This window comes from Salvelinus fontinalis, chromosome 21 (assembly GCF_029448725.1).
Source record: "Salvelinus fontinalis isolate EN_2023a chromosome 21, ASM2944872v1, whole genome shotgun sequence".
Taxonomy (NCBI): domain Eukaryota; kingdom Metazoa; phylum Chordata; class Actinopteri; order Salmoniformes; family Salmonidae; genus Salvelinus; species Salvelinus fontinalis.
Window position 1 is genome coordinate 6,838,236 of NC_074685.1, and position 60,781 is coordinate 6,899,016.

General features: G+C 45.7%; 1 protein-coding gene across 1 annotated transcript; it reads left to right on the top strand.

Annotated features, from left to right (window-relative positions):
- The first annotated feature begins 11,309 nt into the window (after positions 1-11,309).
- Positions 11,310-59,566, top strand: LOC129819140 (unconventional myosin-XVIIIb-like). The gene is made up of 41 exons (XM_055875701.1): positions 11,310-11,321; positions 11,498-11,635; positions 11,901-12,356; positions 12,971-13,034; positions 16,374-16,486; positions 16,690-16,857; positions 16,946-17,156; positions 17,305-17,447; positions 17,753-17,853; positions 17,927-17,990; positions 18,117-18,261; positions 21,285-21,455; positions 24,107-24,197; positions 24,388-24,580; positions 24,668-24,748; positions 25,600-25,720; positions 27,335-27,482; positions 28,562-28,745; positions 29,133-29,289; positions 29,457-29,632; positions 29,935-30,063; positions 34,561-34,704; positions 34,864-34,953; positions 35,156-35,275; positions 37,186-37,309; positions 37,648-37,772; positions 38,006-38,160; positions 38,269-38,392; positions 38,605-38,805; positions 40,447-40,557; positions 42,320-42,424; positions 47,012-47,173; positions 47,331-47,444; positions 47,606-47,722; positions 47,828-47,911; positions 48,061-48,198; positions 48,408-48,593; positions 51,477-51,610; positions 54,368-54,409; positions 57,359-57,541; positions 58,134-59,566. The coding sequence occupies exons 1-41, from the start codon at positions 11,310-11,312 to the stop codon at positions 59,110-59,112; spliced, it is 6,504 nt and encodes a 2,167-aa protein (XP_055731676.1). The 3' UTR covers positions 59,113-59,566.
- Positions 59,567-60,781: the final 1,215 nt, after the last annotated feature.

Sequence of the window (60,781 nt, forward strand, 5' to 3'; positions counted from 1 at the left end):
TCAGTTAGGATCACCACTTTATTTTAAGAATGTGAAATGTCAGAATAATAGTGGAGTGATTTATTTCAGCTTTTATTCCTTTCATCACATTCCCAGTGGGTCAGAAGTTTACATACACTCAATTAGTATTTGGTAGCATTGCCTTTAAATTGTTTATCTTGGGTCAAATGTTTCGGGTAGCCTTCCACAAGCTTCCCACAATAAGTTGGGTGAATTTTGGCCGATTACACCTGACAGAGCTGGTGTAACGGAGTCAGGTTTGTAGGCCTCCTTGCTCGCACACGCTTTTTCAGTTCTGCCCACAAATTTTCTATGGGATTGAGGTCAGGGCTTTGTGATGGCCACTCCAATACCTTGACTTTATTGTCCTTAAGCCATTTTGCCACAACTTTGGAAGTATGCTTGGGGTCATTGACCATTTGGAAGACCAATTTGCGACCAAGCTTTAACTTCCTGACTGATGTCTTGAGATGTTGCTTCGAAATATCCTCATAATTTTCCATCCTCATGATGCCATCTATTTTGTGAAGTGCACCAGTCCCTCCTGCAGCAAAGCACCCCCCACAACATAATGCTGCCACCCCCGTGCTTCACGGTTGGGATGGTGTTCTTTGGCTTGCAAGCCTTCCCGTTTTTCCTCCAAACATAACAATGGTCATTATGGCCAAACAGTTCTATTTTTGTTTCATTAGACCTGTGGACATTTCTCCAAAAAGTATGATCTTTGTCCCCATGTGCAGTTGCAAACCGTAGTCTTGCTTTTTTATGGTGGTTTTGGAGCAGTGGCTTCTTCTTTGCTGAGCGACCATTCAGGTAATTTTTTTCTGTGGTCTTGGCTGATTTCTTTTGATTTTCCCATGATGTCAAGCAAAGAGGCACTGAGTTTGAAGGTAGGCCTTGAAATACATCCACAGGTACACCTCTAATTGACTCAAATTATGTAAATTAGCCTATCAGAAGCTTCTATAGCATAACATCATTTTCTGGAATTTTCCAAGCTGTTTAAAGGCACAGTCAACTTAGTGAATGTAAACTGCTGACCCACTGGAATTGTGATACAGTGAATTATAAATGAAATAATATGTAAACAATTGTTGGAAAATTAATTGTGTCATGCACAAAGTAAATGTCCTAACCGACTTGCCAAAACTATAGTTTGTTAACAAGAAATTTGTGGAGTGGGTGAAAAACAAGTTTTAATGACTCCAACCTATGTGTATGTAAACTTCCGACTTCAACTGTATTATATAACGATATCAAGGGCAAGTTAAGAATTGCTATGAGTTAAAGGTATTATGTGTAAGAATTCAACAACGGACCCTCTCTTGTTGTTAAATTGCCTGTGGCCACCAAATCTCTTGTGAAATTGACTAGTTCGTTGTTGAATTGACAAGATTATGTTGACCAATAAGAAGGCTGCACCATTAGAATGCAATTTTGTGTGGGCTCAATTTGTTTCTTTCCAATATTACTGTAGATATATTAAAGACATTTTCTTAAATTACAATGCATGAATATTACATATACACTTAATATACACAAGTATGTGAACACCCTTTCAAATTAGTGGATTGGGCTATTTCAGCCTCACCTGTTGCTGACCGCTGTATAAAATCGTGCATACAGCCATGCAATCTCCATAGACAGACATTGGCAGTAGAATTGCCATACTGAAGAGTGACTTTCAACGTGGCACTGTCTAAGGATGCCACCTTCCCAAAAAGTCAGTTTGTCAAATGTCTGCCCTGCTAGAGCTGCCCTGGTGAAGTGCTATTATTGTGAAGTGGAAACGTCCAGGACCAACAATGGCTCAGCCGCGAAGAGGTAGGCCACACAAGCTCATATAATGGGACCATCGAGCGCGTAAGAATCGTCTGTCCTCGTTTGCAACACTCACTACAGAGTTCCAAACTGCCTCTGGATGCAACGTCAGCACAATAACTTATTGAAATGGGTTTCCATGATCAAGCCTAAGATCACAATGCTAAGCGTCGGCTAGAGTGGTGCAAAGCGCGCCACCATTGGACCCTGAAGCAGTGGAAACGCGTTCTCTGTAGTGATGAATCACGCTTCACCATTCTAGATGATTCTGTGCTTCCAACTTTGTGGCAACAGTTTGAGGAAGGTCCATTCCTGTTTCAGCATGACAATGCCCACGTGCACAAAGCAAGGTCCATGCAGAAATGGTTTGTTGATATCGGTGTGGAAGAAATTGACTGGCCTGCATAGAGCCCTGACCTCAACCCCATCAAACACCTTTGGGATCAATTGAAACACCTACTGCGGGCCAGGCCTAATCGCCCAACATCAGTGCCCAATCTCACTAATGCTGTTGTGGCTGAATGGAAGCAAGTCCCTACAGCAATGTTCCAACATCTAGTGGAAAGCCTTCCCAGAAGAGTGAAGGCTGTTATAGCAGCAAAGGGGGACCAACTCCATATTAATGCCCATGATTTTGAAGTGAGCCGTTTGACGAGCAGGTGTCATGTGGTGTAGCTCTTTTAATGTGTTCATGTTCAAGCAATCTGACAATTTTTCAATAACATTCAGCTACTGAATAATTATGAATAAATGTACCCCTGTTTTATAACACATTTAATGTAAAAACTTGGAGAAGTACCAGACTGAACTATTGATACCATAATACTTGATGTGCCCTCCTGAACCCTGTTTTGCACACTGTGCCCAAGAGGGAGCTGGTGGATTCTTGGGATAGGTCAGTGCTTCCAGTCCTTTTTCCTCCCCTGTCCCCACCTCTTCTGTCCCCCTCACTCCTCTCTTAACTTCCCCTAGCTCCTCACCCTGAAGTTCAGTTTGGCTGAAACAGTGTGCACCGGGATATGGAACGTGATGTGACCAGGCAAAACCAGCGAGGGAGTAGCACCCATCTCAGATGGAACAGTACATCATGGTACATCATTCAGGAACATACAACATGTCTTCCATAAAAAATATGTTCACATTTTCAAACTAGTTTTCATTGGGAAAGCAGATGAAGGACATATGGGGATTTTATCAAAGCAAACAAACACTAACAGTACATTTAAAAAGTATTCAGACCCTTTCACTTTTCCCATATTTTGTTATGCTACAGCCTTATTCTAAAATTGATTAAATTGTTATTTTTTCTCACCAATCTACACACAATACCCCATAATGACAAAGCGAAAACATGTTTGTGGAAATTTGAGCAAATTTAAATATCACATTTACATTGGTATTCAGACCCTTTACTCAGTACTTTGTTGAAGCACCTTTGGCAGCAATTACAGCCTCGAGTCTTCTTGGGTATGACGCTACAAGCTTCGCACACCTGTATTTGGGGAGTTTCTCACATTCTTCTCTGCAGATCCTCTCAAAATCTGTCAGGTTGGATGGGGAGCATCGTTGCACATCTATTAGGTCTCTCCAGAGATGTTCGATCAGGTTTAAGTCCAGGATCTGGCTGGGCCACTCAAGGACATTCAGAGACTTGTCCCCAAGCCACTTCTGCGTTGTCTTGGCTGTGTGCTTAGGGTTGTTGTCCTGTTGGAAGGTGAACCTTTGCCCCAGTCAGGTCCTAAGCGCTCTGGAGCAGGTTTTCATCAAGGATCTCTCTGTACTTTGCTCCATTAATCTTTCCCTCGGTCCTGACTAGTCTCTTAGTCCCTACTGCTGAAAAACATCCCCACAGCATGATGCTGCCACCACCATGCTTCACTGTAGGAATGGTGCCAGGTTTCCTCCAGATGTGACGCTTTGCATTCAGGCCAAAGAGTTCAATCTTGGTTTCATCAGACCAGAGAATCTTGTTTCTCATGGTCTGAGAGTCCTTTAGGGGCCTTTTTGCAAACTCCAAGTGGGCTGTCATGTGCCTTTTACTGAGGAGTGGATTCCGTCTGGCCACTCTACTATAAAGGCCTGATTGGTGGAGTGCTGCAGAGATGGTTGTCCTTCTGGAAGGTACTCCCATCTCTACAGAGGAACTCTGGAGCTCCGTCAGAGTGACAATCGGGTTCTTGGTCACCTCCCTGAGCAAGGCCCTTCTCCCCTGATTACTCAGTTTGGCCGGGCAGTCAGCTCTAGGAAGAGTCTTGGTGCTTCCATTTAACAACGAGGGAGGCCACTGTGCTCTTGTGGACCCTTCCCCAGATCTGTGCCTCGATACAATCCTGTCTCTGAGTTATACGGACAATTCCTTCGACTTCATGGCTTTGTTTTGCTCTAACATGCATTGTCGACTGTGGGACCTTATATAGACATTGATTGGTAAAAAAATATATTCAATCCATTTTAGAAGAAGGCTGTAATGTAACAAAATGTGGAAAAAGTGAAGGGGTCTGAATACTTTCCGAATGCACTGTATGCATGTGAAAATTCAGAATTATAAATCATTACTCCACGTGCTTGACATATGTCACTTTATTCTGTGCCATCGGCTTTGAACGAGGCACCCAACTCATCCCTGGAGGCAGCCTGCTTATAAAACGAATGCAATTACTTTCACTCCTCCCTGGTGAACTCGGCCATCTTAATCCAATTCCCTGTCTTGCTTTATGAGGCTCTTCCTCTCTCAGCTGTAGCTGTCAGTCAGGTTAGAACGGTTTTGACTAGATGGGATACAGTTTATGTCAGAATTGGCCAGAATTGACTTTCTGCATCAGGTTAGGTCAATTTACGCAGCAGGCTAGGAGAAGTAACGTAGCAGGTTAGGAGAATTAGATTAAGGTTTGGAAAAGGGTAAGGATTAACGTAACCCAATTCAGAGATACATGGCTTTTTCTAGCAGTTGCTAAGGAATGGGCTTTGGGCTTAGAGTTTGTGTGTGTGTTTGTTTCAGTCTAACAACATCAACAGCAATCCATCACTCTTATGTCCAAATCCCAATAGCCAATACATTCATTCCAGCTTTCCACTCTCTCGCCTCAGTTTCTATTTGCCATTTATCTGTTGGGTTGTTTAGACCTAAAGTCTAAACCTTAGACAAATGAAGATGCAGGATGCCTTAGTTTGCTACAGCATCATCTTTTAACCAATGCTTTGCCCCAACTGTATTCTCTCTCACCTCTCACTCTTCCTCTCTTTCTTTCTCTGTCCCCTCTCTCCCCTGTCATTTGGTAAAATCCAGTTCTCCTAACAGGGTAGTATCCCCTACCACCTCACCCAGTCCCACTATATTTATAGCTCAATCTGGTGGCAAGCCAGCTGCCTCCCTTATCTGTGTGTGTGTCATAATAATAGAACTGTGTGTGTGTGTGTGTGTGTGTGTGTGTGTGTGTGTGTGTGTGTGTGTGTGTGTGTGTGTGTGTGTGTGAGAGAGAGAGAGATGGCTGTCTGTGTCACTCTATTTCTGACTGCATTGCTGGGAGCCCCATTCGGCTTGTCTGACTGTGTGTGTCGGTGTGTGTTTCTGTTTGACAGTGGGACAGTGAGCCTCTCTCTTTGGCCTCACAAGATTAGGATTATAAAGCAGTACATTTGGAGTTCCTGCGTTGAGTATTAGCCATCATAAGGTAGGTGAACTTTGAGTTTAGTGTGTATTTGTGTGAAATGTCAGAGAATGTAAGACAGAGACAGAGTTTGTTCTCATTACTTTGTTCTCATTACTTCCAAAGATCCACCCGGAGCCCTGGGTGGATCTTTGGACTGAGGGACAGATAGGGGAGAGCAGGTTAAGGGAAAGGAGAGAGAGGATGGGGCAAAAGAGACAAAGAAGGGCTGGGTAGGGTAGAGAGAGAGGACAGGGGTAGGGGAGAGGGGGTAGGGGAAAGAGGGTAGGGGAGAGAGGTAGGAGAAAGAGAGTGTAGAGAGGAGGGGTAGTGGAAAGTGGAGAGGGTAGGGTAGAGGAGAGGGCAGGGTAGGGTAGAGGGGTAGAGGAGAGGACAGGGTCGAGGTAGAGGAGAGGACAGGGTAGAGGAAAGGACAAGGTAGAAGGGTAGAGGAGAGGACAGGGTGGAGGGGTAGAGGGGTAGAGGAGAGGGGTAGAGGAGAGGACAGGGTGGAGGGGTAGAGGAGAGGACAGGGTGGAGGGGTAGAGGAGAGGACAAGGTAGAGGGGTAGAGCAGAGGGGTAGGGTGGAGGGGTAGAGGAGAGGACAGGGTAGAGGGGTAGAGGAGAGGACAAGGTAGAGGGGTAGAGGAGACGACAGGGTAGGGTGGAGGGGTAGAGGAGACGACAGGGTAGAGGGGTAGAGGAGAGGGGTAGGGTGGAAGAGTAGAGGAGAGGACAAGGTAGAGGGGTAGAGGAGAGGGGTAGGGTGGAGGGGTAGAGGAGAGGACAAGGTAGAGGGGTAGAGGAGACGACAGGGTAGAGGGGTAGAGGAGAGGGGTAGGGTGGAGGAGTAGAGGAGACGACAGGGTGGAGGGGTAGAGGAGAGGGATAGGGTGGAGGAGTAGAGGAGAGGACAAGGTAGAGGGGTAGAGGAGACGACAGGGTAGAGGGGGAGAGGGGTAGGGTGGAGGAGTAGAGGAGACGACAGGGTAGAGGGGTAGAGGAGAGGGGTAGGGTGGAGGAGTAGAGGAGACGACAGGGTAGAGGGGTAGAGGAGAGGGGTAGGGTGGAGGAGTAGAGGAGACGACAGGGTGGAGGGGTAGAGGAGAGGGGTAGGGTGGAGGAGTAGAGGAGAGGACAAGGTAGAGGGCCTGGTGTACAGTAGTTGCCTGAAAGTGTGACTGCTGTCAAAGACAGAATATAACAGTTCCCCATATAGGATGGGTTAAGTTATGTTCTATCAAGTTGACAGGGTTGTCACTATTGATTTGGTGGATCACAAGAAAATTGGAGTCGCTTCAGGTGGGAGATAAAAGTTTTGAAACCGGCGGAATTGAGCCACTGTTCGCGGGAACATGCCATGGACACAGCATCATGGCTGAACAGATCTGACACAGTTAAAACGGTTGCTTACATATCATCCAGAAATGTGTTGTGGTGAATCAACAGGTGAACACTGAAGTAAAAATATCTATTAAGATGGCGTTCTGGATGTCATACTAACCGACATCATCACCCTCAGAGATGAGTTGACGTAGGTTTCATTGGTGTTGTGTTGATCAGAGACTGTCCACAACAGGTCTGTCTGCCTGTCTGTGTGTCATACTCCTAAACCAACCAGCCACAGTCTTTCTGACCTTGGATATACTGTACTTGCAATACCCAATATTTTCATAAAATCTTAAAGCCTTTTCTTCACCCAACTGATATCCTCTACAGGTCTGTCTGTCTGTCTGTCTGTCTGTCTGTCTGTCTGTCTGTCTGTCTGTCCGTCCGTCCGTCCGTCCGTCCGTCCGTCCGTCCGTCCGTCCGTCCGTCCGTCCGTCCGTTCGTTCGTTCGTTCGTTCATCCATTCATCCATTCATCCATTCATTCATTCACAACTGCTGGTGCTCCGGAAAGAGCGGGAGGTAGTGGGTGTGTCTGTAAGGGCCAGGGCCCAGATTCACAAAACACTTCTTAAGAAGCTTCCTAAGAAGAAAAAAAGCAAGAAGATAAGATAGTTCTTAATTGTAATTCCTCAAAAATCTCTTTAGATTTAATGATTTTATTACAAACTTTTCAAATAACTTTAAAAAAATGTTCTTAAAATGGTTGTTGCTAGGCAACCTTTTTAGCTATCTAGCTAGCAAAGGCAATCATGTTAGCATATTCCCTACTGAGATTAGTGTTCTAAACATGTTATTGGGTTTAAAACAATCAATACTGAAACTTTCAAATGAAGTTTGTGAGTGAATAAAACATGTTCAATTGCTTTCATGAGCGTATTCTCTCACTACCCTGAGTTTAAGACGAGGGTTAAGCTATCTTGGAATTAAGGACATTTCCAAAAATTTTCAATAATCACATTTCTTTTCAACTTTTTGCTTAATTATGGAGAAGCATAAGAAGTGCAATACAATTTCCAAGAACCTTTTTGAGGAGTAGGACCTTTGCTTAACATTATTCTTAAGTCTATAGTTAAGGAAAAATAGGCAGTTAAGAATACATTTCTTAGAAAGAAGATTTTGCGAATCTGGGCCCAGGGGAGTAGAGGTCAGGGGTGTAGGGGTTAGGGGAGTAGGGGTCAGGGGAGTAGAGGTCAGGGGTGTAGAGGTCAGGGGTGTAGGGGTCAGGGGAGTAGAGGTCAGGGGTGTAGAGGTCAGGGGTGTAGGGGTCAGGGGTGTAGGGGTCAGAGGTGTAGGGGTTAGGGGTGTAGAGGTCAGGGGTGTAGGGGTCAGGGGAGTAGAGGTCAGGGGAGTAGAGGTCAGGGGTGTAGGGGTCAGGGGTGTAGGGGTCAGGGGAGTAGAGGTCAGGGGTGTAGGGGTCAGGGGTGTAGGGGTGTAGGGGTCAGGGGTGTAGGGGTCGTAGGGGTCAGGGGAGTAGGGGTCAGGGGTGTAGGGGTCAGGGGTGTAGGGGTCAGGGGAGTAGAGGTCAGGGGAGTAGAGGTCAGGGGTGTAGGGGTGTATGTGTCTGAGAAGTCCAATGGATCGGACAGCTGAGTCAGGCTGAAACCAGAGGAAAGGAGACCTGTACACGAGACCCAGGTGGCGAGTGTGTTGGTGACGGAAGAAACAGTAGTTTCTGAGAAGTTGTGCAGTTGTCTAGATATGTGAGAGTGCTTGAGTGCTTATGACTTCACTAGAACAACTGATATTTCTGAGAGACAGCTGATTTGTGTGTGGCTGGTGTTGAGTGATCTGCCACCTGTCATGTATTCCACCACATCGTGAGGTGTTTCATCATGTGTTGTCAGCAGTGGTTACTACATGTCATCAGAAAACATGGTGCACCATAACACGTGACTCTGAACTTACTGTTTGAGAAACACCGCTCAACATACACTACATGACCAAAAGTATATGGACACCTGCTCATCAAACATCTCATTCTGAAATAATGGGCATTAATATGGAGTTGGTCCCCCTTTTGCTGCTATAACAGCCTCCACTCTTCTGGGAAGGTTTTCCACTTGATGTTGGAACATTGATGCAGGGATTAGCTTCCATTCAGCCACAACAGCATTAGTGATGTCGGGCAATGCTGTTGGGCGATTAGGCCTGGCTCACCGTCGGTGTTCCAATTCATCCCAAAGGTGTTTGATGGGGTTGAGGGTTCATGGCTCTGTGCAGGCCAGTCAAGTTCTTCCACACCGATCTCAACAATCCATTTCTGTATGGACCTCACTTTGTGCACAGGGGCATTGTCATGCTAAAACAGGAAAGGGCCTTCCCCAAACTGTTGCCACAAAGTTGGAAGCACAGAATCGTCTAGAATGTCATTGTATTCTGTAGCGTTAAGATTTCCCTTCACTGGAACTAAGGTGCCTAGCCCGAACCATGAAAAACAGCCCCAGACCATTATTCCTCCTCCACCAAACTTTACAGTTGACACTATGCATTGGGGCAGGTAGAGTTCTCTTGGCATGCGCCAAACCCAGATTCGTCCGTCGGACTGCCAGATGGTGAACAGTTTTTGTGCTGACGTTACTTCCAGAGGCAGTTTGGAACTCGGTAGTGAGTGTTGCAACCGAGGAGAGACATTTCCACTTCACAATAACAGCACTTACAATTGACCGAGGGCAGCTATAGCTGGGCAGAAATTTCACGAACTGACTTGTTGGAAATGTGGCATCCAATGAGGGTGCCACGTTGAAAGTCACTGAGGTCTTCAGTAAGGCCATTCTACTGCCAATGTTTGGCGATTGCATGGCTGTGTGCTCGATTGTATACACTTGTAAGTAACAGGTGTGGCTGAAATAGCCGAATCCACTAATTTGAAGGGGTGTCCACATACTTTTGTATATAAAGTGTATCTTTCAATGTATACTTTATCCATCTCCATCTCTTTCTCTCTCCATCTTCCCTCTGTCTTCGCTTTGCCTGTTTCTCTCCATCCCTATACTCGTATAAAAAAGGGTTCTAAAAGGGTTTTTTGGCTGTCTGCATAGGAGAACCCTTATTGGGTCCAGGTAGAACCCGCTGTGGAAAAGGTTCTACATGGAACCGATAAGGGTTCTACCTGGAACTAAAAGGTTTCTACCTGGAAACAAAAAGGGTTCTGCAAATGGTTCTGCTATGGGGACAGCCAAAGAACCATATTAGGTTGTAGGTACAGTATAAAAATAAAATTGAAGAGTGTATTTCCCTCTTTCTTCTCTGCCTATCTTTCTCCATCTCTATTTTTTCCCTCTCTCCATCCCTCTTTCTTCTCTGCCTATCTTTCTCCATCTCTATTTTTTCCCTCTCTCCATCCCTCTTTCTCTCATTCCTGTTTCTCTCCATCCCAGGTTCACAGTGTCACCGTTTATGTGTTGTCCCACCCCCACTCTGACATCACATCACGCTGACCTCTGACTGTTTGACCCCTCACCCCTGACTCCTTCCCCAGCAGCCGTTGCCATGGCGCTTTCCTCACGCTTAAAGCTCTGGGAGCAGAAGGGAGGTGCAGAGATGATGTGGCATGAGGCATTTGTGTCCTAGAATAGTCTGGAATGGTCTTCACTCTGATTGTGTTCTAGTTGTGTGTTCTAATGAGTCATGTTGAAGATGTTTGTAGTCTAGAATTATCAGCCTGTGTGTTCTGGATTTGTTGTTCTATGTGTGGGCTACCGTATGTCCCACACCCTGCTTTGCATCTCCCATCTGCAAATACAACCACTCCTGTGTGTACATACAGTAACCAGAGCATCACACACCTTCCTTCCTTCCTACTCACTCACTCACTCACTCACTCACTCACTCACTCACTCACTCACTCACTCACTCACTCAATTAATAATTTAATTCACTCCTCTATTACCAATCCCAATGTCATTCTTATGTCTCTATATGTTAGCATTATGGACCAGTAACATATTTAGACCACTTCTGAGCAGAGGACAGGAGAGAGAGGAGAGTTGTCTTACTGACCTTTCTGTCCTCCTGTCTCCACAGTAACAACAGGTTAAATCTAATCTGACCATTACCTCTGGTGGTATTGATAGACCAGTAATGAACTAGTCAGTCACTAGTTGTTAAGTAGTTACACACCGTTGATGTAATCTGTGTCAGTAATTCACACCTGTTTGTGGCCAAGAGGGAACTCTGTGAACTCAACTGATCTGCCTGTCCTCAAAGTAGATGATATTTGCTGTTCCACACTAGCAAGTGTGTGTGTGTGTGTGTGTGTGTGTGTGTGTGTGTGTGTGTGTGTGTGTGTGTGTGTGTGTGTGTGTGTGTGTGTGTGTGTGTGTGTGTGTGTGTGTGTGTGTGTGTGTGTGTGTGTGTGTGTGAAATCCTGCTATCACAGTATATAGCTGTTGAGCCTGTGCTGAGCGTAGACTGCATTGCATCTATTTCTAACAGTATATCTGACTCTGCATGGAAGCATTGGTCTGTGGCCCTGTTCAAATTACATTAACTGTCAAATATAGGTTGAAATACATACTGTGAAAATACATCCCCTTTTCTACAAGGATGAAAGGATGAATGTGTACATTTGTATTTGAACAAGGCCTGTATCTGTCATATCAGTCTAACCCTCTCCATTCCTCCATTCCACTCTACAGATAAAGGAGAAGAAGGAAGAGCCCACCTCTCCTCCGCCTCCTCTGTCAGCCCTACCGGGAGGCTTCCTCAAACAGCTGGTCAGAGAGACAGAGAAGGAGACCAAACAAAAAGAACCTGAGGTCAAAGAAGAGAAGGCGGTAAGAGAGAGAGATGAAGGGGTGAAAGAGAGTGGAATTGAAGGAGGGGGATGGAGAGAGTGAGGGAAGGAGGGGAACAGATTAAAGAGGAGAAGATAGAAAGGGATGGAGGGAAGGGTGGAGTTAGAACGTGAGAGAGACAATTGGAAAGGAATAACCTGTTTCTTCAGAGGGTCGATAGCAAGTCAGCCAATGGTGAAGTAAAGGCAGGAGTGTGCTTTGTGTTTTTACTTACCGTGGTGGCGTCCATCTTGTGTCTTTCCAGCCCAGTAAACTGAGTGACAACCTGGTGCAGCAGTTCCTCCTCCCAGACCAGACTCCACCAGTCCTGGAAGCTGAGATGGCCCTACGAAATGAGCATTTGGTCAATGGAGAGCGAGGCCGCCACTCCAACCAATCAGATCTCAAGACCTCCTCGCCCCGGCAAATAATTTCCCCCGAAATCAAGAGCCCACCCTTGGGGGACACAGCCAAAAAGGAAGTGACCTCAGAGCCACAGAAACAGGAAATGACGACAGAGCAGCTGAAGCAAAAACAAGAAGTTACATCAGAGCTGCAGGGGCAGGAAGTGAAGTCAGGGAAAGAGAAGGTGACAAATGATGCCAAGAAGCCAAAGATGGAAGGAAAGAAAGAGAAGCAGAAAGAGGGAGAGATAGAAGAGAGACTGGAACCTGAGGGGCAACAAGCAGACACCATCTTAACACAACACAAGAGGAAAGAGGTATGATGTCACGTGGACCTATCATAGGATATCTACTGTGCATACCACACTCTCTCTCTCTCTCTGGTCTCTCTCTCTGGTCTCTCTCTCTGGTCTCTCTCTCTGGTCTCTCTCTCTGGTCTCTCTCTCTGGTCTCTCTCTCTGGTCTCTCTCTCTGGTCTCTCTCTCTGGTCTCTCTCTCTCTCTCTCTCTCTCTCTCTCTCACTCACACTCACACACACATATTTGCGCCACTGGGGCGTCGCAAAAGGAACACGTCAAGCCTCTCGCAGAGCGGTGCTGCTTACTCCCTGGTTACATTGAAAACAATGTAGCAGGCCTGTTAGACATACACATACACATGCGCACTGACAGACACACACAGACATGCACACAGACACACACATGCGCATTGACAGACATACACTGGAACCTCGACTTACTCACAGGACACACACACACTGCATGCCGTAGAACACACATAGGATTTTGCATCTCTCACTTTCTTTCTCCTCTCTCTCTCTCTCTCTCTCTCTCTCTCTCTCTCTCTCTCTCTCTCTCTCTCTCTCTCTCTCTCTCTCTCTCTCTCTCTCTCTCTCTCTCTCTCTCTCTCTCTCTCTCTCTCTCTCTCTCAGGTGAGGGATGTGTGGTATGAGATTGGCACTGTGTGGTACGTCCACAAGGAGGGCTTCTCCCTAGGTAAGTGGTGGTAATGTGGTGTAATAGTGATGCAGTGTGGTAGACTGCTGTGTGTTCTGAGGTATAGGGTTGCATTGGTTGTGTATTAATAGTACCTTGCTTTACCACTGTCCTCCTGTATCCAACCCTTCATACTGCGGGAGACATTTTGACAGCTACTAGTATCCTGACATACTGTATACTATATACTGATGTACTATACCAATAGTATTTGATGTACTATAGCAGTATTTTGATGTACTCTACTGTAGTTTACTGTAGAATATCTAGCCACTCAGCATTAATCCTATTAGTTTTTCATATATCCACATATGCACACACACGCATATACTGATACACACACACACTCACACTGGTGATCAAAGATTAGGGATGCATATCAAAGTTTAAGCCCCTGGTACATAAACCCTGCCTGGTAATCCCTGTGTAGCTGTGCTGTGGGAGTAATACTGAGAATACAGACTAGAGCCACAACCAGGAAACCCACTAAGACTTCATCTCTCTCCACAAAAACAACAACAAATCCTGTTAGGACAAATCTACAATGCTTACTGTAGTGTTAACAGTATTTACTGTAGAAGACTGCATCCCTTTTACTACCTAGGTTTCCATCCAATTTGCATCCGATTTTCATACGAATATTATAAAATCTTCCTAAGAAAATATGCGCATTTTCCCACCAGATTTTGTTTCCATCAAAACGGACTTGTTGAGGATTAAAGGCGGTGCGAGATGACGTAGTGCACCTAAAAAACACTTTTGCGCTAAAGTTATGATGTACTGAATAAAAAACATGAATTCACTGTGTTTCCATAGCATTTTCCACTCAATCTATGGTTTTTCACACAAACTGTTGCTATAAATGGCAAACTTGCTCAGTCTGGTTTTTGCTCATGTTCTCTAGACAACAGTTTGCTGATAAATATGACAGGTTATATGTTGAGATGGATAAGAGCAAGATCATTCTTATTTGTTAATTGGCAGCTAAGTGAATCATCATCATGTCACTAGCATACAAATGAAGACCCATGATATGTATTGGAAAGGAGCATCAAGGTTGTCACTGTGCACTTTCACCACCCTGTGAAGTTCACCATATCACGTATTCCATCTATAGCCTAATAAACTGTGCTTTTTGAAGTTGTAGTGGGAGGACAACACAACATGCACTACATGACCAAAAGTATGTGACGTCGAACATCTCATTCCAAAATCATGGAGTTGATCCCCCTTTGCTGCTATAACAGCCTCCACTTTTCTGGGAAGGCTTTCCACTAGATGTTGGAACATTGCTGCGGGGACTTGCTTCCATTCAGCCACAAGAGCATTAGTGAGGTCGGGGACTGATTTTGGGCGATTAGGCCTGGCCCGCAGTCGGCGTTCCAATTCATCCCAAGGGTGTTCGATAGGATGGAGGTCAGGGCTCTGTGCAGGCCAGTCAAGTTCTTCCACACCGATCTCAACAAAGCATTTCTGTATGGACCTCGCTTTGTGCACGGGGGTATTGTCATGCTGAAACAGGAAAGGGCCTTCCCCAAACTGTTACTGCAAAGTTGGAAGCACAGAATTGTCTAGAATGTCATTCTATCTATGCTGTAGCATTAAGATTTCCCTTCACTGTAACTCAGTGGTGGAAAAAGTACAGAATTGTCTAGAATGTCATTCTATCTATGCTGTAGCATTAAGATTTCCCTTCACTGTAACTCAGTGGTGGAAAAAGTACAGAATTGTCATACTTGAGTAAAAGTAAAGATACCTTAATAGAAAATGACTCAACTAAAAGTGAAATATACTTAAGTATCAAAAGTAAATGTAATTGCTAAAACATACTTAAGTGTCAAAAGTATAAATAATTTCAAATTCCTTATATTTAAGCAAACCAGACTGCGGCATTTTATTTTGTATTTTTTATTTACGGATAGCCAGGGGAACACTCCAACACACAGACATCATTTACAAATGAATCATGTGTTTAGTGAGTCCGCCAGATCAGATGCTGTAGGGATGACAAGGGATGTGTGTGAATTAGACAATTGTCCTGTTCTGCTAAGCATTCAAAATGTTATGAGTACTTTTGGGTGTCAGGGAAAATGTACAGAGTAAAAAGTACAACATTTTCTTTAGTAATGTAGTGAAATAAAAGCTGTCAAAAATATAAATAGCAAAGTAAAATACAGATACCCCAAAAAACTACTTAAGTAGTACTTTCAAGTATTTTTACTTAGTTACAGCAGTGGTGTAAAGTACTTAAGGATCCTAACCCAAACCATGAAAAACAACCCCAGACCATTATTCCTCCTCCACCAAACTTTACAGTTGGCACTATGCATTGGGGCAGGTAGCGTTTTCCTGGCTTCCACCAAACCCAGATTCGTCTGTCGGACTGCCAGATGGTGAAGCGTGATTCATCACTCCAGAGAACGTGTTTCCACTGCTCCAGAATCCAATGGCGGCGAGCTTTACACCACTTCAGCCGACGCTTGGCATTGCGCATGGTGATCTTAGGCTTGTGTGCGGCTGCCTGGCCATGAAAACACATTTGATGATGCCCCCAACGAACAGTTCTTGTGCTGATGTTGCTTCCAGAGGCAGTTTGGAACTCTGTAGTGAGTGTTGCAACCGTGGACAGATGATTTTATGCTGCACTCGTGGTCCCGTTCTGTGAGCTTGTGTGACCTACCACTTCGCGGCTGAGCCATTGTTGCTCCTAAACATTTCCACTTCATAATAACAGCACTTACAGTTGACCGGGGCAACTCTAGCAGGGCAGAAATTTGACGAACTGACTTGTTGGAATAGTGGCATCTTATTACGGTGGCATCCTATGACAATAAGGACATTCTACTGCCATTGTTTGTCTATGGAGATTACATGGTGGTGTGCTTGATTTTACACACCTGTCAGCAATGGGTGTGGCTGAAATAGACAGATCCACTAATTTGAAGGGGTGTCCGTATACTTTTGTAGTGTTTCTTTCCATGTGTGACTTCAAATTTACCTCCATATGATGGTTATTCAATCAACAATTGGCCAATAAATAATTTCCAACCGCAATTTGTTTCATAATTAATTGTACAGACACTAAAAGATCCCACAAAGTTGAACAAACAAATTGTCTGTTGACATTTCTGAAATTGTTCCAACACTTCCTGTTTCCATCACAGATTTCGTGCTTTTTAAAAAATACAGTGTGGCCTTACTTGCCAAAAAATCTGTGCATGGAAACATGGTTAATGATAAACATACGTCATCTTTTAGTGACTAATGGATTTGTACTGAGACTTCCCATTGGTAGGTTTATACTGAGCTTTTCTGTGGTTGGTGGGTTCTGTGTTCCAGCCACTCAGCTGAAGCCAGACGAGGGAACCCCAGATCTCCCAGCAGGCTTAGTGAGAGTCAGAATGGAGTCAGATGGAACACTGCATGATGTCATGGAGCACGACATCCACAAGGTAGTCTCTCTCTCTCCTCTGACTTCCTCAGTCTTTCCTTTACCCTCTCTCTATTTTTCCTCTCTCTCTGTCCCTCTCTCACAATATCTCTCCTTTCTGACATCTCTCTCTCTCAACCCCTCTCTCACATGGTCTTTCTCTCTACAATATCTCTCCTTTCTGACATCTCTCTCTCTCTCTCGTCCCTCTCTTTTTCTCTCCAGTTGAATCCCTCTGAGTTGGACCTGTGTGAGGACTTGAGTGAACTGCAGAGTGTGAATGAGTGTGGAGCACTCCACACGTTAACCAGTCGAGCTAAAGCCAGCCTGCCTCTCACACACGCAGGACCCAACCTGCTCAACTTCTGGCCTCCGCTGAACCAACACGGCAAGGTTAGCACACACACACACACACACGTTCATTTCCTGTAGTTCCATTGGAACCAGATGATAATTGAATATTGATGTCTCCTCTCCCTAGACCCCTCGCTCCCGTCGTGGGGACAGTGTGTGGGATGCTCCCCCTGCCCTGGCCGCTCTAGTCAGGCGTGTCTATGTCTCCATGGTGGGCACCCGCAGGGACCAGAGTGTGTGTGCGGTGGGACGCAGCGGCACAGGCAAGACCACCTCCTGCCAAGCCTTCACACACACACTCCTGAAACAGGCTGGCACGGCCGGAGACAGCATCACTGGTTAGTACCTGTGTGTTCCTGCGTGCATGCGGAATGTCATGTGATATAAACTATTTGTGTATAATGTATATGGAGTGTTGGAGGTAATAGCACATTGTGTATAATGTTATCTCTCCATCTGTTTGTGTGTGTGTCTGTGTGTGTCCAGTGGAGCGTATCCAGGCAGTGTTCACAATCCTGAGGTCGTTTGGGTGTGTGAGCTCTCAGCACAGTGATGCCTCTTCTCGCTTCGCCATGGTTCTCTCTCTGGACTTCAACCATGCTGGACTGGCCTCTGCCGGACACCTACAGGTACACACACACACGCGCACACACACACACACACGCGCACACACACACACATGCACACACACACACACACACACACACACGCACGCACGCACGCACGCACGCACGCACGCACGCACGCACGCACGCACGTACACACAGGCACGCACACACACAGGCACGCACACACACAGGCACGCACGCACACACAAACACAAACATGCACGCACACAAATTGTTGCCCATTATCAAAGTGTATTGCTTATACTGCTATGTACAATATCATTGTCTCAATGCCTGATCATTTCTTCCTCTCTCCTCTCCTCCAGACTATGATGTTAGAGAAGTGGAGGGTGTGTCAGAAGATGGAAGGAGAGAGTAACTTCCTGGTCTTCTCCCAGATGCTGGCTGGACTCAGTACAGAGATGAGGTACACACACGCTCGCACACGCACACGCACGCACACACACACTCTTACATGACTTCCTGTCTCCTCCTGATAGGACGGAGCTGCAGATGCACCAATTCCCAGAGGCCAACTGTTTTGGAATAGTCCCTCCCACCAAGGTAACCAGGAAATGTTGCTAACCTTTGTGTTTTTTGGCCATATTGCTCACATACTGTACATACTAATAGGCCCTGCTTCCTACCATCTGTGTTCTCCTCCCTCCTTTCCTTCCATCCCTCCATCAGGTGGAAGAAAAGCAGCGTGCATCAGTGGCCTTCACCAAGCTGCTGGTTGCCATGGAAACATTGGGCTTCTCGGCCAATGAGCAACGAGCAATATGGCATGTCCTGGCAGGGTTGTACCATCTAGGAGCAGCGGGGGCATGTAAAGGTATAGAGTTTATACCATCATCTCTCTCTCCATACCATATACTACAGTGCCTTCGGAAACTATTCAGACCCCTTGACCTTTTCCACATTTTGCAAGGTTACAACCTTATTCTAAAATGTATTAAAATGTTTTTTTCCCTCATCAATCTACACAGAATACCCCATAATGACAAAGCAAAAACTTTTTTTTTTGTGCAAATTTATTAAAAATAAAAAACTGAAATATTACATTTACATAAGTATTTAGACCCTTTACTCAGTACTTTGTTGAAGAACCTTTGGCAGCGATTACAGCCTCCAGTCTTCTTGGGTATGACACTGCAAGCATGGCACACCTTGGCACAGCTATTTTCAGGTCTCTCCAGAGACGGGTTCAAGTCCGGGCTCTGGCTGGGCCACTCAAGGACATTCAGAGACTTGTCCCGAAGCCACTCCTGCGTTGTCTTGGCTGTGTGCTTAGGGTCATTGTCTTTTTGGAAGGTGAACTTTCACCCCAGTCTGAGATCCTGAGCACTCTGGAGCAGGTTTTCATCAAGGATCTCTCTGTACTTTGCTCTGTTCATCTTTGCCTTGATCCTGACTAGCCTCTATGCCATTGAAAAACATCCCCACAGCATGATGTTGCCACCACCATGCTTCACCATAGGGATGGTGCCAGGTTTCCTCCAGATGTGACGCTTGGCATTCAGGCCAAAGAGTTCAGTCTTGGTTCCATCAGACCAGAGAATCTTGTTTTTCATGGTCTGAGAGTCTTTAGTTGCCTTTTGGCAAACTCCAAGTGGGTTGTCATGTGCCTTTTACTGAGGAGTGGCTTCTGTCTGGCCACTCTACCATAAAGGCCTGATTGGTAGAGTGATGCAGAGATGGTTGTCATTCTGGAAGGTTCTCACATCTCCACAGAGGAACTCTAGAGCTCTGTCAGAGTGACCACCAGGTTCTTGGTCAACTCCCTGAGCAAGGCCCTTCTCCCCCGATTGCTCAGTTTGGCCGGGCGGCCAGCTCAAGGAAGAGTCTTAGTGGTTCCAAACTTCTTCCATTTAAAACCTCTCTGGGATTTTCGGGACGGTAGCGTCCCACCTTGCCAACAGCCAGTAAAACTGCAGGGCACCAAATTCAAAACAACAGATATCCCATAATTAAAATTCCTCAAACATACAAGTATTTTACACCATTTTAAAGATAAACTTGTTGTAAATCCAGCCACAGTGTCCGATTTCAAAAAGGCTTTACGACGAAAGCACACCAAACGATTATATTAAGGTCAGCACCTAGTCACAGAAAACACAGCCATTTTTCCAGCCAAAGAGAGGAGTCACAAAAAGCAGAAAGAGATAAAATTCATCACTAACCTTTGATGATATTCATCAGATGACACTCACAGGACTTCATGTTACACAATGTTTTGTTCTATAAAGTTCATATTTATAACCAAAAATCTCAGCTTACATTGGCGCGTTATGTTCAGTAGTTCCAAAACATCCGGTGATTTTGCAAAGAGCCACATCAATTTACAGAAATACTCATAATAAACATTGCGAAAAGATACAATTGTTATGCATGGAATTATAGATAAACTTCTCCTTAATGCAACCGCTGTGCCAGATTTCAAAAAAACTTTTCGGAAAAAGCACACCATACAATAATCTGAGTACGGCGCTCAGACACAAAAACAAGCCATACAGATACCCGCCATGTTGTGGAGTCAACAGAAGTCAGAAATAGGATTATAATCCCAGTTCCACAATAAATTTTTGTTTTGTTCGATAAAGTCCATAATTTATGTCCAAATACCTCCTTTTTGTTCGCGCGTTTAGTACACAAGTCCAAACTCAGGAGGCGCGGGCAAGTCCAGGCGAAAGTTCAGACGAAAAGTCATATTACAGTTCGTAGAAACATGTCAAACGAAGTATAGAGTCAATCTTTAGGATGTTTTTATCATAAATCTTCAATAATGTTTCAACCGGAGAATTCCTCTGTAGAAATGCAATGGAATGCAGCTAACTCTCACGGGAGCGCGCGAGACTGAGCTCGTGGCACTCTGCCAGACCCCTGACTCAAACAGCTCTCATTACCCCTATTTCACAGTAGAAGCATCAAACAAGGTTCTAAAGACTGTTGACATCTAGTGGAAGCTTTAGGAAGTGCAATATGACCCCATAGACACTGTATATTCGATAGGAAATGACTTGAAAAACTACAAACCTCAGATTTCCCACTTCCTGGTTGGATTTTTTCTCAGTTTTTTGCCTGCCATTTGAGTTATGTTATACTCATAGACATCATTCAAACAGTTTTAGAAACTTCAGGGTGTTTTCTATCCAAATCTACTCATTGTATGCATATTCTAGCTTTTAGGACTGAGTAGCAGGCAGTTTACTCTGGGCACCTTTTTATCCAAGCTACTCAATACTGCCCCCCAGTCCCAAAGAAGTTAAGAATGATGGAAGCCACTGTGTTCTTGGGGACCTTCAATGCTGCATAATTTGTTTTGGTACCCTTCCCCAGATCTGTGCCATGACACAGTCCTGTCTCGGAGCTCTATGGACAATTCCTTCGACCTCATGGCTTGGTTTTTGCTCTGACATGCACTGTCAACTGTGGGACCTTATATAGACAGGTGTGTGCCTTTCCAAATCATGTCCAATCAATTGAATTTACCACAGGTGGACTCCAATCAAGTTGTAGGAACATCTCAAGGATGATCAATGGAAACAGGATGCACCTGAGCTCAATTTCGAGTCTCATAGCAAAGGGTCTGAAAACTTATGTTAATAACCTGTTTTTGCTTTTTCAGTATGGGTTATTGTGTGTAGATTGCTAAAGTTTTATTTGTATTTAATGTAATAACATTTTGAAAAAGTCAAGGGGTGTGAATACTTTCCGAAGACACTGTAGATGATACTTTATGAAAACATGAATGTCATGCCAATACTTTCTCTTTCTGGTTTCCACCCTCTTCTTTTCTTTTTCTCCCCTCCCTCCCTTCCCCTGTCCTCCTCTCCCCACCTCCCTTCCTCACCCCAGTGGGGCGTAGGGCGTTTGTGAGTTTCGACAGTGCCCAGGTGGCCAGCAGTGTATTGGGGTGTGAGGGGGAGGAGCTCCACACAGCAGTGTTCAAACACCACCTCAGACAGCTGCTGCAGAGAGCCACCGGGGGCGGCAGAGAGAGACACGCTACTACTGATGCAGAGGAGGGTAAGATAGAGAGACACACAGGTACTCGCAAGCAGGCAGGCAGGCAGGCACGCACGCACGCACGCACGCACGCACACACACACACACACACACACACACACACACACACACACACACACACACACACACACACACACACACACACACACACACACACACACACACACACACACACACACACACACTCTCTCTCTCTCTCTGTCACTCCAACCTGGTCTCAGAGCATTTTGTATTAATCTGTAGGCAAATCCATTTAGTATGATTTGTTACGTTTAGTATGGTATGTATTAATTTGTGGATGTCCATCATTCATTTTGTATGCTCTGTTACGAATTACAATTCGTATTATATGTTACGAATTTGCAAAACATACAATATGAATTCTAGCTAGCTGGCTAACGTTAGCTAGGCTAGGGGTTAGGGCTATGGTTAGGATTTAGGATAAAGGATTAAGGTTTGGGTTAGGGGAAAGGTTAGCTAAAAGGGTTAAGGTTAGGGGAAGGATTAGCTAACATGCTAAGTAGTTAAAAAGTAGTAAGTAGTTGAAAAATTGCTAACTGGCTACTAAATGAGATTCGATCTCTCAACCTTTGGGTAGCTAGATGTTCGCATTATACACCCGCCCATCCACCCCGACCAACTACCCTACTTTCATTTCTGCCTTAACTTGTGAATAGGGGGGCGCTGTTTTCACTTTGGAAAAAATCGTGCCAAAATTAAACGGGCTCGTACTCTGTTCTAGATCATACAATATGCATATTATAATTATTATTGGATAGAAAACACTCTGAAGTTTCTAAAACTGTTTGAATTATATCTGTGAGTAAAACAGAACTCATTTGGCAGCAAACTTCCATACAGGAAGTTAAAAATCTGAAAACGAGGCTCTGTTTCAGGGCCTGCCTATTCAACTGGCTTTTATTTATCGATATGTATGCACTTCATACGCCTTCCACTAGATGTCAACAGGCAGTGGAAGGTTGAATGGGGTGTCTAGCTTGATCTGAGGCCGAATAAGAGCTTTTGGAGTGGCAGGTCCGGTATGTTGTTTGTTTTCGGCGGCGCGCGGGGGACCTCGACATTGTCTTTTGAAAAGCGTTCGGTATACACGGCGAATTGCTCCAGCTCTGATTTTATTTGATACATATGAGAAAAACATCATAAAGTAGGATTTTTCAACCGAGTTTGATCAGTTTATTCAACGTTTATTGGGACTTTTGGACTTTTCCGTTCTTTGCGCCAAGAGATGATGTGCATGTTCGCGCCACAATGCTAGCCAAAGTTGCTAATTCGACAGAAGAAATGGACATTCTAAAACCAAACAACGATTTATTCTGGAAATAGGACTCCTTGCACAACATTCTGATGGAAGCTCAGCAAAAGTAAGACACAATTTATGATGTTATTTCGTATTTCTGTGTAATATGTTGACTCCAACTCGGCGGAGAATAGGTGAGCGCTGTCTCACAATAATGCATTTTGTATGTTGTAGTAAAGTTATTTAAAAAGATCTAACACAGCGGTTGCATTAAGAACCAGTGTATCTTTCATTTGCTGTACGACATGTATTTTTTAGTAAAGTTTATGATGAGTTCTTTGATTAGATTAGGTGACTGTCCAAAATATCTCCGGAGATTTTGGTGAATTGTTGCTACATATTCACAATGTATAACCACGATTTGCAGCTCTAAATATGCACATTTTCGAACAAAACATAAATGTATTGTATAACATGATGTTATAAGACTGTCATCTGATGAAGTTGTTCAAGGTTAGTGATTCATTTTATCTCTATTTTGTCGGTTTTGTGAAAGCTATTTTGGCGGGGAGTAAATGGCATTGTGTGTTTGGCTATTGTAGTGAGCTAATATAAATATATATTGTGTTTTCGCTGTAAAGCACTTAAAAAATCGGAATATTGGCTGGATTCACAAGATGTTTATCTTTCATTTGCTGTACACCATGTATTTTTCATAAATGTTTTATGATGAGTATTTATGTATTTTACGTTGCTCTCTGTAATTATTCTGGCTGCTTTGGTGCTATTTGTGATGGTGGCTGAAATGTAAAACCAGGATTTGTAGCTATAAATATGCACATTTTTGAACAAAACATAAATGTATTGTATAACATGATGTTATAAGACTGTCATCTGATGAAGTTGTTCAATGTTAGTGATTAATTTTATCTCTATTTGTGGGTTTTGTGAAAGCTACCTATGCGGTGGAAACATGGTGAAAATATGCTGTTGTGTGTTTGGCTATTGTGGTTAGCTAATATAAATACATATTGTGTTTTCGCTGTAAAACATTTAAAAAATCGGAAATGATGGCTGGATTCACAAGATGTTTATCTTTCATTTGCTGTATTGGACTTATATGATATGGACTTATATGATATCCCTGTCCCGTTAGGCTAGGCTATGCTAGTCAGCTTTTTTTGATGAGGACGCTCCCGGATCCGGGATGGGTATTAAGTAAATTAAGTAACCATCTGTCTTATGTAACCATACCAAACATAACATATCATACTTATTTGAGTGTCCCGGATTTACATTTACTATGTACGTCTAGTCTATGAGAACAGGCTGGTCACTCTGCCTCATCCTGTGTGTCTGCCCCACCTCTCTCTCTATCTCTCTCTCTGTCTAGGTCCCAGGATGAGTGCTACTCAGTGTGTAGATGGCATGGCTTCTGGACTGTACGACGAACTCTTCACGGCTATAGTGTCACTTATCAACAGGTACACACACACATTCTGTCATCACACACACCTTTTATTTTTGCCTGATCAAGACTAGTAGAGTACAGAGTATCAAGAGTCATCTGTTTGTGGAGTTGTGATGTAGAGCCACCTCAGGCAGTGTAGTATCTCTATACCTGAGTATATGCGGTGAGGTGAGACCTGGGTGTTTCCTGCTGTCTCCCCCCAGGGCTCTGAGCTCTCAGCAGCTGACATTAGCCTCTGTGATGGTGGTGGACACTCCAGGCCTCCGCAACCCCAGACACAGTGGAGAGGAGAGGGCTGCAGGCTGGTCTGAACTTTGTCATAACTACCTACAAGAGAGACTGCTGGAGTACTACTACACACACACCTTCACACACACACTGGAAAGATACGCACAGGTACAGTAACACACACACACACTCATGTAATGTGTTACTGGTTCACCTGTATGACTGCTAAGAGTGTGTACTGTTCTGTTGATCCAGGACAGAGTTCAAGTAGACTTTGAAGCTCCAGAGACCAGTCCTGCTGAGGTGGTGTCCTCCATAGACCAGCCTGCTCTACAGGTAACACACACAACTGTCTGCTAGCCTGTACCTATAACACACACAACTGTCTGCTAGCCTGTACCTATAACACACACAACTGTCTGCTAGCCTGTACCTATAACACACACAACTGTCTGCTAGCCTGTACCTAACACACACACAACTGTCTGCTAGCCTGTACCTACAACACACACACTGTCTGCTAGCCTGTACCTATAACACACACAACTGTCTGCTAGCCTGTACCTAACACACACACAACTGTCTGCTAGCCTGTACCTATAACACACACAACTGTCTGCTATCCTGTACCTAACACACACACAACTGTCTGCTAGCCTGTATCTATAACACACACAACTGTCTGCTAGCCTGTACCTATAACACACACAACTGTCTGCTAGCCTGTACCTATAACACACACAACTGTCTGCTAGCCTGTACCTAACACACACACAACTGTCTGCTAGCCTGCACCTATAACACACACAACTGTCTGCTAGCCTGTACCTAACACACACACAACTGTCTGCTAGCCTGTACCTATAACACACACAACTGTCTGCTAGCCTGTACCTATAACACACACAACTGTCTGCTAGCCTGTACCTAACACACACACAACTGTCTGCTAGCCTGCACCTATAACACACACAACTGTCTGCTAGCCTGTACCTAACACACACAGCACACGTCAATAACCAACAGTAGAGAGACTACAGCTCTGAAACCCTTTCTGAGAACTTCCACTAATCGTCCAGTGTGCCACACAGTGTTCTGGGCACAGTGTTCCGGGCACAGTGTCCCGGGCACAGTGTCCCGGGCACAGACTAGCCTCGCCAGATGAACATGGTGTGTGTTTGTGGTAGGTGCGAGGGGCGGAGGGAGACCCCAGAGGACTGCTGTGGGTTCTGGATGAGGAGATGGTGACTCCAGGATCGACAGAAAACACTGTCCTGGAGAGAGTCTGCCAGTACTACAGCTCCACTGGTGAGACGGGAGGGTGGGGAGGGTGGAGAGAGTGGAGAGAGTCTGCCAGTACTACAGCTCCACTGGTGAGACGGGAGGGTGGGGAGGGTGGAGAGGGTGGAGAGAGTCTGCCAGTACTACAGCTCTACTGGTGAGACGGGAGGGTGGGGAGGGTGGAGAAGGTGGAGAGAGTCTGCCAGTACTACAGCTCTACTTGTGAGACGGGAGGGTGGGGAGGGTGGAGAGAGTCTGCCAGTACTACAGCTCTACTGGTGAGACGGGAGGGTGGGGAGAGTGGAGAGAGTGGAGAGAGTCTGCCAGTACTACAGCTCTACTTGTGAGACGGGAGGGTGGGGAGGGTGGAGAGAGTCTGCCAGTACTACAGCTCTACTTGTGAGACGGGAGGGTGGGGAGGGTGGAGAGGGTGGAGAGAGTCTGCCAGTACTACAGCTCTACTTGTGAGACGGGAGGGTGGGGAGGGTGGAGAGGGTGGAGAGAGTCTGCCAGTACTACAGCTCTACTGGTGAGACGGGAGGGTGGAGAGATTGGAGAGAGTCTGCCAGTACTACAGCTCTACTGGTGAGACGGGAAGGTGGGGAGGGTGGAGAAGGTGGAGAGAGTCTGCCAGTACTACAGCTCTACTGGTGAGACGGGAAGGTGGGGAGGGTGGAGAAGGTGGAGAGAGTCTGCCAGTACTACAGCTCCACCGGTGAGACGGGAGGGTGGGGAGGGTGGAGAGGGTGGAGAGAGTCTGCCAGTACTACAGCTCTACTTGTGAGACGGGAGGGTGGGGAGGGTGGAGAGAGCCTGCCAGTACTACAGCTCTACTGGTGAGACGGGAAGGTGGGGAGGGTGGAGAGGGTGGAGAGAGTCTGCCAGTACTACAGCTCTACTGGTGAGACGGGAGGGTGGGGAGGGTGGAGAGAGCCTGCCAGTACTACAGCTCTACTTGTGAGACGGGAGGGTGGGGAGGGTGGAGAGAGTCTGCCAGTACTACAGCTCTACTTGTGAGACGGGAGGGTGGGGAGGGTGGAGAGGGTGGAGAGAGTCTGCCAGTACTACAGCTCTACTGGTGAGACGGGAGGGTGGAGAGATTGGAGAGAGTCTGCCAGTACTACAGCTCTACTGGTGAGACGGGAAGGTGGGGAGGGTGGAGAGGGTGGAGAGAGTCTGCCAGTACTACAGCTCCACCGGTGAGACGGGAGGGTGGGGAGAGTGGAGAGAGTCTGCCAGTACTACAGCTCTACTGGTGAGACGGGAGGGTGGGGAGGGTGGAGAGAGTGGAGAGAGTGGGGAGAGTGGAGAGAGAGATAATTACATTTAAAATGTGAGTCTAATGTTTCCTGTTCATTTTTATTGTTTATTTCACTTTTGATTATTATCTATTTCACTTGCTTTGGCAATGTAAACATGCCAATAAAGGGTGGGCGGGTGGGCGGGAGGAAGAGAGAAGTGGGGGGTGTCTGTGTTGGTTTGTTGCTGTGTGAGTGTGTGTAAGAGTTTGGGTGAGAGTGTGTATGTCAGTGTTTTGTCAGTTTCAGTGATACAGAAGATATTGTGTCAGCAGTGGACATGTGATTCTGTTGTATGGTGGAATCGAAGTTCAGTTCTAAACTCTGGTTTGTCTGTCCTCAGTGCGTCAGTGTGAACAGCCCCTACAGTGTGAGGTGAGCCACCTGATGGGTTCTGACCCGGTCAGATATGACCTGACGGGATGGTTCAGCCTGGTCCAGAACAACCCTTCTGCTCTCAACGCCATCTCACTGTTGCAGAATTCCTCTGTGTAAGTGTTGCCCAATCTCAGACCCACCCTTCGCCCTAATTACTAACCATGTAACCATATTGCTTTTATCCATTTAACTATTTCAGATCTATAAGATGTGTAAAATATGTATATGTGTGTTTATTGAAATTATATCCAATATTTTTTTTTGGAATGAATTAAATGTTGGCTTCAGCCTTTCCTTCTCTCTCTCGCTCTTTCTCTCTCTCCCTCTCTTCTTCTTGCTCCCTCTCTTTCTCTCTCTCCCTTTCTTTCCCCCCCTCTCTCTTTCTCTCCCTCTCTTTCTCCCTCTCCCTCTTTCTCTCTCTCCCTCTCTTTCCCTCTTTCTCTCTTTCCCTTTCCCTTTCCTTCCCCCTCTCTCTCTCTTTCTCTCTCTCCCTCTCTTTCTCTCTCTCCCTCTCTTTCCCCCTCTCCCTCTCTTTCTCTCTCTCCCTCTTTCTATCTCTCCCTCTCTTTCTCCCTCTCTTTACCCCTCTACCTCTCTCCCTCTCTTTCTCTCTCTCCCTTTCCTTCCCCCTCTCTCTCTCTCCCTCTCTTTCTCTCTCTCCCTCTCTCTCTCTCTTTCTCTCTCCCCCTCTCCCTCTCTTTCTCTCTCTCCCTCTCTTTCTCTCAATCCCTTTCTTTCTCTCACTCCCTTTCTTTCCCCCTCTCTCTCTTTCTCTCTCTCCCTCTCTCTCTCTCTCCCTCTCCCTCTTTCTCTCTCTCCCTTTCCTTCCCCGTCTCTCTCTTTCTCTCTGCCTCTCTTTCTCTCTCTCCCTCTGTTTCTCTCTCTCCCTCTCTTTCCCCCTCTCCCTCTGTTTCTCTCTCTCCCTCTGTTTCTCTCTCTCCCTCTGTTTCTCTCTCTCCCTCTCTTTCCCCCTCTCCCTCTCTTTCTCTCTCTCCCTCTCTTTCCCCCTCTCACTCTCTTTCTCTCGCTCCCTCTCTTTTTTCTCTCTCACTCTTTGTCTCTCTCCCTCTCTTTCTCTCGCTCCCTCTCTTTTTCTCTCTCACTCTTTGTCTCTCTCCCTCTCTTTCTCTCTCTCCCTCTCTTTCTCCCTCTCTTTACCCCTCTACCTCTTTTTCTCTCTCTCCATTTCCAGTGGGGTAGTGAAGGCGTTATTCGGCCCCCGTGCCTCTGTGCCCCCTCTGTGTCGTGGTTTGGGAGGGGTGGAGGGGGGCAGCCAGCGCTCGCTACAGAGGAGTGGCATCGTCAGAAAGACCTTCAGCGGAGGAATGGCCGCCATACGCCGACACTCCCACTGTATATCAGTCAAACTACAGGCCGTAAGTACCCTAATACACACTCCCACTGTATATCAGTCAAACTACAGGCCGTAAGTACCCTAATACACACTCCCACTGTATATCAGTCAAACTACAGGCCGTAAGTACCCTAATACACACTCCCACTTTATATCAGTCAAACTACAGGCCGTAAGTACCCTAATACACACTCCCACTTTATAATCAGTCAAACTACAGGCCGTAAGTACCCTAATACACACTCCCACTGTATATCAGTCAAACTACAGGCCGTAAGTACCCTAATACACACTCCCACTTTATATCAGTCAAACTACAGGCCGTAAGTACCCTAATACACACTCCCACTTTATGATCAGTCAAACTACAGGCCATAACTACCCTAATACACGCCACCCCCCTTTCCAGGATGCTCTATTGAATCTGATTCGTCGAGCCAGGCCAGTGTTCCTGCAGTGTGTGGGTGCTAAGACAGACAGCGGTGGTGGAGGATTCGACGTCCCTGCTCTCAGGATCCAGCTACACTCTACACACATCCTCCCCGCCCTGCAGCTCTACCGCACAGGTTAGTGTTAGTCTACAATTAGCCCTCAGATAGATGTGCACAGTGTAGTTTAGCAGAGCGTTAGCCATTCTGCACAGGTTATATAGTTGGGAATATTTTGGTGGCAGCATAGTGCTCACCTATATAGCTATGGCTGACCCACCCTATTCCATCTCTCTCTCTCTCAGGTTATCCGGAACATATGACTCTGAGTGACTTCAGGTGTCGTTTCCAGGCTCTGTCTCCTCCGGTCATGAAACGCTATGGTTCCTTCTTCATCACCCCAGACGAGAGGAAGGCAGTGGAGGAGCTGCTGGTAGAACTGGATCTGAACAAGAAGAGTATCGTACTGGGAGCCGGCAGGGTGAGAGAGAGGCTTCTGACTAGGAGTACTGAGCTCCTTAATGTTAGTCTCTGACACACCCTGTCTCTGTAGATTAGTTGCATTGATTGTAGTAACTTTCTCTCTGTCTCTCCCTCTTTCTGTCTCTCACTCCCTCTCTCTCACTCCCTCTCTCTCTCTCTTTCTCTCTCACTCCCTCTCTGTTTCTCTCTCACTCCCTCTCTGTTTCTCTCCCTCCCTACCTCCCCCTTCTCTCTCTCTCTTCCCTTCTCTCTCTCCACTCTCTTTCTGTCTCCTCTTCTTTCCACCTGTCCTCCCCCCAGGTGTTTATGAAGCGAGGTGTGTTAAAGTACCTGGACCAGCAGAGAGACAAGCTGGTCAGTGTCTGGCTGGTTCACCTACAGGCTGCCTGTATGGGACACCTGGCTAGACAACAACACCGCAAAATGAAGGTGAGTTTGACCCATGACCCAGAATCATTAGCCTAGGTGCAACATGTCTGTCAGGTGTACTGTGCTAGGTTAGATAGGTGCAGCTGTAACATGTGCGTGCGTGTGCGTGCGTGCGTGCGTGCGTGCGTGCGTGATTCCATGTCTATGTATATACTGTAGGGAAGCAGCCTCTAAGGTGCAGGGATGAGTAACTGGGTGGAAGCCGGCTAGTGATGGCTATTTAGCAGTCTGATGGCCTTGAGATAGAAGCTGTTTTTCAGTGTCTCGGTCTCAGCATTGATGCATCTGTACTGACCTCACCTTCTGGATGGTAACGGGGTGAACAGGCAGTGGCTCGGGTGGTTGATGTCCTTGATGATCTTTTTGGCCTTCCTGTCACATCGGGTGCTGTAGGTGTCCTGGAGGGCAGGCAGTGTGCCTCCGGTGATGAGTTGGGCAGACCGCACCACCCTCTGGAGAGCCCTGTGGTTGTGAGCAGTGCAGTTGACGTGCAGCTCTCAATTGTGCATCTAAAAGTGTGTGAGGGACAAGCCAAATTTCTTCAGCCTCCTGAGGTTGAAGAGACGCTGTTGCGCCTTCTTCCCCACACTGTCTGTGTGAGTGGACCATTTCAGTTTGTCTGTGATGTGTACACCAAGGAACTTTAAGCTTTTTAGCTACTCCACTGCGGTCCCGTCGATGTGGATATGGGCGTGCTCCCTCTGCTGTTCCCTGAAGTCCATGATCAGCTCCTTTGTTTTGTTGAGGGAGAGGTTGTTTTCCTGGCACCACTCCGCCAGGGCCCTCACCTCCTTCCTGTAGGTTGTCTCGTCATTGTTGGTAATCAGGCCTACAACTGTTGTGTCCTCTGCAAACTTGATGATTGAGCTGGAGATGTGTGTGGCCATGGAGTCATGGGTGAACAGGGAGTGCAGGAGGGTGCTGAGCACGCTCCCTTGTGGGGCCCCTGTGTTGAGGATCAGCGAAGTGGGTGTGTTGTTTCCTACCTTCACCACCATGGGGCGGCCCGTCAGGAAGTCCAGGACCCAGTTGCACAGGGTGGTGTTCAGACCCAGGGCCTCAAGCTTAATGATGAGCTTGGAGGGTACGATGGTGTTGAAGGCTGAGCTATAGTCAATGAGCAGCATTCTTACATAGGTATTCCTCTTATCCAGACAGAATAGGGCAGTGCGATGGCGATTGCGTTGTCTGTGGATCTATTGGGGCAGTATGCAACTTGAAGTGGGTCTAGAATGACAGGTAATGTAGAGGTAATATGATCCTTGACTTGTGTCTCAAAGCGCTTCATGGACGCTTATAAGAAATCCCGCTATGCCCTCAGATGAACCATCAAACAAGCAAAGCGTCAATACAGGATTAAGATTGAATCCTACTACACTGGCTCTGACGCTCGTTGGATGTGGCAAGGCTTGAAAACTATTACGGACTACAAAGGGAAACCCAGACGCGAGCTGCCCAGTGACACGAGCCTACCAGACAAGCTAAATGCCTTTTATGCTCACTTTGAGGGAAGCAACACTGAAGCATGCACGAGAACACCAGCTGGATGACTGTGTGATAATGCTCTCAGTAGCCGATGTGAACAAAATCTTTAATCAGGTCAACATTCACAAAGCCGCTGGGCCAGACGGATTACCAGGACGTGTACTCAAAGCATGCGCGGACCAAATGTCCAGTGTCTTCACTGACACTTTCAACCTCTCCCTGACCAAGTCTGTAATACCTACATGCTTCAAGCAGCCCACCATAGTACCTGTGCCCAGGGAAGCGAAGGTAACCTGTGTCACGGCAGTCGTTGAAGGAAGACCAAGGTGCAGCGTGGTGAGCGTACATTTTCTTTATTTATAAAAGGACGCCAACAAAACAAGAAATGAAGAAACGACCGTGAAGCGTACACGGGCTATAGTGCCCCTAACAAAGTCAACTTCTCACTAAGACAGGTGGGAAAAGGGCTATGGTTCTCAATCAGAGACAACGATAGACAGCTGTCCCTGATTGAGAACCCTACCCGGCCAAAACATAGAAATACAAATAATAGAACACAGAATACCCACCCCAACTCACACCGTGACCAAACCAAAATAGAGACATGAAAAGGAACTCTAAGGTCAGGGCGTGACAGTACCCCCCCCCCCCCCCCCACCCCACCCCAACGGTGTGGACTCCGGCCGCAAAACCTAAACCTATAGGGGAGGGTCTGGGTGGGCATCTATCCGCGGTGGCGGCTCAGGTGCGGGACGCAGACCCCGCTCCACCACTGGCTCACCCCACTTTGGTGGCACCTCTGTTGCGGGGACCCTCGTCGACGACCCTGGACTGGGAACCCTCGTTGCGGGCCCCGGACTGGGCACCCTCGCTGAAGGCTCCGGACTGGAGAACGTCGCTGGAGGCTCCGGACTGGAGAACGTCGCTGGAGGCTCCGGACTGGAGGCCTTCGCTGGAGGCTCCGGAATGGAGGCCGTCGCTGGAGGCTCAGGACTGGAGGCCGTCGCTGGAGGCTCCGGACTGGAGGCTGTTGTGGAGGCTCCGGACTGGAGAACGTCGCTGGAGGCTCCGGACTGGAGGCCGTCGCTGGAGGCTGCGGACTGGAGACCTTCGTTGGAGGCTTCGTGCCATGACTCCTCACTGGAGGCTTTGTGCCATGGATCATCACTGGAGGCTTCTTGCCATGGATCATCACTGGAGGCTTCTTTCCATGGATCATCACTGGAGGCTTCGTGCCATGGATCATCACTGGAGGCTTCTTGCCATGGATCATCACTGGAGGCTTCTTGCCATGGATCATCACTGGAGGCTTCTTTCCATGGATCATCACTGGAGGCTTCGTGCCATGGATCATCACTGGAGGCTTCTTGCCATGGATCATCACTGGAGGCTTCTTTCCATGGATCATCACTGGAGGCTTCGTGCCATGGATCATCACTGGAGGCTTCTTGCCATGGATCATCACTGGAGGCTTCTTGCCATGGATCATCACTGGAGGCTTCGTGCCATGGATCATCACTGGAGGCTTCTTGCCATGTATCATCACTGGAGGCTTCGTGCCATGGATCATCACTGGAGGCTTCGTGCCATGGATCATCACTGGAGGCTTCGTGCCATGGATCATCACTGGAGGCTTCTTGCCATGGATCATCACTGGAGGCTTCGTGCCATGGATCATCACTGGAGTGAGAGGACGTATGGGCCGTCTGGTACGTGGAGCTGCCACAGGGCTCACCAGGCTGGGGAGACATACAGGAGGAGTAGTTCTGGGCGCAGGCATAGGACTCACCAGGCTGGAGAGACATACAGGAGGCCCTGTCCTTGGCAGAGGCACCGGATACACTGGGCCGTGGAGGCGCACTGGAGGTCTCGAGCTTGGAGCCTGCACAACCCATCCTAGCTGAATGGTTATCTTCGCCCTGCACATGCGGGGCGCTGGCACAGGACGCACTGGGCTGTGCAGACGTACCGGAGACACAGTGCACAGAGCCGGCGCAGGATATCCTGGGCCGTAGAGACGTACTGGCGGCCAGATGTGCTGAGCCGGCACCCTCCGAACTGGCTGGATGCCCACTCTAGCCCGGCCGATTCGGGGAGCTGGTGCCTGACCAGTACGGTGCCTGACCATTTTCCACCATAATTTGCAACTAAATTCATTAAAAATCCTACAATGTGATTTTCTGCATTTCTTCTTCTCATTTTGTCTGTCATAGTTGAAGTGTACCTATGATGAAAATTACAGGCCTCTCTCATCTTTTTAAGTGGGAGAACTTGCACAATTGGTGGCTGACTAAATACTTTTTTGCCCCACTGTACATGTACAGCTTACCTCAATTAGCCTGTACCCCTGCACACTGACTCGGTACCGGTGTCCCGTGTATATAGCCTCGCTATTGTTATTCTTATTGTGTTACTTTGTATTATTACTTTTTATTTTAGTCTACTTGGTAAATATTTTCCTCTTCTTTAAATGCACAGTTGGTTAAAGGCTTGTAAGTAAGCATTTCACAGTAAAGTCTACACTTGTTGTATTCTGCGCATGTGACTAATAAAGTTTGATTTGATTTGATGATGACAGAAGTGAGTGCGACGGGGCGATAGTCATTTAGTTCAGTTACCTTCGCTTTCTTGGGTACAGGAACAATGATGGATATCTTGAAGCAAGTGGGGACAGCAGACTGGGATAGGGAGAGATTGAATATGTCTGTAAACACTCCAGCCAGCTGGTCTGCGCATGCTCTGAGGATGTGGCTAGGGATGCCGTCTGGACCGCCAGCCTTACGAGAGTTAACACGTTTAAATGTCTTACTCACGTTATTCTCAAAGTGGGCGAAGAAAGGTGTTTAGCTTGTCCAGGAGCAAGACGTCGGTGTCTATGACGTGGCTTGTTTTCCTTTTGTAGTCCATGATTGTCTATAGACCCTGCCACATATGTCACATGATTGTATTGCGACTCCACTTTGTCTCTGTACTGACGATAACACTTGTCTGTATCTCTGTGTCCACATACAGGTGCAGCAGATGGCAGTGAGGTGTGTCCAGAGTAACATCCGTACTCTGAGAGGCGTGGCCAAGTGGAGCTGGTGGAAACTGCTGTGTAGAGTACGCCCCCTACTGGATGTTAACATGGATGACCAGAGACTTAGAGCCAAGGAGGTAGGAATCGATTCAGAGACTACTCAGTGATACAGAGCAAAGAAAGAATGTTGATTCAGAGCCAAACAGTAACCACTTAATCCAAAGCTAAGATCCAGAGCTAAGCTTTATCACTGGAGATTTGGTGTTGTTTAATAAAATACTCTGATGATTTCCCAGGATGAGATCACGGCTCTGAGACGACGGCTGGAGAAGTCAGAGAGAGAGAGGAACGAGCTGAGACAGACCACTGACATCCTGGAGACCAAGGTGGGTATAGTTTGGGAGGCCTATAAAGTGTAAAGTTTGAGGGGCAGTAAAGTGTAAAGTTTGATTTAGGGATAGTAATATGTCAAGTTTGGGAGGCCTGTCAAGTGTAAAGTTTGAGGGAGCACTAAAGTGATGGGCTGGGTGGACAAAGTGTAAAGTAAAGCTTTAGTTGTGAATACAGGTGTGGGTGTGTTTCGTCTAGGTGACGGCAGTGTCGTCTGAACTAAGTGATGAGCGTTTCCGTGGTGAAGCTGTCAGTCAGGCGCTGGACATGGAGAGAGGAGAGAGACTACGACTCACCAGGGAAAACAAGGAACTACAGGTAGTATTACAACAGCACCCTAATACCTCTCCAGTACACAAGGAACTACAGGTAGTATTACAACAGCACCCTAATAACTCTCCAGTACACAAGGAACTACAGGTAGTATTACAACAGCACCATAATACCTCTCCAGTACACAAGGAACTACAGGTAGTATTACAACAGCACCCTAATACCTCTCCAGTACACAAGGAACTACAGGTAGTATTACAACAGCACCATAATACCTCTCCAGTACACAAGGAACTACAGGAAGTATTACAACAGCACCCTAATAACTCTCCAGTACACAAGGAACTACAGGTAGTATTACAACAGCACCATAATAACTCTCAAGTACACAAGGAACTACAGGAAGTATTACAACAGCATCCTAATAACTCTCAAGTACACAAGGAACTACAGGAAGTATTACAACAGCATCCTAATAACTCTCCAGTACACAAGGAACTACAGGAAGTATTACAACAGCACCCTAATAACTCTCAAGTACACAAGGAACTACAGGAAGTATTACAACAGCATCCTAATAACTCTCCAGTACACAAGGAACTACAGGAAGTATTACAACAGCACCATAATAACTCTCCAGTACACAAGGAACTACAGGAAGTATTACAACAGCACCATAATAACTCTCCAGTACACAAGGAACTACAGGAAGTATTACAACAGCACACTAATACCTCTCCAGTACACAAGGAACTACAGGAAGTATTACAACAGCATCCTAATAACTCTCCAGTACACAAGGAACTACAGGAAGTATTACAACAGCACCATAATAACTCTCCAGTACACAAGGAACTACAGGAAGTATTACAACAGCACCATAATAACTCTCCAGTACACAAGGAACTACAGGAAGTATTACAACAGCACCCTAATAACTCTCCAGTACACAAGGAACTACAGGAAGTATTACAACAGCACCCTAATAACTCTCCAGTACACAAGGAACTACAGGAAGTAATTTAACAGCACCCTAATAACTCTCCAGTACACAAGGAACTACAGGAAGTAATTTAACAGCACCCGAATAACTCTCCAGTACACAAGGAACTACAGGAAGTATTACAACAGCACCCTAATAACTCTCCAGTACACAAGGAACTACAGGAAGTATTACAACAGCACCCTAATAACTCTCCAGTACACAAGGAACTACAGGAAGTATTACAACAGCACCCTAATAACTCTCCAGTACACAAGGAACTACAGGAAGTAATTTAACAGCACCCGAATAACTCTCCAGTACACAAGGAACTACAGGAAGTATTACAACAGCACCCTAATAACTCTCCAGTACACAAGGAACTACAGGAAGTATTACAACAGCACCCTAATAACTCTCCAGTACACAAGGAACTACAGGAAGTATTACAACAGCACCCTAATAACTCTCCAGTACACAAGGAACTACAGGAAGTATTACAACAGCACCCTAATAACTCTCCAGTACACAAGGAACTACAGGAAGTATTACAACAGCACCCTAATAACTCTCCAGTACACAAGGAACTACAGGAAGTATTACAACAGCACCCTAATAACTCTCCAGTACACAAGGAACTACAGGAAGTATTACAACAGCACCCTAATAACTCTCCAGTACACAAGGAACTACAGGAAGTATTACAACAGCACCCTAATAACTCTCCAGTACACAAGGAACTACAGGTAGTATTACAACAGCACCCTAATAACTCTCCAGTACACAAGGAACTACAGGAAGTATTACAACAGCATCCTGATAACTCTCCAGTACACAAGGAACTACAGGTAGTATTACAACAGCATCCTGATAACTCTCCAGTACACAAGGACTAAAGGTGTTGTGTGCCTGGCCCCATACAGTACAGTATTTTTCTCTCTTTTTCTCTCTTTTCTCTCCTTCCCTTTCTCAGGCTCGGCTGGACCAGTGTAAGCTCACCGTGGTGACGCTGGAGAAACAATTGGAGGAGGAGAAACAGAAAGTCCAGAGCAAAGAGTCCCAGGCTGGGACAGGGACAAGCTGGGGAACTACTATAGGTAACTGCCTGTCATTTGGATTGAACAATAGGTTAAACTCACTCTCACTGAATTGAAGGTTTGACTGCACTGGATGTTACTAACTGTTGATCTGGGTTATACTGCCACCATGAGGCATCAGGGAAAATGCAGAATAAATGCCAGAATTACAGTTTTGACATTTATTCACACAGAACAGGCAACACATGGGGGGTTAAGGGGTTTGGATTAGCGTTTTAGGAGGGAACAGGTGTGGGGAATCTGGGAGGATGGGGTGTGGTCTGATGTAATTGGAATTCTTCATGACTTTTCTCTACACACACATAAACACGGCCCCCTGCCCCCCCCCCCCCTTACAGAGAGTGAGATGGCACTACAGCTAGAGTGCTGCCAGACTGAGGTAGAGTATGTCAGGAGACGACTCAAACACACAGAGGAGAGACTGGAGGCAGAGCGACAGACACACCTAGAGCTGGACACCAAGGTATATAACACACACACACTCTCTCTCTCTCTCTCTCTCTCTCTCTCTCTCTCTCTCTCTCTCTCTCTCTCTCTCTCTCTCTCTCTCTCTCTCTCTCTCTCTCTCTCTCTCTCTACCTCTCTACCTCTCTATCTCTCTCTCTCTACCTCTCTCTCTCTACCTCTCAGCATAGCTCACACACAGTCCAGGGTTGTCCAGTCTCTTGCTGACTCTCTGTCTCCCCCCTGTGGTAGGTGGGCTCCCTACAGGCCCAGCTGGAGCAGTCTAAGAGGAGCGCTACAGAGTTGAAACGTCAGGTTCGTCGTGTCACCTCTGACCTCCAGGACGCCCGCGTTCTCACCGACAGCCTACAGGGCCGCGCTCACGAGCTGGACCGCAAACAGAGGAGGTAGGTTTGTATTGGTGTGTGTATGTGTAAGAAACTTCATTCAAACAAGGGTATGTAGGGATTCCATATAATGAGTTTGTATGCGTTCCAATGTATGTGTTTTTCCAGGTTTGACAGTGAGTTGACCCAGGCCCTAGAAGAGGCAGACAAAGAGAGAGAACTGAAGGACAAAGCCATTCACGAGAGCACTGCACTGGGGGCAGAGATATACACTCTGAAACGCACTCTACAGGTACACTAAATACACATTTAGAGGAGGTTTCACAACCTTAAACAACAAGCATTTGGTGAAAAGATACATCCTTTGTGTGTGTGTGTGTGTGTGTGTGTGTGTGTGTGTGTGTGTGTGTGTGTGTGTGTGTGTGTGTGTGTGTGTGTGTGTGTGTGTGTGTGTGTGTGTTCGTGCGTGCGTGCGTGCGTGCGTGTGTGTGTGTGTGTTTGTAGGAGAGCCTGGCAGAAGTGGTTCATGTGCAGCAGCAGAAGGAGGAGCTGTGTGCCCAGATCCGTGACCTCAGCGTGCCCTTTGACCTGGCCTCTGATTCGCTGCCGGACCTCAAGAAGCAGCTCCGCCTCCTAGAGACCCAGACCAATGAGAGAGGAGAGGAGATTACCAAGCTTACCTCCAAGATTCAGCAGGCGCAGCAGGTATGCATGCCATGAACGCAAACACCCACCCACCCACCCACACACACGCACACACGCACACACACACACACACACACACACACACACACACACACACACACACACACACACACACACACACACACACACACACACACACACACACACACACACACACACACACACACACACACACACACACACACACACACACACACTCATACATATGGATTATAAGAAACTGTAACTCTCACTACTGACATCAATGAGTGATACTGTATTTACACAGCAGCAGGTATGTATGCACACAACACACACAGACACAGACATCTCTCTGCCTCTTACTCTAACCTCTCTTCCTCTTTCTCCACCTCTCTTCCTCTTCCACCTCTCTTCCTCTTTCTCCACCTCTTCCTCTTTCTCCACCTCTTCCTCTTTCTCCACCTCTCTTCCTCTTTCTCCACCTCTTCCTCTTTCTCCACCTCTCTTCCTCTTTCTCCAACTCTCTTCCTCTTTCTCCACATCTCTTCCTATTTCTCCACCTCTCTTCCTCTTTCTCCACCTCTCTTCCTATTTCTCCACCTCTCTTCCTATTTCTCCACCTCTCTTCCTATTTCTCCACCCCTCTTCCTCTTTCTCCACCTCTCTTCCTCTACCTCTCTTCCACTTTCTCCAACTCTCTTCCTCTTTCTTCACCTCTCTTCCTCTTTCTTCACCTCTCTTCCTCTTTCTTCACCTCTCTTCCTCTTCCCCCTCCCTTCCTCTTTTTCCAACTTCATTCCTCTTCCCCCCTCTCTTCTTATTTCTCCATCTCTCTTCCTCTTTCTCCACCTCTCTTCCTCTTTCTCCACCTCTCTTCCTCTTCCTCCCTCTCTTCCTCTTTCTCCACCTCTCTTCCTCTTTCTCCACCTCCCTTCCTCTTCCTCCCTCTCTTCCTATTTCTCCACCTCTCTTTCTATTTCTCCACCTATCTTCCTACTTCTCCACCTTTCCTCTTTCTCCACCTCTCTTCCTCTTTCTCCCCTTCTCTTCCTATTTCTCCACCTATCTTCCTACTTCTCCACCTTTCCTCTTTCTCCACCTCTCTTCCTCTTTCTCCACCTCTTCCTCTTTCTCCACCTCTCTTCCTCTTCCACCTCTCTTCCTCTTTCTCCACCTCTCTTCCTCTTTCTCCACCTCTCTTTCTATTTCTCATCCTATCTTCTTACTTCTCCACCTTTCTTCCTCTTTTTCCACCTCTCTTCCTCTTCCCCCTCTCTTCCTCTTTCTCCACCTATCTTCCTCTTCCCCCTCTCTTCCTCTTTCTCCACCTCTCTTCCTCTTTCTCCACCTCTCTTCCTCTTCCCCCTCTCTTCCTATTTCTCCACCTCTTTCTATTTCTCCACCTATCTTCCTACTTCTCCACCTTTCTTCCTCTTTCTCCACCTCTCTTCCTCTTCCCCCTCTCTTCCTCTTTCTCCACCTATCTTCCTCTTCCCCCTCTCTTCCTCTTTCTCCACCTCTCTTCCTCTTTCTCCACCTCTCTTCCTCTCCCCCCTCTCTTCCTATTTCTCCACCTCTTTCTATTTCTCCACCTATCTTCCTACTTCTCCACCTTTCTTCCTCTTTCTCCACCTCTCTTTCTCTTTCTCCACCTCTCTTCTCCCACCTCTCTTCCTCTAGGTGCACCTGCGTTTTGAGATGGAGATGGAGAGAATGAAACAGATTCATCTTAAAGAGCTGGAGGATAAAGAGGAGGAGTTAGAGGACGTACACAAGTCCTCCCAGAGACGGGTAGGTGACCTCTACTGACCACAGAATGGGACCACTGCTTCGGTTAGAACAGTTACTGACTGTCAACTTATTATGAACGCTGGTGGAAAAAGTACCCAATTGTCATACTTGAGTACAATATACCCCCAAAAACTACTTAAGTAGTACATTAAAGTATTTTTACTTAAGTACTGCACTGCCCTGATTATGACCAGTCTCTTGCCAGTGACACCACTATATAGTTGTTTTACGACAGCCAGGGTTAGTATGAGGAGATCAATCATCTACATCAAGCATATATAAAACACCTGGTTCCTTCGTTTAACTGTTGAGCACAGTTCCACTATGTCCTCTAAACACCTGGTTCCTTTGTTTAACTGTTGAATATGGTTCCACTATGTCCTCTAAACACCTGGTTCCTTCATTTAACTGTTGAGTATGGTTCCACTATGTCCTCTAAAACACCTGGTTCCTTTGTTTAACTGTTGAACATGGTTCCACTATGTCCTCTAGACACCTGGTTCCTTTGTTTAACTGTTGAACATGGTTCCACTATGTCCTGTAAAACACCTGGTTCCTTTGTTTAACTGTTGAGCATGGTTCCACTATGTCCTCTAAACACCTGGTTCCTTTGTTTAACTGTTGAGTATGGTTCCACTATGTCCTGTAAAACACCTGGTTCCTTTGTTTAACTGTTGAACATGGTTCCACTATGTCCTGTAAAACACCTGGTTCCTTTGTTTAACTGTTGAACATGGTTCCACTATGTTCTCTAAAACACCTGGTTCCTTTGTTTAACTGTTGAGCACGGTTCCACTATGTCCTCTAAACACCGGGTTCCTTTGTTTAACTGTTGAGTATGGTTCCACTATGTCCTCTAAACACCGGGTTCCTTTGTTTAACTGTTGAGCATGGTTCCACTATGTTCTCTAAAACACCTGGTTTCTTTGTTTAACTGTTGAGCATGGTTCCACTATGTCCTGTAAAACACCTGGTTCCTTTGTTTAACTGTTGAGCATGGTTCCACTATGTCCTCTAAACACCTGGTTCCTTTGTTTAACTGTTGAGCATGGTTCCACAATGTCCTGTAAAACACCTGGTTCCTTCGTTTAACTGTAGAGCACGGTTCCACTATGTCCTCTAAAACACCTGGTTCCTTTGTTTAACTGTTGAACATGGTTCCACTATGTCCTCTAAACACCGGGTTCCTTTGTTTAACTGTTGAACATGGTTCCACTATGTTCTCTAAAACACCTGGTTCCTTTGTTTACCTGTTGAACATCTTTCCACTATGTCCTCTAAACACCTGGTTCCTTCATTTAACTGTTGAGTATGGTTCCACTATGTCCTCTAAACACCTGGTTCCTTTGATTAACTGTTGAACATCTTTCCACTATGTCCTCTAAACACCTGGTTCCTTTGTTTAACTGTTGAGTATGGTTCCACTATGTCCTCTAAACACCTGGTTCCTTTGTTTAACTGTTGAACATCTTTCCACTATGTCCTGTAAAACACCTGGTTCCTTTGTTTAACTGTTGAGTATGGTTCCACTATGTCCTCTAAACACCTGGTTCCTTTGTTTAACTGTTGAACATCTTTCCACTATGTCCTGTAAAACACCTGGTTCCTTTGTTTAACTGTTGAACATCTTTCCACTATGTTCTCTAAAACACCTGGTTCCTTTGTTTAACTGTTGAACATCTTTCCACTATGTTCTCTAAAACACCTGGTTCCTTTGCTTATTTCCTGTAATTGTAATAGGTTTCTTTTTATTTCCTTGCAGCTGCGTCAGCTAGAGATGCAGCTTGAACAAGAGTATGAAGAGAAACAGATGGTTGTTCATGAGAAACACGACCTGGAGGGACTCATAGCTACACTTTGTGACCAGGTACACACAGACACATGCACAGATGCACGCACACAAACATGGTACATAATACACACACACATGTACGCACACACACAAACACGCAAACACAGTACATACACACACACATACATACACACAGAGCACACGCACGTAGACACACACACACATGTACGCACACACGCAAACACAGGACACACACACACACACACACACACACACACACACACACACACACACACACACACACACACACACACACACACACACACACACACACACACACACACACACACACACACACACACAAAGAGAGAGACACAGAGAGACACACACACTCACTGTTGCACAAAGTCAATCTCAAAGTGCTGTCGAATCAGGCTGTTTTTTCTATTGACGTGCCTCTCGGCCGCGAGTGTGTTTGTGCGTGCCTGTGCGTGCCTGTGTGTGTGTGTGTGTGTGTGTGTGTGTGTGTGTGTGTGTGTGTGTGTGTGTGTGTGTGTGCGTGTGTGCGTGTGCATGTGTGTGTGTGTGTGTTCTAATCCAGGCAGTGGGGCAGTATAGATTTTTCCAGTGTAATGCTCTCAGGGAGATGAATTCAGCATGTCACTTCCACCAACAGGCAATACAAAGAAACCCAATATAGCAGCCAGCCTAAAGCTTCCACAACACCTCATCACTCTGTCACTGCAGGGAGATGTAGAGTCTGTTTCTGTCTCCCCATGTTCAATGCATCAGCCCCACTAACTCACTCACAGCAATCCATAAGTGGGTGTTTCCATAAACTAGCGTACTAGTGAGGATTTTCTACACTGGACAACTTGTTTCAGCTGTTGATAAGTCATTGATAATAATTTGCCATTTTTGTTCATGTCATTACATTAAGATATAAGGGGGATCACAGCTTTATTCAATACAATTCACTAGTTGATTTAAATAATTTATCATAGTTGGTGTCTTGACAGATTTGTCCAAAATCGTGTGACATAAAACATGACTTTTCTGTCCTTGCATTTATGACAGTGTAAGTTGTCATTAAATCATATATTAAGCATTAATCAGTTAAATTAGATATTGAACTTGAACTCTGTAAGAATCCTGGATCTAGCTGTCAGATAGTTTTTTTGTATAGTGATCCCAGAAATGCAGTGTAACTACATAACAGTTGGTGTCTTATGTTAGGCTCGTATGTTAGGCTCTTATGTTAGGCTCTTATGTTAGGCTCTTGTGTTAGGCTCTTATGTTAGGCTCGTATGTTAGGCTCTTATGTTAGGCTCTTGTGTTAGGCTCTTGTGTTAGGCTCTTGTGTTAGGCTCTTATGTTAGGGTCTTATGTTAGGGGTGAAAACAGTTTTCATGGGCACACTAATCCTAAATAATAAATGGATTGTGAAATCGAATGCTTCACACCGAAAGAGTCACCTTACCTTGATACCTAAAATAATTAAGAATGATACTTGTTGGCAGTGGCAATTTTAGCATGTACATTTTGGTGGGGCAAACAAAAAAATAGATGTGTATATGCATGCCAGCAAAGCCACAACACAACACTAAACAATACATGAATTGCACTATAACGGTTTCAAACGGTGCCTATAAATTGTTAGGGCCTGTATAAAGCAGTCCCAACAGCAGAGCTTTCTGTTCAGCACCATGGAGTGAATCCTTACCACCGCTACACCTGGATATCAGAGGAGCCTTGTCAGTGAAACAGTTATTTCAGCCTCATTTACTGCCTTTAAAAAAACATAGCTGATATGGCTGACTTGCTTAAACAAATGTGGTTTCTACTGACAGTTGAGATACACAAACTATGGCATAAGGGGACGACAAGCGGATAAGATGCAATCTGTAATTTCGATTAAGACATTAATGAGCGAGCTTTGACGGACGTAGTCAATATAACTATTTGTTCAGCACTTTTGAAATGTACAGAATTCAGAACATGGGTCGTTCTTACGGTATTCTCCCTGTACACCAATTATCCCTGTACACCCTATACAACCATAGGATAAATAAAGGGGGCATATAAGCAGACAATGAAAGCTCTTACAATATTCAATGATGACATTTCTCTAAAACAGGCTATAGGCTACATGTGCACCACCAAATCAGAACAGTAGGCTACGTTATGAGGGAGAAAGGGACCAAATTATTAAGGTGAGGCACATGGGCTACTAACAGCTTACTACACAACATTAACTTAGTATTACTATCTTAGCTACAGTATACATATCTCCCTGTCATATTACAAAATTTATGCAACAGCATACAATACATTTTTGGACTCACCTTGTTGTGCTGTGCTCTCTTGAACCGTAAGGTGGCGCGGCGGTCCTTGTGGGAACAATTTGTCATCAAACTTTGTCATCAAAGTCTGGCATTCTCTGGATTTATGGTGCTTTTATTCTTTTATTTTTTTAACAGCTTTTTTTGACAGCTTTCAAGACAACAGTGAACTTGGAAAAAAACAAGGTTGAATCATGACGTCAGTGGTCTTCAGATTGGAGCTTTAGAAGGAGGCCAGAGTTCCCGACTTGGGATTCCGAGTTTGATGACCGTTCAAAACGTATTTTCCCAGTAGGACCTAGTTATTATCCGAGTTCCCAGTTGTCTTGAACTCAGTGAAGTCTGAGATTTCCCAGTTCCACGTTTGCAGTTGTTTTGAATGTGTCAGAAGTCATGCTGGATTGACAGCATGGCCAATGTATTCCATCTTTTCTGGCCCATGGTGTTAAATGTTTATCCTTTTAAGCTTGGAAAATAGACCCATAAACCCAGACTTGGACCACACACCCACTCCACTGAATAGCAGGCTAGTGATTGCTTTGCAATGCTTGCAGTTAGCCACTGATTCCTTCCAAACCACTCATTGTTGAATTTGCGATTTCTGATGTTGTGTAATGTTTATGTCCAATGGGCGATGAGCACCTTGTATCTATCATTTCTCTTGATATGACAAGGATTAAAACGGATTTTCCAATAGATTGTCGACGTGATTCATGATGATGACTGCTTGTCCATCTTGCTAGCTAAGATTTTGAAAGTATGATGTTGACATGATCAGTCCAATCAAAGCTATGGTAGATATAACGTGATTTGATGTCATTTTATTTGTGGCCAATGACCTTGAACCTTTTTGGATGGGCACTTCCAATGTAACTCAATGGCAGCACCCAAGGGGCTTGAATTTTCGAGCTCTCCCCGTAGATTTTGAGTTGATGTATTGTCCCCAGAGGGACAGAACACTGAGCCAATCACGGCGCAACTAGAGAACATTACCAACCCCTACGCTCCGTAATTTCCGCTGGCTGCCCCACCACCACAGAAAGCACTGAGCTACAGTAGGCTGAAACACCTGCGTTTTGGAGCTGCCGCATGCTTGTATGTGGCTTTATTAACTCAATCATTTTTTTTACATTGTTTGCAGACTGATATGTGACATGTATTAATGCCAAAATAACATGCAAAACAGGCAACACGTGAATTTATTTTAATTTACTTATTTTTTTTAGCTAAACAGGTGGGGCTCAAATGATTTATTCTGGATTTAATGACAACAAATTGATCTGGTAATTAAATAACATGACAAATACATTTTGTTTTCCATGTTACACCTGCAATTTTAAATAATACAAGGGGCTTGACATATTATCTACTTGAACTCAGAACTTCAAGTAGTACTGGAATAGACCTACATTGAAAATCAGACATTTCCTAAATTTTGGGTTGAAAAGTCCTTGTAATTATTGTAGCAAATGTACAATTATTCGTGATTTAATTTTGATCGGTTTTTGTGAGAGATGTGGCCACTCGTTTGTTTCCTGCTGCTTCAACTGAAGGGTGTTGAACTACTCAGTTTTCTTTGTAAAACCACATGTGGTTATTATGAGAACGACAACATCTAATGTTGGCTTCACCTTGGTTTTCCATTTAAATCCTTCCAATTAAAAAGGAACCTGGTTTTAGGTCACTTTCTCATTACAAAAACAGCGATGGTGAGATTCAAACAGTGTAATGGTACCGTTATTCATGGGTTTATTATGTGACAAAAAGTAGCCATGCATGCATCCAATCTATTTAGTAAGGCAATGTCCACATTATTCTCACATATTTTAGAATGTAATCATAATTTGAATATCAATGCATTGGCAAGGCCTACATTTTTATTCTTCTTAAAGTTGTAATGGCCTACTTTTTAAAAAAATCCATGGTTTCCAGGTATTTGATGCCATTCCATTCGCGCTGTTCCAGACATTATTATGAGCCGTCCTCCCCTTAGCAGCAGCCTCTGGTTGTTGTAAACATGTTGATAGAGTTATGGGTCAATTTACATATATTCCCTTTTATTCCGCTAAGTACACATGTGGAACTGCATGAAAATCCTTACAATGTTTGTTTCAAACCATTTCAATTTTTTTATCCTCATGTCACAAACTTAATCAACATGTTTGTTTACTCAATGCCCCAGAGTTCCTCCACTACATGATATAGACAGGCTTGAGGTTGTTTTATTGTAATTTAGGGGTGCTTGTGTGTGTGTCTGTGTGTGTGGTTTAAACAATTGAACATATTACTAAACATGAAACTCTCTTCCTCCCTCTGCAAGGTGGGCCACAGGGACTTTGATGTGGAGAAGAGACTGAGGAGAGATCTGAAGAGAACCCATGCCCTGCTGGTTGATGCTCAGCTACTACTGTCTACCATAGACAACCCTGGACACAGCCAGGCTCCCGGCAGCAAGGAACACATAGAGCGTCTGCACTGCCAGGTACACACACACACACACACCTACACATGCAAACACACACATACTATGATGCTATGAATGTGGATCAAGGCATGTTTAAACTAACAATTAAAACTTACCCCCCCCCCTCTCTCCCTCTTTTGCTCTCTCTGTCTCTCTCCATCTCTTTCTCTGTTAGTTGGAGGAGAGTGAGGCAAGGAGAGCGGAGGTGGAGAGTGTTCAGAAGACTCTGTCCATGGAACTGGAGAATGCTCAGATAGAACTAGAGAACATCTGCAAACACAAGAGTCTGGTGAGATAGATAGAGGCCTCATTCTAGACTCTTACTACAAACTGTTACTATATCATTATCAGTGGTGTTCGGGAACTTTAACATCAAAGTGTTACAATCCTACTGTGAGCACAACAGTCTAGTGGAGATAGTAGATTAAAGGTGTGTGTGTTTATGTGTAGGTGGATGAGCAGGTAGCTCAGCTGCAACATGACAAGTCAGATCTGTTGAAGAGACTAGAGGAGGACCAGGAGGACCTTAATGAACTCATGAAGAAACACAAAGCCCTCATTGCACAGGTGTGTATCTCTGCCTCATGGTGGTTTCCAAACCATGTACAAAGACTCTGACAGTTATGGTTTTCAAATTAAAGATCATTAAAACTTTAACTTTCTCTATCTCAGTCCTCCAGTGATATTTCTCAGATCAGAGAGTTACAGGCTGAACTGGAGGAGGTCAAGAAACAGCGACACACACTCCAGGAAGGGGTAAGGACTGACAGCTGAGTAATGTGGGGGGATGGTGAACTACACATGCTGTTAATGTGGATACAAGACTCTGAAAAACCTACTCTGACATTCCTCTTGTCCTTCCGCCCCTCCTCTCCTCCTCCTTTCTCTTCCTCTTCTCCCCCCAGCTCGCAACCAGTATGGCCAGGGTGCAGTTCCTAGAGTCGTCCACCGTGGGGCGTAGTATCGTCAGTATGCAAGAGGCCAGGGTGTGTGACCTGGAGAACAAGCTGGAGTTCCAGAGAGGACAAGTCAAGAGGTTTGAGGTGAGGATGTTAAAATGGACAGTAAGCAATCTAGTTGACATATCTTTACACACTCTTTCTGTCTCTCTCATATCTCTTTCTTTATCTCAATTCAATTAAATGTAATGGTGCAATATCGGCATGATGTACATATTGCCAAAGCTGAAATTTAGAAATAGTAGATAACGTTTAAATAATGTCTTACAAAAATATCTTCTGTCTCTCTGTAGGTGTTGGTGCTGCGTCTGAGGGATAGTGTGGTGCGTCTGGGAGAGGAGCTGGAGCAGAGTGCCCAGACAGAGGTCAGAGAGAGAGAGAACAGTCAGTACTACCAGCAACGCCTCCACGACATGAGACACGAGGTTGAAGACCTGTCTCAGAGAGAACAGGACAGCAGCCGCAGATGCATGGAGCTGGTAACATACACATTCCTCCACACTATATACAGTGCCTTCGGAAAGTATTCAGACCCCTTTTTCCACGTTTTGTTAGGTTACAGCCTTATTCTAAAATGGATTCAATTGTTTTTTCCCCCTCAATCTACACACAATACCCAATAATGACAAGCAAAAATTGTTTTTTGGGAGAAAATAAATTAAAAACTGAGATATCACATTTACTAAAGTATTCAGACCCTTTACTCAGTACTTTGTTGAAGCACCTTTGGCAGCAATTACAGCCTAGAGTCTTCTTGGGTATGACGCTACAAGCTTGGCACACCTGTATTTTGGGAGTTTCTCCCATTCTTCTCTGCAGATCCTCTCAAGCTCTGTCAGGTTGGATGGGGAGTGTCGCTGCACAGCTATTTCCAGGTCTCTCCAGAGATGTTCGATCGGGTTCAAGTCCGGGCTCTGGCTGGGCCACTCAAGGATATTTAGAGACTTGTCCTGAAGCCACTCCTGCGTTGTCTTGGCTGTGTGCTTAGGGTTGTTGTCCTGTTTGAAGGTGAACCTTCGCCCTAGTCTGAGGTCCTGAGCGCTCTGGAGCAGGTTTTCATCAAGGATCTCTCTGTACTTTGCTCGGTTCATCTTTCCCTCAATCCTGATTTGTCTTCCAGTCTCTGCCGCTGAAAAACAACCCCACAGCATGATGCTGCCATCACCATGCTTCACTGCAGGGATGGTGCCAGATTTCTTCCAGATGTGACGTTTGGCCTTCAGGCCAAAGAGTTTATTCTTGGTTTCATCAGACCAGAGAATCTTGTTCACACCTGTCTCGAAGCTCTACCGAGAATTCCTTCGACCTCATTGCTTGGTTTCTGTTCTGACATGCTCTGTCAACTGTGGGATGTTATACAGACAGGTGTGTGCCTTTCCAAATCATGTCCAATCAATTGAATTTATCACAGGTGGACTCCAATCAAGTTGTAGAAACATCTCAAGGATGATCAATGGAAACAGGATACACAGAAGCTCTATTTCGAGTCTCGTAGCAAAAGGTCTGAATACTTACGTAAATAAGGTACTTTATTTTTTTAATTTTTAATACATTTGCAAAAAATCCTAAACCTGTTTTCGCCTTGTCATTATGGCTGTAACGTAATGTAACACAATGTGGAAAGGTCAAGAGGTGTAAATAATTTCCGAAGGCACTGTACATACATACACTGAGTTTATCAAATATTAGGAATATCTCCTCCTTTTGTCCTCAGAACAGCCTCAATTTGTTGGGGCATGAGCTCTACAGGTGTTGAAAGTATTCCACAGGGATGCTGGCCCATGTTGACTCAAATGCTTCCCACAGTTGTGTCAAGTTGTCTGGATGTCCTTTGGGTAGTTGGCCATTCTTGATACACACTGGAAGCGTGAAAAGCGCAGCAATGTTGCAGTTCCTGACACATTCAAACCGGGGTGTCCTACCACCTACTACCATACCCCGTTCAAAGGCACTTACATCTTTTGTCTTGCCCATTCACCCTCTGAATGGCACACATACACACTTCTACACTGATTGAAGTGGATTTAACAGGTGACATCAATACGGGATCATAGCTTTTACCTGGATTCACCTGGTCACCTGATCAGTCTATGTCACGGAAAGAGTTCCTAATGTTCTGTACAATCAGTGTATCCACACAGACATGTATATATATATGGCCTACACACACACAAACACACATGGATAGATGCCCTTTAACGAACTAACGACCAACAGCGCAGACAGGCACAGCTCTCAGTGAGATACCCACTGTCTCCCCTGCATTCTCTCTCTAGCTTTGCCACTGTCTGGCTGTGATTAATCCTCATTGTCTTCTCAAGGTTATGGATACACACGTACACCCCATCCCATTCCACATGTCTCTATGACAACCACTAACCACCCCTCCACAGTCAATAACCTGGAGAGCCAATGAGGGCGTGTGTTTGTGTGTCTTCATGCCATATGAGAACTAGTGTGTATATCATACATTTGAGTGAGTGAGCTAGTGTGTGTGCAACAATGTCTTTGATGTGTAAGAGTGTTCTGTGCGTGTGTGTGAGCGAGAGAGCGAGATTACAGGGAAAGTGGAAGATTAATAGATACATCACTCTCTTCTTTCTATCTCTGTATGAATGTGGAAGAATGCTCCTCGAGATAACACACACACACACACACACACACACACACACACACACACACACACACAAACACACACACACTCTATAGGAAGACCAAGGACCCACGTGTGTGTGTGTGTGTTGGTGTGTGTGTGTGTTGGTTAGTGCCACAATATATGATGGATGATGCAATAAGGAATAGACTGGGCATGATTATAAGACTTCATCCATTCTGGCCTGTATTGAATAACATGGATAAACGTACCGTTGGCCTGTATTGAATAACATGGATAAACGTACCGTTGGCCTGTATTGAATAACATGGATAAACGTACCGTTGGCCTGTATTGAATAACATAGATAAACGTACCGTTGGCCTGTATTGAATAACATGGATAAACGTACCGTTGGCCTGTATTGAATAACATGGATAAACGTACCGTTGGCCTGTATTGAATAACATGGATAAACGTACCGTTGGCCTGTATTGAATAACATAGATAAACGTACCGTTGGCCTGTATTGAATAACATGGATAAACGTACCGTTGGCCTGTATTGAATAACATGGATAAACGTACCGTTGGCCTGTATTGAATAACATGGATAAACGTACCGTTGGCCTGTGGCGCACACGACTTTGGAGTACCTCTGTGCGGCCTCTCCACTCTCTGTCACCTCTCCTATGGACACGTCTCGTCTTCTCTCTTTCCCTCTTTCCTCCCCTCTCCCCCTCACTTTCTATCTCTCTCTCTGTTCTCAGGAGATGCAAGTGACAGAGCTGAGTGCGGTCAGACAGACATTACAAGCTGATCTGGAGACATCCATCCATCGTATCGTTGATCTGCAAGCCGCCCTGGAGGAGGTGGAGTCTAGTGACGAAAGTGATGATGAGAGGTATGAGTGTTTTACTGTGTGTGACGTGTAAAAGTGGTATGAGTGTGTTACTGTGTTTGATGTGTAAAAGTGGTATGAGTGTGTTACTGTATTTGATGTGAAGAGTGGTATGAGTGTGTTACTGTGTTTGATGTGTAAAAGTGGTATGAGTGTGTTACTGTGTTTGATGTGTAAGAGAGGTATGAGTGTGTTACTGTGTTTGATGTGTAAAAGTGGTATGAGTGTGTTACTGTGTTTGATGTGTAAGAGAGGTATGAGTATGTTACTGTGTTTGATGTGTAAAAGTGGTATGAGTGTGTTACTGTGTTTGATGTGTAAGAGAGGTATGAGCATGTTACTGTGTTTGATGTGTAAAAGTGGTATGAGTGTGTTACTGTGTTTGACGTGTAAAAGTGGTATGAGTGTGTTACTGTATTTGATGTGAAGAGTGGTATGAGTGTGTTACTGTGTTTGATGTGTAAGAGAGGTATGAGTGTGTTACTGTGTTTGATGTGTAAAAGTGGTATGAGTGTGTTACTGTGTTTGATGTGTAAGAGAGGTATGAGTATGTTACTGTGTTTGATGTGTAAAAGTGGTATGAGTGTGTTACTGTGTTTGATGTGTAAGAGAGGTTTGATGTGTAAAAGTGGTATGAGTGTGTTACTGTGTTTGATGTGTAAGAGAGGTATGAGTGTGTGTGTTACTGTGTTTGAAATATAAGAGAGGTATGAGTGTGTTACTGTGTTTGACGTGTAAGAGAGGTATGAGTGTGTTACTGTGTTTGATGTGTAAGAGTGGTATGAGTGTGTTACTGTGTTTGATGTGTAAGATAGGTATGAGTGTGTTACTGTGTTTGATGTGTAAGATAGGTATGAGTGTGTTACTGTGTTTGATGTGTAAGAGTGGTATGAGTGTGTGAGTTACTGTGTTAGATGTGGTATGAGTGTGTTACTGTGTTTGATGTGTAAAAGTGGTATGAATGTGTTACTGTGTTTGATGTGTAAAAGTGGTATGAGTGTGTTACTGTGTTTGATGTGTAAGAATGGTATGAGTGTGTTACTGTGTTTGATGTGTAAGAGAGGTATGAGTGTGTTACTGTGTTTGATATGTAAAAGTGGTATGAGTGTGTTACTGTGTTTGATGTGTAAGAATGGTATGAGTGTGTTACTGTGTTTGATATGTAAAAGTGGTATGAGTGTGTTACTGTGTTTGATGTGTAAGAGTGGTATGAGTGTGTTACTGTGTGTGACGTGTAAGAGTGGTATGAGTGTGTGTGTGTAACGGTTTTCCTCCTCCTCTTCATCAGAAGAGGAGGAGCAGGGATCGAACCAAAATTCAGCTGAGTTTGTAGACATGACTTATTAAAGAAAAAAACACGAAAACACGAACTTGACTAATAAACTAACAAAACAAATAAACGGTGTAGACAGATCTGAACGACGGACTCACATAACACACGAGAACGCACGAACAGGGGAAAAAGCCTACACATAAAAAACACTGAACAAACAAACCGAAACCAGTCCCGTGTGGCGTAACGACATACACAAACACAGGAGACAATCACCCACAACGAACACTGTGAAAACACCTACCTAAATATGACTCTTAATTAGAGGAACGCCAAACACCTGCCTCTAATTAAGAGCCATACCAGGCAACCCATAAACCAACATAGAAACAGAAAACATAGAATGCCCACCCAACCTCACGTCCTGACCAACTAACACATATAACAAACTAACAGAAATAGGTCAGGAACGTGACAGTGTGTTACTGTGTTTGATGTGTAAAAGTGGTATGAGTGTGTTACTGTGTTTGATGTGTAAGAGAGGTATGAGTGTGTGTGTTACTGTGTTTGAAATATAAGAGAGGTATGAGTGTGTTACTGTGTTTGACGTGTAAGAGAGGTATGAGTGTGTTACTGTGTTTGATGTGTAAGAGTGGTATGAGTGTGTTACTGTATTTGATGTGTAAGATAGGTATGAGTGTGTTACTGTGTTTGATGTGTAAGATAGGTATGAGTGTGTTACTGTGTTTGATGTGTAAGAGTGGTATGAGTGTGTGAGTTACTGTGTTAGATGTGGTATGAGTGTGTTACTGTGTTTGATGTGTAAAAGTGGTATGAATGTGTTACTGTGTTTGATGTGTAAGAGTGGTGTGAGTGTGTGTGTTACTGTGTTTGATGTGTAAGATAGGTATGAGTGTGTTACTGTTTTTGAAATGTAAGAGAGCTATGAGTGTGTTACTGTGTTTGATGTGTAAGAGTGGTATGAGTGTGTGAGTTACTGTGTTAGATGTGGTATGAGTGTGTTACTGTGTTTGATGTGTAAAAGTGGTATGAGTATGTTACTGTGTTTGATGTGTAAAAGTGGTATGATTGTGTTACTGTGTTTGATGTGTAAAAGTGGTATGAGTGTGTTACTGTGTTTGATGTGTAAGAGAGGTATGAGTGTGTTACTGTGTTTGATGTGTAAGAATGGTATGAGTGTGTTACTGTGTTTGATATGTAAAAGTGGTATGAGTGTGTTACTGTGTTTGATATGTAAGAGTGGTATGAGTGTGTTACTGTGTTTGATATGTAGAAGTGGTATGAGTGTGTTACTGTGTTTGATATGTAAGAGTGGTATGAGTGTGTTACTGTGTTTGATATGTAGAAGTGGTATGGTGGAGGGTTAAAGCAATGGGATGACAGGTACAGTTGTGTCCAGAAGGAAGTTACATCCTCACTGCTCTGAACCCACACCCCTGACCTTTCACCTTTCTTCCTGATTCCAGTGTTGCGACGGCTGTGGAATCCTTTGCTAAGAAGAGAGACCTGTAAGAACCCTGGGTCCCAGCATGTGTGTGTGTGCGTGCGTGCGTGCGTGCGTGCGTGCGTGCGTGCAGATGTCTATCCACGCGCGTGTGTTTGTGTACTCTGTACTCTCGCCTGTGTTGGCTTGAATCTAGAGTGCTAGGTCTTGGGCTGCTTCAGTTATTAGACCGGTCTGATATCTGATATACACTGCTCAAAAAAATAAAGGGAACACTTAAACAACACAATGTAACTCCAAATCAATCACACTTCTGTGAAATCAAACTGTCCACTTAGGAAGCAACACTGATTGACAATAAATGTCACATGCTGTTGTGCAAATGGAATAGACAAAAGGTGGAAATTATAGGCAATTAGCAAGACACCCCCCAAAACAGGAGTGATTCTGCAGGTGGTGACTACAGACCACTTCTCGTTCCTATGCTTCCTGGCTGATGTTTTGGTCACTTTTGAATGCTGGCGGTGCTCTCACTCTAGTGGTAGCATGAGACATAGTCTACAACCCACACAAGTGGCTCAGGTAGTGCAGTTCATCCAGGATGGCACATCAATGCGAACTGTGGCAAAAAGGTTTGCTGTGTCTGTCAGCGTAGTGTCCAGAGCATACAGGCGCTACCAGGAGACAGGCCAGTACATCAGGAGACGTGGAGGAGGCCGTAGGAGGGCAACAACCCAGCAGCAGGACCGGTACCTCCGCCTTTGTGCAAGGAGGTGCACTGCCAGAGCCCTGCAAAATGACCTCCAACAGGCCACAAATGTGCATGTGTCAGCATATGGTCTCACAAGGGGTCTGAGGATCTCATCTCGGTACCTAATGGCAGTCAGGCTACCTCTAGTGAGCACATGGAGGGCTGTGCGGCCCCACAAAGAAATGCCACCCCACACCATGACTGACCCATCGCCAAACCGGTCATGCTGGAGGATGTTGAAGGCAGCAGAACGTTCTCCACGGCGTCTCCAGACTCTGTCACGTCTGTCACATGTGCTCATCTGCTCAGTGTGAACCTGCTTTCGTCTGTGAAGAGCACAGGGCGCCAGTGGCGAATTTGCCAATCTTGGTGTTCTCTGGCAAATGCCAAACGTCCTGCACGGTGTTGGGCTGTAAGCACAACCCCCACCTGTGGACGTCGGGCCCTCATACCACCCTCATGGAGTCTGTTTCTTACCGTTTGAGCAGACACATGCACATTTGTGGCCTGCTGGAGGTCATTTTGCAGGGCGCTGGCAGTGCACCTCCTTGCACAAAGGCGGAGGTAGCGGTCCTGCTGCTGGGTTGTTGCCCTCCTACGGCCTCCTCCACGTCTCCTGATGTACTGGCCTGTCTCCTGGTAGCGCCTGCATGCTCTGGACACTACGCTGACAGACACAGCAAACCTTTTTGCCACAGTTCGCATTGATGTGCCATCCTGGATGAACTGCACTACCTGAGCCACTTGTGTGGGTTGTAGACTCCGTCTCATGCTACCACTAGAGTGAGAGCACCGCCAGCATTCAAAAGTGACCAAAACATCAGCCAGGAAGCATAGGAACTGAGAAGTGGTCTGTGGTCACCACCTGCAGAATCACTCCTGTTTTGGGGGGTGTCTTGCTAATTGCCTATAATTTCCACCTTTTGTCTATTCCATTTGCACAACAGCATGTGAAATGTATTGTCAATCAGTGTTGCTTCCTAAGTGGACAGTTTGATTTCACAGAAGTGTGATTGACTTGGAGTTACATTGTGTTGTTTAAGTGTTCCCTTTATTTTTTTGAGCAGTGTATATATGGTCCCTGGGCTGTTGGTGATGTCAACAGACAGACAGTGCATGGCTAAATGCCTGAGCTGTAGTCTGACAGCTACTCTCTGAAGAAACACCCAGTAGCTCCCTGTAGGTGGACAAGGTTGGGAGCCACAGGGCTGGAGCAGAGACACCTACACAGACACACAGCCCTTTGTAAGAGACACATTAATCTTTTCTCTGTTCTGAGAGTTCACCAGCTGTGATATTCTTGTGTCTTCCATAAGGCATGGAGTCCCAAGCATTGCAGTACAGAGGCCAGTTCTTCTCTCTCTCTCTCTCTCTCTCTCTCTCTCTCTCTCTCTTTCTCTTTCTCTCTCTCTCCCTCTTTCTTTCTTTATCTATCTCCTCTTCCATGATCTATTCTCATTTTATCAATCCCTCTCGCAATCTTTCCTGCTTTATCACTTCTTCCTCCCTCTTTCTCTCTCTGTTCTCTTAAACTTCTATTCCCTGACCAATTACTTTTTCATTCTTGCTCCCTCCATCTTCCTCTTCTTTCCTCTCTCTGATGGCAGATGGGAGAGGTTGTAGTTAGTTTGTTTATATACAGTACCAGTATGTGACCTGAGTACTGAGTGTGAATGTCTGACACCTCTGACTGTGTCTCCAATATGATCTGCCACCACCTGCAGTCACACAGCAGGAGAGAGAGGACACAGGGACAGGAAATGTCCTCTGAGGACACTGTGTCTGAACTGCTGTGAGCTGACCATGGCTTAGAAGTGTTGCATCTCTGGCTGTGTGGACTCATGTGTGTTCTGTCTCTTGGTATTGTGTTTGTGTGATCGCTGTCTCTCAGTGACACCATGTGTGTTCTGTCTCTTGGTATTGTGTTTGTGTGATCGCTGTCTCTCAGTGACACAATGTGTGTTCTGTCTCTTGGTATTGTGTTTGTGTGATCGCTGTCTCAGTGACACCATGTGTGTTCTGTCTCTTGGTATTGTGTTTGTGTGATCGCTGTCTCTCAGTGACACCATGTGTGTTCTGTCTCTTGGTATTGTGTTTGTGTGATCGCTGTCTCTCAGTGACACCATGTGTGTTCTGTCTCTTGGTACTGTGCTTGTGTGATCTTTGTTGCTCAGTGACACCATGTGTGTTCTGTCTCTTGGTACTGTGCTTGTGTGATCTTTGTTGCTCAGTGACACTGTGTGTGTTCCCGCTCTTCCTCAGCGACAGTGTGTCTAGTGTTGGTTCTCAATCTCTGGGCACAGAGGATGTTGGAGAGGGCATCCGTCATTGGCTGGGCGTTCCCCGAGGGGGGGCCAGACGGGGCTCTCCCTATGGCAGCAGTACCATCAGCAACCAGTCGGGGCGCCAGTCTGTCACCGACACCATGAGCACTTACAGCTTCCGGTGAGTTGTCAGTTCAGTTTGATTCAGTACAGTTCAACTTCAGTTGGTCAATTCAATAGCAACTGCATAGATACTAAGGCCTATCAAGCATTTAATCACATCAAGCGTTAACCGGCGATAGCCGACACCATCATAGCTGATGTTTTGGCGGTGTCAGAGGTGTAACTGCGTTGGAGCTGTCAAATCGGTGAGCAGCTGCTCTTGATCATTGTCAAAAAGCAACGTTCGTCCCACTCATGTTAGAAGTTCAGAAAGAGAAAGTGTAGGTTATACAGAAATAATGACCATGAAACTAAATAATGAGGACTTCCATTATCTTAATTGAGGTGTAGATTACATCTGACATTCCAGTGTTAGAACTTGTAAATAAGGCTGCATGAGATTTCTGTTAATGCGACTTCGTGCAGTCATTGGCAATGTCCACTTTAGGTATAATGCCAGGAGCCGCTTGTGGATTTCACAGCTCTAACGCAGTTTCACCTCCGACACAACCACTATGTGGATGTTGGCTAGAGCGCATCTGATTGAATAGAGCCCTAAAACTGTTTTATATTTCCAATATTTGATTATCCTTTCTCTCCCTCTCACCCAGCTCATGTGTGGACCCAGATGAGAATGGTTTAGAACCAGGGGATGTGGTTGGTAATGGGGGTAGTTCACATCTTGGTCGGGCCTCCTCCTCCTCTGCCCTCTCCGAGCTATTAGAGGGGCTTCGTAAGCGGCGAGGGGGAGCAGAGTCCGGGGAGGGGGATGGCAGTACTATTTCTCTCCCTATCTACCAGACCACTGGGGCCTCAACCCTCCGCCGCAGAGCCTCAGCCCTCTCCCTGGGCCCTGAAGACCTCCAGGAGCCCCGCAGCATCCTCAAACCTCCCTCCCCACTGCTGCCCCGTGCTGCCAGCCTGCGCAACATAGGCGAACCCCAGGCTTCATCAGCAGCTTCCAGGGACTCCGGAGCCAAACGCTACAACTCCTCTGATTCTCTCTCCTCCCTCCCCTCTCTTCCCCTCCTCTCCTCCCTCACTTCCCCCACTGCCCCCCGCCGTCGCCCCCCCACTATCTCCATCCCAGAGGAAGACGGTGAAGAACCAATTAGATCCCTGCGCTCACCCCAGCGCTCCCCCCAGCCAATGAGACGCAGGCTGCTGGAGAGCGTCGTCAGCGAGGGTGGTGGGGAGGGCTGTCTGGGGTCGGAACCCATGGTGTTCCAGAACCGCCGCCTCATAAGCGACGGTAACCGTGATGACGCGGCTTCTGACATTCTGCCGGCCATCCGAAGGGCCCAGTCCACCAGCAGCCTGGCCAGTTCAGTCAGAGGGGGTCGGAGGGCACTCAGCGTCCACTTTGGAGAGCTGCCCCCCTCCACACGCAGCAGGAAGGGCTCCGACTCCAGCTCCACCAGCTCAGGGTCTGGGGGGAGCTCCCAGGGAGGAGGGGTCAGGCGTAGTGGAGGTGGGGGGCCGCAGGGAGAAAGGCTGGATGCGGAGGGCAGCGAGGGGGGAGACGTTGCTTCTGTCATGAAGAAATACCTGAGGAAGAGTGAGGACCCGAGGAAGAGTGAGGTTGACTAAAAGGAGAGGAGAGAGACTGAGGTGAGATGTAGCAGAGAGAGAGAGAGAGCGAGAGACACAAACAAGGCAGTCAAGACTACAACATCTGAAGCATGCTAATGCCTTCCTCTCCTCTACTCTGTCCTCTCCCCAGCCTGCATGTGTGTGAGGAAGAATAAGCTGAAGCCACTCCCAGAGACCCCTATGCAAGCTGCAAGGAGCCACACTCAAGCCAAAGAGCCATTGAAGATATCTACAAACTCGTGCCAAAAAATCAATGAAGATAATTACACGCTTAAGGTAAAGATGCGCAGAAGATATAAACACATTGAAGCCAAAGAGTCAATTAAGACATTCACACACTTGTGTGTGTATGGATTGTGCTGTTCATGGAAAAATGTGAGCCCACTGAAGATAAAATATCAGTTAGATTAGAAGCACTGTTTGTACACTAATAAAAATATTCAAATGAAAATGCTTGTGAAACTGTTCTTCCACCAGCTATACACAGCAGACTAGAGAAGACAGTTGCTGTTCGGAATGTTTCATAGGGAAATCCTGTTTTAGATTTAACACTGGGGTCTTTGTCACTAGTTCTAAGGCAGGGGACAACTGGTCCTAGAGTGTCACAGGTATTGCAGGGTTTATTCCCTAGAATCAGAACACAGGCTGGTTGTCAGACTAGTGATGTCTCTCCAGTGCAGTCAGAATAAATAAAACTGCTTAATGGTTCAGTTGTGTTATGGGCATGAGGTAGAGGTCAAGGGAAGCATAGAGTCCAGATGTTGATTTGGGACCGGGGTGTCAGACTGCAGTGATGTCTCACTTGTGTCCTCCAACTCAGTTAGCCATAACCTTGCTGAGAACTTTACAGTCCAGATGGGTATTAAGGCAGCGGCCAGTGGAAGTGTTGACGCTAGAGGTGGGGGTCAAGTATAGGGGCTAGGGATTGATTTGGGATGGTGTCAGTCTGCTGTGTGCCCTGCAGACCCATCTGTTCACTGGAACGTTACAGAACAACATCAGTTACGAGGTAGGGACCAAGGTAATTATAGTGGTTGATTGGGACTAGGCATCAGTCCCGTGTCCCCTCTCGGTCCACAGCAATCTTAGAACTATATTTCCGATTTTAGGCATTTTGTCAGGCCAATAAGCGCTGGTGGTTGATTTGGGAAGTGTCCGTCTACAGTAGATATCCTCCGGTACCATCTGTTCCTCAGTGTCTTAAACTCAGCTGGAGTTTACGCCCCCAATCAGTGCTGTAGTTGAACCAGATTATACAGTCTAAATTGAACCCATCTAATCTGCATAAAGTAGGGCACAGCCAGGGTGAACTAGACTCTGCTACAAGAGGGCAGGCTGTTCATGCAATATCTATACTGTATAACACCATCCTAGATATCAACCACTAAGAATATAGTTTGTAGATGGTGAGGAACCAATTGTACACAATTCCATTCATACTGAACAAAAATAAAATGCAACAATTTAAGATTTGTCCAAGTTAGATTTCCTAAGGTATGGGCAGCAGGTAGCCTAGTGGTTAGAGCGTTGGACTGGTGTCAAGATCGAATCTGAGCTGACGAGGTAAAAATCTGTCGTTCTGCCCCTGAACAATGCAGTTAACCCACTTTTCCTAGGCCGTCATTGTAATTAAGAATTTATTTATAATCAGTGAAATGAACTAATC

Coding starts and splice junctions, on each gene's coding strand:
- LOC129819140 (XM_055875701.1), top strand. Junction 29,290..29,456: donor CCTGCAGCTCTACCGCACAG/GTTAGTGTTAGT, acceptor TCTCTCTCTCAG/GTTATCCGGAACATATGACT. Junction 47,174..47,330: donor TAGAGCGTCTGCACTGCCAG/GTACACACACAC, acceptor TTTCTCTGTTAG/TTGGAGGAGAGTGAGGCAAG.